This window comes from Gadus macrocephalus, chromosome 11, assembly GCF_031168955.1.
Source record: "Gadus macrocephalus chromosome 11, ASM3116895v1".
Lineage (NCBI taxonomy): Eukaryota > Metazoa > Chordata > Actinopteri > Gadiformes > Gadidae > Gadus > Gadus macrocephalus.
The window spans coordinates 14684261-14754196 of NC_082392.1; the positions used below are offsets into that span (position 1 = coordinate 14684261).

General features: G+C 44.4%; 5 protein-coding genes and 1 long non-coding RNA gene across 11 annotated transcripts in view; 3 read left to right on the forward strand and 3 right to left on the reverse strand.

Annotated features, from left to right (window-relative positions):
• The window catches only part of azin1a (antizyme inhibitor 1a), an 11203-nt gene extending 5757 nt beyond the window's left edge, over window positions 1-5446 (reverse strand). The window contains exons 1-5 of one of the 3 annotated variants that reach the window (XM_060064735.1): window positions 5240-5446; window positions 2839-2958; window positions 1639-1846; window positions 1226-1399; window positions 527-699 (exon numbers count right to left, since the gene is read on the reverse strand). In XM_060064735.1, the coding sequence (XP_059920718.1) occupies window positions 527-699; window positions 1226-1399; window positions 1639-1740 (449 nt within the window). In that variant the 5' untranslated portion in view covers window positions 1741-1846; window positions 2839-2958; window positions 5240-5446. Of the gene's footprint in view, window positions 1-526; window positions 700-1225; window positions 1400-1638; window positions 1847-2838; window positions 2959-3533; window positions 3819-5239 lie in introns of those variants that run through there. The other 2 variants (XM_060064734.1, XM_060064736.1) reach the window with 2 other exon arrangements.
• A 3269-nt stretch (window positions 5447-8715) lies between these two features.
• atp6v1c1a (ATPase H+ transporting V1 subunit C1a) lies at window positions 8716-15622 on the forward strand. The gene is made up of 13 exons (XM_060064738.1): window positions 8716-8876; window positions 9267-9434; window positions 9883-9950; window positions 10998-11083; window positions 11380-11474; window positions 11691-11782; window positions 11892-11990; window positions 12113-12181; window positions 12981-13073; window positions 13329-13422; window positions 13780-13877; window positions 14347-14473; window positions 14845-15622. Exons 2-13 carry the CDS (start codon window positions 9303-9305, stop codon window positions 14941-14943), a joined length of 1152 nt encoding a protein of 383 aa, XP_059920721.1. The 5' UTR covers window positions 8716-8876; window positions 9267-9302; the 3' UTR covers window positions 14944-15622.
• Window positions 15623-15730: 108 nt separating this feature from the next.
• On the forward strand, window positions 15731-49116 carry spire1b (spire-type actin nucleation factor 1b). Its single transcript, XM_060064737.1, is given in 20 exon segments — window positions 15731-16277; window positions 18358-18842; window positions 20752-20780; window positions 25824-26060; window positions 28651-28776; window positions 32303-32377; window positions 32526-32690; window positions 39549-39635; window positions 39723-39852; window positions 40677-40718; window positions 43760-43848; window positions 43851-43928; window positions 44222-44278; window positions 44280-44316; window positions 44546-44691; window positions 45850-45987; window positions 46557-46627; window positions 46745-46772; window positions 47518-47828; window positions 48612-49116. Coding segments are annotated over 19 exon segments (2460 nt in total). The 5' UTR covers window positions 15731-16277; window positions 18358-18484; the 3' UTR covers window positions 48868-49116.
• A 1970-nt stretch (window positions 49117-51086) lies between these two features.
• On the reverse strand, window positions 51087-54249 carry si:dkey-29h14.10 (uncharacterized). Of its 2 annotated transcripts, none has more exons than XM_060064739.1 (4): window positions 53099-54249; window positions 52358-52475; window positions 51751-51899; window positions 51087-51589 (listed from the first exon to the last, which is right to left on the reverse strand). In XM_060064739.1, the coding sequence occupies exons 1-4, from the start codon at window positions 53129-53131 to the stop codon at window positions 51440-51442; spliced, it is 450 nt and encodes a 149-aa protein (XP_059920722.1). In that variant the 5' UTR covers window positions 53132-54249; the 3' UTR covers window positions 51087-51439. The 2 variants fall into 2 exon arrangements, with proteins under 2 accessions (XP_059920722.1, XP_059920723.1); XM_060064740.1 differs by having other exon boundaries at window positions 54040-54245.
• Window positions 54250-59577: 5328 nt separating this feature from the next.
• rnf144b (ring finger protein 144B) lies at window positions 59578-69301 on the forward strand. Of its 3 annotated transcripts, none has more exons than XM_060064745.1 (8): window positions 59578-59979; window positions 62150-62540; window positions 65333-65437; window positions 66252-66312; window positions 66981-67200; window positions 67295-67439; window positions 67823-67912; window positions 68817-69301. In XM_060064745.1, the coding sequence occupies exons 2-8, from the start codon at window positions 62277-62279 to the stop codon at window positions 69018-69020; spliced, it is 1089 nt and encodes a 362-aa protein (XP_059920728.1). In that variant the 5' UTR covers window positions 59578-59979; window positions 62150-62276; the 3' UTR covers window positions 69021-69301. The 3 variants fall into 3 exon arrangements, with proteins under 3 accessions (XP_059920728.1, XP_059920730.1, XP_059920729.1); XM_060064747.1 differs by lacking the exon at window positions 59578-59979 and adding an exon at window positions 60492-60675; XM_060064746.1 differs by lacking the exon at window positions 59578-59979 and adding an exon at window positions 60492-60648.
• Window positions 69195-69936, reverse strand: part of LOC132467443 (uncharacterized) — a 1183-nt gene continuing 441 nt past the window's right edge. The window contains exons 1-2 of the long non-coding RNA XR_009528019.1: window positions 69336-69936; window positions 69195-69301 (exon numbers count right to left, since the gene is read on the reverse strand). The exon at window positions 69336-69936 is cut by the window's right edge and continues 441 nt beyond it. This is a non-coding gene — a long non-coding RNA (uncharacterized LOC132467443). The remainder of the gene's footprint in view (window positions 69302-69335) is intronic.

Consider the following 69936-nt stretch of genomic DNA (forward strand, 5'->3'; position numbering starts at 1 on the left):
TAAAATATACTATTAAGAAAATGTACAGACCAAAAAGATGGTTTAATTGAATTTAACAAATGGCTATGGATACAAAATAATGCCGTAACTTGTATTTAATGAGCTGATCTTTTTAGCTCTTTACCAGGAAAAATGCACCACAAAAAAACAGTTCTCAGAACACCCGCCGCAGCAGACAATTTTCCGGTTTATATCCATGATCAACCGCACAGATGGACAAATTATTAACGGATGCCAGCATTTACTTCTCAGAATCTCAGTGGGTGTTGGTTTAGGGAAAAATAAGGGTTTTCATTATGTGCCAACAGACAGAGCTTGTGAATCCTCAAAGCATACTGGCATTTTCATATTGCTAGTAGAAATGTCAACAACATCATCATTCATGTAGCAAAACAGACAATAACAATATGTAACAGATTAAGTTGAGGGATGAGGTTTATCATAATGGACACATGGCAACTCTGTAACACATACATGATGGGTGCTGGTCGTTAAAAGCCAATCCTTCTGGTCTGAAGGCACTTACTTGGCACGCGGGTGACAGCGGGCGATCTTGCGTAGCTCCGCCTCGTTATCACACACGAGGAGGTCCACGCTGCATTTGGCGGCGTACTTGATGTGGGAGAGCTGTTTGCAACCGCCGCTGTAGATGATGTCTTCTGAGGGAACGCCGTGGCTCTGCACCATCTCCAGCTCGGACTGAAACAAACCCCCAGGGGTAGACAAGCACGACGGGACATACGGGTTACTATGGTAATGTAGAAGGGAGACCTGGCAGGAACCAGTGAGAGCACAGGTGGGCGGTTCATTGCGTACCATGATGGTAGTACGATACCAAGATAAAAACACAGGGTAACTTGCGTTTGGAACGTGTGTTTGGAAGTGTGGCCAAAAATGCTGCGCCGTTTTGAATGAATAGGTGTTGCTTGGTTACCGTATTACAAAACCACAAGAATCACAACCTTGCACAATCCTTTGATCCAACAATCAAAAGTGATTTTGGCAGCTGGCCCAAATTGTTTATTCCAGGCGTAAAATATATCAAAGTCGTTTGCTGACAAACTCTGACTGCTCTGGTATGACTCATTTATAAATGTCCTACGGGTTCTCATCGAGACATTTCAACCCTTTGTACTGCCCTTGTAAAGATCTTAGGATACAGCCAACAGCCAAACACAGACCAGATAGATCATAAGTAAGACGAGAACTCCCACAACTAGGGTACCTTGTTTGTGCACATGAATCCTGTTCCAAGGGCGGCAAGGACTTCGATGAGGGCCGGGCTGCTGTTGCATCGGACAGCGTAGTAGGGCCGAATCTGGGGCACACAGGCTCGCCAGCGAACATGCTGCCGCATTACGACTCCCAGATCCGCCACAAAAAACGCATTCTTGTCGGCCTAAGGGACCAATGAAAAATAAATGCAGTATTAGCCAATTCTAGTCAGTGATATTCTTCAAGGAAATATACTTAAATGAAGGTTGACTAAGTACACGTGAGAGTTACTACACTCATTTAATTTGATCACAGGTTCTAGCGAAACACAAATCCTGTTTCTGAACTATGTTGTCGTGTCGACGGAGTAGTAAACACATTTTTAGTACAAGTGCAAGTGCCACAAGGTTCCAACTGCATTACCAGGGACTGTTCAGAGATGTGGTTGTCGACAACATGCTGGAGGAGCGTGCCTCCGTCCAGCAGGTCGATGGAGCACTGCGGTTCGTCGTATAGTCCTTTCATCTTGTCAAATGACCTCCGCTTGTCCAACAAACATGTGTGATACGGAGAGGTCCAGGTCTTTCTGGTTTGGCCCTTCTTCAGCCCTTGGGGTGCTAGATGCAAACAACTGGGTAAAAAAAACAGATAAATATCAATAACAAGATAAATATTTCCAAGATCAGGGCGGTTAATATCGTCATGGGTGCTTCAAACTTTTATTTAAATTGTTTCTCTGGTGGACAAGAATGTGACTGAGACAAGCCATTTTCAACGAGTAGCCAATCGGAGCACAGAATGGATCCAGCGGTGTTAGCGCTTGTAGTGTGTGGAGGAGGCTCATTCATCCGAATGGCCATCAGGAAAACACAGAGTCTGGGGCACAGAGTTCGTTTACTTTACCACCAATTACCCCACACAATCACCCATAATCCCTGTGCTGGTGACCCGTAAAAGGCTGCTTTTGATGGCATTAACCAAGGTACAATGGAGGCGGCCTCAGCGTCAGATGCCAGCGTCGATAATGTTACACAGTGCGTCAGCAGGACAGAGCTGTCCACTCAGGAACAGATGTGAAGTGACTGTGTAGTTTTCTAGGGATCTGTGTGTGGCTTTAGGGATAGTGCGAAGAAACGAGTTGTCTGACTGGGTATTCAAATGAACCAAGATGGGAACCAAATTATTAGAGTGTAAAAAAGAAAATTCACTGTGGGAATCGTGGAACAGAACATAACTGAGCATTTACAAACATCAATGTCTGACTAAATTGATCAGGGAATACCCATAGAGTGTTGAATTAAAACTATGATTGCGACTATCCTCCAAAAAAAGCGAAGGAATGTCAAATCAAATAATAAATTAGTTAGAAGTAGTTGAGATTAAAGACAATTTTATAGTTTAAATATGAATTAAGACAGAAGGAAAAAAAAAAAAAAAAAAGACAATATTCAATATTGGGTTGGAAAATGCACGTATAATTAATCCCATACATTTGATATTAAGTAACTCATTCATCCTCCAACATTTAAACATGAAATATATGTTTTCACATGAAACCATATATCCACACATTAGAAAATTGTAAGACGAGGACGCATTAGGCCTACATAATACGATACATACATGGTGGAGTCCGGTGATGGAGCTCATCCACTATCAGCTGGGATCCCAAGGAGGCTCGGCGTTGAAGTCAAACGGCTCTCGGTAGAGAGCCTTCCCTAAGCCTTCTGGGTAGTTGTAAGCCTGCAAACAAACCTAGAGTTTAGGGCTATATAAAGCACACGTATTTTGAAAGATGATCTATGCACATTGCACACGTTGGCAAACGATCTAATGACTGGACCGAGAGTTATACCAAATATGTTAGACGATTTGAACAGTCCTACGGGTAAAAAATAAAAAGTAGCACAGATTTACTTGTTATTTAAAAACATCCATGCAACACGTATGTAAATCCAGTAACGCGATAGATAACTACAGCCATTTAATTTTAAACTGTGAGCTGAGTGAGTTAAACATGAGTTCTTTACTTTGATTTCTGCCCATTAACATGAGGTTCACGTTATAAACCGTGAAACTACAACTATGCAGCCTGCCGAGCGTCACCACGGCCTTTGTATTTCAACACATCTCATCGGACCTGGAGAAGATAGTTTTCAGCATCGATCAACATGTATATGTATAGAATATATTTATAACAATGTCCGCCCGTTGAATGCCAGGCACCCATCTGGCCATCAAACCAGCCGAAGCCAGTTTCATATCAACAACATGCTAACGGAGGACAACTGGAGCTAACAGCGTCTAACGTTACTTACGTGTGCAGAAAGCCCAAAGCTGGGGATGGATCCCTTTTTCTTTTTGGGCGGAATTTTTAAAGAGTAGTGGGGCTACTATAGAATGAAATAATTATTGCCATGCACGTCGTTGATCGCGGCAAAAATGAGCTACTTCGACTGCTTTTTTAACAAGCTATGGACGGTCACCATGGATGTATGAAAGCACCGTAGGCGTAAACGTCGTACCCAGGAGTTCTTGTTCTTGAACCGGATGCTCAAAATATGCGTTATGGCCGAGAGAGAGAGAGGGCGGGACTTTCAGTTACTTGAGTGGCGAAGTCACGCCCCTTCCGGTAGGGCTCATGGGACCTATGAGATCGAAAAATATGAATGGGAGTCAATGGAGAGAAAATAATTATTTTCTGGTCCCGGTCTTTATATGCCCTGGATTACACATATGTTGTTTGTGGATTTAAAGGATAATTTTTCATGCAAAGAGTTCGACCGTTTATTGTGCAATAGTTCAGATAAAGGCTGTAGAGAAAACACAACGAGAAAGACTACACGGCTCGTATGTGACGTCACGCTCCCTGCGACTGGCGTGGAGAAGACCGACAATCTTCCCATCGGCATAACTGAAACTCTGCACGTGCCCCGACTTATAATGGTTTTCACCTCTTTCGATGCTTTTATCCTCCCCTTGGAAAAAGCGGTGAAGTGGGGCAGAGAGATCGCCATCTCTGTGCCGAGTTCCAAGGGCGGGTGTGGTGACGTATATCATATGCGTCGAGAGCAGCGAAGAGCTGTAGTTCACAAAGCGGCCTCACATAAAACCTAAAATTATCAAACTTCTTCACGAACATTTTTAGTTTTCTTTGCATGAAAAATTATCATTTAAATCCACAAACAACATATGTGTAATCCAGGGCATATAAAGACTGGGACCAGAAAATAATTATTTTCTCTCCATTGACACCCATTCATATTTTTCGATCTCATAGGTCCCATGAGCCCTACCGGAAGGGGCGTGACTTCGCCACTCTTCCGATACAGATAGTAGATATCCGTTTCTTTAACATTTAGGACATTGCTTTATACAATGATTCGTCACTTCTACATAATCCCCTTGTCGTTCTTGTGGTTGGTTTTGTTGTTATTCATATATTTTTATTCTTCTAGATCGAGGGACTGTTAACTGGCGGACACATATCATAGGAAGTGAGACCGGCATTAGCGCTGTAGACCGGAATATGGCTGCAATTCTGGATCCTTTCTATCAAATATGCCTTGGAGGTAGGCTCGGTGGGCGGGGCTTAACGCTTTCAGAGCTGTCAAGCCCTTAGTTAGTATTTACTTTTATTAACCATAACACAAATACTAATGAAGTAAAACTAACTGAACATCAATATATAATAATATAATATATAATAATAATAATAATAATAATAATATAGGAAAATGTATGTAAATCTGCATACATGTATTTTGGTTGGGCTGTTACTATAGGTGTTAAAAAAAGGTTATGAACTTAAAGCATACACTTAAAAGAGGACGTCAGATAACCAAACACATATATTTGTCTTCTTCTTGCTTATCAATCTTGAAAATGTATTATGAAGAGGAAATAAATTCACTTTTTCTAATATCAATATTAAAAAAATAATATCATGAGATTAATTTTCTGCCTTCATTAATGTTATTAATTAAAGGCATTAACTAGTTCAGTATAATGTTCAACTAAATACCTGAATTGTCTCCTCATTACTTTCCTCTGGCTAGTTAACAATGTCAGAACATTGTCCAGTAGTCTCCAGATAATTAATTTTCTGCGGCTGCATTCAGCATCTTCCCAGTCTTCCTCAATGGAGAGCAAGCGGTGTACATTTGTCTTCAGATTAAGCTCCACTGGATTCCTCCGTCCTTTGCCCTTGTTTTGAAATGGTGAAGATATTAGTCGGTCCCTGAAGGCGGCAACACCACAGACGTTTTTTTTTTCTCTCTCCTTTACAACACAGCGCGTGACGGTGGCGGGCAGGGCTGAGCTACTGTTTAAACAGAGAGTAAGTATTCAGGCAAGTCTCCAAAACGGCTCTGGAATGAAAAAGTGACAACATCTTTAGCTAGGCTTCGTCATTGGAAAATGAATAGCCTACATGTCCTTTAAGAAGTAAGGGCCTATAATAATCTATAAGAGTTGATGGATAATTCAGAGTAATTAAATTAATTTAATGACTAATGGGCCTCTCGGATGTTTGACACAGAGATATGTAGTCTTCTGGAAAACTTGAGAAATCTCTCTCAAAGTAATTTACTGATTGCACTGCTGAATCTAGTAGAATTTCAACACTTCTTTGATAATTTACCCATCGACCTGCAGGCACTATGTGAGACTCCTTGTGATTTCTGGTTCCTGCTTCTCATGACCGATATTGTCCTTCTAATTACAGTTTTTATTTTACACAATACACTACTAATATTCTGTATAAATGTAATGCAATTCCATCAATTCATAACATTACACTGAGGATATCATTGTTTTTATTTAATAATCACAGTCATAAAACAAATCATATTTTTTTAGCATATTTGAAGAGAGCCAAGCAAAAGCTGGGAAATCTTGGTACACACAAAAGTTGCTTTGCGACAAACATTTAAATAAAATGTTTTTGAATATGTGACTCTTTTTATACAGTTAATAAAGTCTGGGGAACCATCCAATTTACAAGCTACACACATGTATTCAATATTCTGTTGGTTTGTGAGTGCTGTGCATTTGTAAGGCATACCAATTGTACATTTCTGTTGACATCAGTAAAGGAGGGTTAAAATCTGAAGCAACTCCACAATGCAAAGGACAAAATAGTCCTACACAATATAGCATTGTTTGCCTCACTCATACAAGTGCTGCATATGGTCCTTTGTAACCTCTTTAGATGGGAAGTCATTGTAGACCACGACACAAAAGCTGTTCCGTGTTTTGTCCCTCTGATTCTGACAGTAAATGCTATATATGCTAGTCTAATCACACATAACATCTGAACTGGCATGCCGGCAAACCCCAATGTTTAATTTTCATTGTTTAGATCCTAATAACAACTCCAACAGCCGCCGGGTACGGGCGGCCCAGACGTGTGTGTGGCCCACTGGGAGGAAAAAGGGCTCAGTGGCTGCATTGAATTCTCATCCACAAGATTTGCCAAAAGATTACATCAACACTGTGGCTCAGCGAGGTCTGCAGATACAGTTCATAGGACCAAAGCCCATGGACAGGCGTACTTTCAAGCTTTCAAAGAATCTAAACACTCAGAATCATGTCATACAAAGATAACACCAGGCACGGAACAGCCTTTGTTTCTGTTATGTTTGACTAGTTATGAGAAAATAACCCCCCTAAATGATAAATTAGATAAGATTCATAGATTTGCTCTATGCTAATTCTCTGCATTATGTAACAGAGCTTAGTATTGTGCTTGTTGTAATGCAGTGTGCGTTTAAAAACCTGTTTCTTGTACCTCTTTTGTGAGAGAATGTTGCTAAGTAGAAAGAAGTCCAGACACATCTTTCCTGAGTTCTGTGGTGAATGCTAAGCAGGGTTAGAGAAAGCCATTGGCCGTCTAAGTTCAATGATTGTGCAAATGTAAATTCCTTTAAAGGTTAACCTCCAGGGTCTTAAAAGATATTTAAGAAAAACGAACGTAGCTTGTAATAGTTTGATGACAAAGATATTATATTAGCAAATAATAAAGGAAGGAACTTCAGGGTCAAATAATGTGATAAGCCAGATAATATATTAAAATATATATTTGTTTGAGTAGGCTTTCTCTGTTCATGTCATTGTAACAATAGTTTCAAGGGTCAAGAGATATGAAGATAAGCCATGTCACTCAAACAGTAACAGAATGTTAAACATGTCCAACCTCTCACCCCTCTTTCTCTTTCTGCCACAAATAATCAGGGCCCAATTCATTACACTTTGCTCATGGCATCACTCAGTGCCAGCAGGTTTCATACATTTGTATTATTAGAGCTGATCAACAGGACCGCCTAAAATATCTCATATTGTTATAGTTTAAGTTTCATGTGTGTGTGTGTGTGTGTGTGTGTGTGTGTGTGTGTGTGTGTGTGTGTGTGTGTGTGTGTGTGTGTGTGTGTGTGTGTGTGTGTGTGTGTGTGTGTGTGTATGTGTGTGTGTGTGTGTGTTGGGGGGTGGGGGTGTGCGTGTGTGTTGGTGTGTGAGTGTGCCTGCCTGTCGGCCTGTCTGTCTGTCTTATCTTGCGTGGGTTTATGTGTGTGTGTGGATGTGTGTGTCTGTGTGTTTAGGTGCAGCTATTTTAGAGTTTAGGAATCAAACAGGTTTTTAGGTGTTGCTGGACAATAACTCTATACTCTGTACGTTTTTATAGTTGTAAATGATCAACGTTCTTCAGAGCCTTCGTCTTCAAAAACCATGCAAAAATATTCAGATGTAAGCTCTTTTTGTCGAATGAATGTGATGGATATTTATAGTTTAAACGTAGCATACAAAATGGTAGTAAAATACATAAAAACACAGGTGCAATATTTTGTTAAGCTTAAAATTGACAACTGATGAGTTGCATGGACAGCCGTCTTCCTCTACAAAGTGGCTGATTAAGACCTATCGCAGGCAGTGATAACATCAGGCAGACTGGCCTATGGCCAGCCATAGGGACAAAAATCAATCCCGCTGTTTGATCTCCAGGGTTGGCTCCACTCAGACCAAGCATTGTGTTGGAAACAATGAACCCCAGACCCACTGAACTGTAAACATATCCCATCGGCTGCATTTTTCCAAGACTTCCATGAGGAGACACCCAAGTTCAGGAAACCAGAGTCAACCTTATCCAATTTTGGAAAGTCAAATGTGTATTGTGTCTGACTGACGACTCAATGCTGACTGTAGCCATCGGTGTCCAGAACAGTTATAGCTGCTGTCAGATAAATCTACCCCACTAAAGTTAGGACAGCAGTTCTAATGTGTACCTTCTTGGAAGGGAAAGGTAACATGTTCAGCCTACCAATATTAATGGCACAAAGTAATATATTCACTTTGAAACTTTTGGGAATTTGTTTTACCAACTTTTTACACATGTCTAATAGTTAAATTAATTGGTGGAGATGGAACGGTATCTGATTGCAGTATGCATCCCAACCAGAGGTGGACGCTAGTGAGCTTGGTGGGTGACGAGTGCGCATGCTTGAGTGCGCAGAGAGGCCTTCCTGTTTTACGGAATAATCAGGTGACTTAATGCTGCTATGACAAGATCTCAAGAATTGGACTAATGGCAAATATGAATACTTGCAAGCTCTAAAGAAATAATACTATATATTTTCCTGAAAACATCCTATTGGTTTCTTATTCAGGTAAGCGCAAATAGTGAACCAACAACGAACACACTGTGTTTGTCGCTAGTACCGTGGGTCAATATACTGCAGCTAATCCTTCCGTGTGTAGTTACTGACCAGCTGGTTTCTGACAGCTTCACGTTGCACCCCGCAGTGTATGGTTGTTTATCAAACTCAATGGTAGCTGCAAATGGTAAACACGTCCTACAATCACTTCATACACGGTGTACCGTTAATGCTGTTGCCAATATGTCATCAAGAAACGGGGCTAATCATGTTTTATTGCCCTTGACAGTTTCTGAGTCTTCTGTGCTTTACATCACATCGAGGAATACAGTGGTCGTTCTACTAAATTATTAATGGCACAAAATATGGTTATAACGGACTTGCTGTCTCACATGCTGTTAGTTCAACAAGCCAACTGGTCGGAGGAGCACTGTAAACATGTCAGAGTTCTGGTTGATCTCGGCTCCTGGCGAGAAGACATGCCAGCAGACCTGGGACCACATGATGGTGGCCACCACTCGCACCAACAACCTGTCCACCAACCACAAGTTCAACATCCCCGATCTCAAGGTTAGCAGCAGCACCCACTGAATACAGTTTCCACAATTAATTTAGATCTAAAACGAATTCAACACCATGATCATAACACACCATGATGAATGAACAGCGCTGGTCTAAAGCATTCTAGTATATAATAAATACTATGTCTTCATGGTAAGGTTACATGTTGCTTTGATAAAGTGTTCCTTGCTACAGTTTCTCGGTTGGCTACTGCTTTGGTCATTCATTGCAAGACCCAGATGAGATTACCCCACCTTTAACCCTAACCCTAATGCATGAAGGGCTTCTGACAAAAGAGGTGCCGTCCTAAAGACAATCCCCTGGTGGCCCGCTGATTAAAACTCAGATACCGTTGTTCAAATGCAAAACCTTGTTTCAAAATGGCCTAACATTACTGGACCAGAGATGTTCTTCAAAGCATTTTTTGTGCTGAAGGGCTCTTTTCCTTTTGTTGCAGGTTGGGACTCTGGACGTCTTGGTTGGGCTGTCGGATGAGCTGGCCAAACTAGACGGCTTTGTTGAAAGGTACATTGCCCCAACACCCTCTGTCTGAGTTGGTGTCCTCTTTGTGATTCCATCCTATGTAATATGTTTGATATACATGGGTAGTTTGAACTGTTGATGAAGCACTAAATGTTTAAGCACTAAATCCTCTGATGTAAAGCTTGGACCTATTATTATTTTCTGCTTACCTTCCCCTATAACCGTGGGGAATTTCACACTGGTCTAAAGCTAAGAAGGCACGCAGGCTAAAGTTTGCAATTTACAGTTGGGTGACATGGCGGCATCTTTCACAGTCTGGGAAAAAAAGGTATTTTAGGCTCATGACTAATGGGCCTCTCGGATGTTTGACACATAGATATGTAGTCTTCTGGAAAAGTTGAGAAATCTCTCACAGTAATTTACTGATTGCACCTCTGAATCTTTTCACTATGGTTATTACAGAGATAGAAAGTCAAAAATTACATCATGGTTTCACTTTTGAAGGGGATTTTAAATTTACAACACTTCTTTTATCATTTCCCCATCCACAAGGAACCTTGTGAGACTCCGTGTGATCTCACGATCCTGCTTGTCATGACCAACATTGTCCTTCTAAACAATGTGTTGACCTATCTTCTTTCAAATGTGGATGTCCTTCCTGTATATTTCATATGGATTTAGGGAGGAGGATTTCGTTTTTTAGGCGGTTCGTAAACCCTTGATCAAATAAATATAACCAAAAATAATTGCTTTCGTGAACGAGTAGTGATGGCTGCCATTGAAGCTACATAGAGCATGATCAGCTCTCTCTTTTAAAGCTGTAGTTAGACAAACCAAATGCGTGTCCTTGTAACAAAATGTATTTGCTGATATTCCAATGATGTATGCTATGGTGTTTTATGAAGAGGCGTGTGGCTATGCCATGGCGGTGAAACATACTATTTCTGGAGCACAATGTGTGTCTGCTTATAAATCTAGTATTGATTTTAGGGGTTGGGATACGTTGTTATAGCGGGGTACTGTGAACTCTTTTGATGTGTGTTTGTGCTAGTGCCGAGGGGTTTTGACATCTCTCTCGGCTCTTCACAGTGTGCTGAAGAAGGTGGCTCAGTACATGGCCGACGTGCTGGAGGACAGCAGAGACAAAGTCCAGGAGAACCTGCTGGCCAATGGAGGTAGTCCAACCCCCTGCACATATAATGCCATTGAGATGATATGGGATCTCTATGCTTGCAATCATTTAGGATTTGTTTGAATGTAATAGATCAAATTTAGCTAATCTATGGTGAGCGGCCCAGTAGAAAATAATCTGCCTTATTCAAAGAATATTAAGCTTTTGCTGTACGTAAACTCAAATACTGTTTTCATAAAGACTGTTTAGTTCATTCTGACCTGAAAGACTTCTGTTGGTTTGAGTACCATTGGTTTATAAATCTCCTTTTTGCGCCTCCTACGTGTTTTTTTTTTCCAGTGGACCTTGTCACCTACATCACACGGTTTCAGTGGGACATGGCAAAGTATCCCATCAAACAGTCCCTGAAAAACATCTCAGAGATCATCTCCAAGGTAGCGCTCCCACTCAACACAAAATTAACTCTGGAGACCTGGCAGTGTTTAAACGGATGGCCCCTAACCTCTCTATGGTCAACGTGTGATTCATGCTGCTAGGTTGCCATGTTTTTACCTGTGCTTTGGATACATCATGATGTGTCTGTGTGAGAGCAGGGCTGAAAGCATGCCTTGTTGCAACCTCATCCCATTTCTCCTCTCCGCCCCCCCCAGCAAGTGAGTCAGATTGACAACGATCTGAAGGCCAGGGCATCAGCCTACAACAACCTGAAGGGAAACCTGCAGAACCTCGAGAGGAAGAATGCGTAAGTGTTTTCTTTATTGTGTGTGTGTGTTCTCAAGGGCGTTTTACATGGTATGTGAGGGATGATATTTACTTTTTCAGTGATGACCTATGCTTTCCTATACCACCAGGGGGAGCCTGCTGACCAGAAGCCTGGCAGACATCGTTAAAAAGGAAGACTTTGTAATTGACTCAGAGTACCTCATCACGATGCTGGTGGTGGTTCCGAAGTAAGAACTTAGCCTAGCTGTAAAACAAAAAGGCATGAATAGATAAATGTGGGTCTGTTGAATGTATGGTTGGTTGAGTTAAAACTGAGCTCTGTTTTAATGGGTGTTCTCATGCCTGGTAGGACTGGATATGCTGACTGGCAGAAAACGTATGAAACACTTGCTGAGATGGTCGTTCCGCGATCCACAAAGTAAGTTACACGTGGTTACACAGTTTTGCTGGTGATCTGGCAAAACAGAGATTTTTTAATGCTTGTAACCTAGTTATGTATTATTTAGAACCAGACGTGAGAAAATATGTGATGGAACATAAATTGCAAAATCCTGATTCTGACATCTAGAAATGCTTCAGAAAGATTAGAGATTTGAGAGAAATGTTAGAGTTCATAACTCTTCTACAACCTATACATCTCTTCTACAACCTACAATCTATACCCCCCCCCCCCACACCATCTCTCTAAAACCATTAACCCACATTTCGTTTTTATTTCTTTGTCAACACAAAGGACAAAGAAAGAAGTGCATGCAAACCTCATTAACATGTCAGGCCCCACACTGAAAATGGTGTGACTTATGAATTCACTTGGCAGCCGCCAAACCGTTGCTCTTTCACTTAGATCCTCCATCCCTACTGGTGACGTTGCCTAGCAACACCCTCGCTATGCAGATGCTCATTAGCAGTTGCTCATTAAAAAAGTCTTGGGGACCTCCTCTTCTGGCATCCCAACGGTGGAACAGGATCTTTGGACTGTGGCAGAAACATTATCCATCTGCTCATGGGCTTGTTTCTTCGCTTTCTCTATGTTGGTATTGCTGAACAAACTAGTGCGATGTAGTCATATGATATGCTGACATGCACACATTTTCTCCTGGTATGCTAAAAGAAGGTTGAACTACTTTAGGGATCATCTGTCAACATTATTCTCATGCTATAGTCATTTGTGGGTTATTTGTATAGTGTTATTGAAGTGACATCTTTGCTTCTCCCAGTCTGCTGTTTGAGGACCAGGAAAGCGGTCTGTTCAGTGTGACCCTCTTTAGAAAGGCCCTCGATGACTTCAGACACAAGGCCAGGGAAAACAAGTAAGGGCCATGTCTCACTGCACCGACAGCACACATATCACCACACTGGATCACTTGAGTCCTCATTGCCATTGTCGGAGACCTACATTAATAGGTCTCCGAAATTAAAACCTTTCTGTTTTAATGTTGTTACATATTGTTATATTTTTGAAAAGGTTACATGTTTTCTAATGTACAATCTAGAGTGATTGTGAAGGTAGTCAACGGGAATGATCAAGATGACCTCTGACCTTTCTTTTACCTTGTTGTCTCTAGGTTCACCATGAGGGACTTCCAGTACAACGAAGAAGAGCTGAAGGCTGACAAAGAGGAGATGACGCGTCTCTCCACAGACAAGAAGAAGCAGTTTGTACGGGCCCTTTGTGTCTAGGAGAGAATGGCACAAATGTACCTAGTGGAAGGCACTAATCATTTAGTAGCATGGAGGATGAAAGATTACATCACGCATTTTTCCGTCATCTTTGATATGAGAAATGGATCAGACTGAAATAATCAAACGCAGATTGGTGTGTTTTATGTAGGTTGTTGCATACAAACAACAAAAACATACAAACCCACTCAATTTGAATAGTCGATTCCACTATTTGGAGTCGATTCCAAAGCCCGGAGTAGACTTCAATTCATTTCACTTTCTGCTTTGATTTTGGCCTTGACCACACAGTAGGAATAACTCCTAATGTTGGATATGGATCCTCCGCCCCTGTAGGGCCCTCTAGTGCGCTGGCTGAAGGTGAACTTCAGTGAGGCCTTCATCGCATGGGTCCACATCAAAGCACTACGGGTCTTCGTCGAGTCCGTCTTGAGGTACAGTTATTAGTTTAGAATTTATTATAATCTAAACCCTTGATTTAATTGTGGGTTTTATTATATGAATTATACATATGGCCTTGTAGTGATGGATGTGTCCATGCTGTATAGCAGGTGTGAGACCTCTTTTATTAATGTATTCCTAAATACAAAGCCACAGAGATAGTCTAATTTCCAGATCAAATTCAACAACTTCTATTTACCATAATACAATATCACAAATTACAGGAATGGCCAGAAAAGTTCATGTCTACTTTGGAATAAAAATACGAGATGACAATGAAATGGTTTGTCTCTTTAAAGAACAATTTAAAGTAATGAAATTCTTGATGACTGTGCCAACTGAAAGGTCCACCACCCCTGTGGTTAAAAAACAAATCAACCAAATCAACCTTTTGATCCGACCGGCCTGCCGACGTGTTAATGATAGTTCTTGCTAAGCTGCAACGCCACTATGCCTCTCCAGGTACGGCCTACCGGTCAACTTCCAGGCCATGCTCCTCCAGCCCACTAAGAAGACCATGAAGAAGCTGAGGGAGGTGCTGAATGAGCTCTACAAGCACCTGGACAGCAGTGCCGCCGGCATCATCGATGTGAGTCGGCCTGCTTTTGTTTACTATATTGATTTTTTGTTTCATATTTTCATTGTGTGTTTGTATTTCGTGGTTATGTTTCATTGTAAGGTTATTATGCACAGTAAAACTATTTGAATATAGATTTGGTCAGGAACAGCAGTTAGCAGAAGAAGGTGTTTTCCCCATCCCACCCCATTTCTGCTTATTGGAATTCAGCGTACATGCATGTGGGAAATATTTCACAAAACTTGTGTGTGCTACCGCTTCCCCTGAATATGAGGAACAGTTGCGGTTTACTGAGTAGCTGAGATCATGTTTTCCATCCTGTTGAAATGCTCCCCCCGTTCACTGGTGAATGACATCACGGGTCGTGTGTGTCTGTTCCGCAGTCGGCGATGGACATTCCCGGCCTTAACTTGAGCCAGCAGGAGTACTACCCCTACGTTTACTACAAGATTGACTGCAACCTATTGGACTTCAAACTGTAACACAGTCTATGTTATGTAGTCGGTACGTTGAGTGCACATCTCAAACCTGTTAACCATATTTCTAAAAATCCATATATATATATATATATATAAATATATATATCCCCCAACAACTCCCCCTTCATCCTTGTCATTGGGCTCTGTGTGTGCTTTCAGTCCCTCCTTCTTCATCTTTTAGTCTAACGTGTAAAACTCTGGGCATGCTCTTTCACTGTGGTGGAAGACCCGTAAACAAAATGGCTGCCACTTTGACACATAAGATAATAATGAAACCTGAATATCTTGTTTTATGACTTGGTTGTTGTTGTTAATTCCATCGTGACCTGACATGTATTAAGAACCACTTGTGGATTTCATTTTGCTTCAGATGACGAGTTGTGTTTTTACATTTACATTCATTCCTCTTTTGTGTTTGTGCTTATCGATAGCTGCTTGTTCCAAGTTGATATTCCGGAGATTTCTATTTGTGTGTGTGTGTGTGTGTGTGTGTGTGTGTGTGTGTGTTGTGTGCGTGTGTGTGATGCATCTGGTATGTGTTTCTGCCTGCCATGGCAAACATTTATGGAAAAAAAAAATGATGTGGTACCCATGTTCTGTATATTTGATCTATAGATCTATTGTGAAAGTATTGTGTTTGCCATTGATTGTACATGAATAAATATGAAGATTACCCACATGATTCACTAGCTCTGAAGTTCCTTTTTATTTGTTGTGTGTGGGTGCAGGTGGGTGGTTGTGCTCTCACGTGCAGTAGAAAGTTTCCACTTCTCTCTGGACTATCTCCCTGAAGGAACTAGCTTGAAAAACACAAGTTCAGCCTCTCGAACAGCAGAGGGCACTATGTACATAATATACGCACATGAAATGCATAATGTCATACCAATTAAATGAGGAGTTAATTATTAGCGACGGATAGCCCCAATAATTTGGCTCTTTATCACGCCCACCTCTGGCTGGTTATGTTATTCCCGTTTATCTATTGAATAAAATTAATCAATAATGTCAATCTCTAAATGCCACATTAAACGGTTGCCACAGTATAACTTCCATTCTAATCTCAGAGTGGGTAGAGAAGGCTTTCGAGGAACGGCTCCAATCTGCATGCTGTCTGAAATAGACTGCTCGCTGTGGGGTAAAATGTGTCTGACGTGCATGGTGGACGAGTAAAGGAGTGCAAAAGCGATCATGTGAGTGCTCAGGGTGTACCAACCAAGCTCGGAATGAATTGGAATGGGACAGCCTTTGAGACCATGAACACACAGTCATATGACGAACCAAGAACACAGCACGCAGGGGCGTCGCGCGAGGAAACTGTCATCCCCACCCACTGCTGAGTACCGTGGTAAAGTTAGTTTTATATTGGACGTTGGATATTCGACACATTCGAAAAATCTATTTAGCACTGGCTTCGATGGACGAATTTGTGTCAAACCAACTTAGATGTGTTAATACAAGGCATACCTATGTAAAACAAAGCTTATTTCTTTAAAAAAAAAAACACAATTTGATTTTATAAAAAAATGTAATGTTAAAAAAGGCTATAAATCTATTATGCGGCTTGACCTTTTGACCTACCCATATCAAAACACATCTGGTGAACTCAGCTAACTGCCCCACACATAACACAAAGCTTATTTTCTCAAAATACCTACCCTGTGATTTTATATATTTTTTTTACTCTCAGAAAATGCTATAAATCTATTATGCGGCTTGACCTTTTGACCTACCCATATCAAAACACATCTGGTGAACTCAGCTAACTGCCCCACACATAACACAAAGCTTATTTTTTCCAAAATCCCACCTTTTGATTTTATACTATTTCTTTAATGTTAAAAAGGCTATAAATCTATTATGCGGCTTGACCTTTTGACCTACCCATATCAAAACACATCTGGTGAACTCAGCTAACTGCCCCACACATAACACAAAGCTTATTTTTTTCCAAAAAACCCACCTTTTGATTTTATACTATTTTTTTAATGCTAAAAAGGCTATAAATCTATTATGCGGCTTGACCTTTTGACCTACCCATATCAAAACACATCTGGTGAACTCAGCTAACTGCCCCACACATAACACAATGCTTATTTTCTCAAAACACCTACCCTTTGATTTTATATATATTTTTTACTCTCAGAAAATGCTATAAATCTATTATGCGGCTTGACCTTTTGACCTATTCATTAAATTACTTAGTGTGTATAAAAAGTACAGCCTGCCTACATTTTTTGCACGCAAACTTATAGCATAGGTCACAGGTATGTTTTGATATGGGTAGGTCAAAAGGTCAAGCCGCATAATAGATTTATAGCTTTTTCTGAGATTAAAAAATATATATAAAATCAAAGGGTAGGTGTTTTGAGAAAATAAGCTTTTTGTTATGTGTGGGGAAGTTAGATGGGTTCACCAGATGTGTTTTGATATGGGTAGGTCAAAAGGTCAAGCCGCATAATAGATTTATAGCCTTTTTAACATTAAAAAAATAGTATAAAATCAAAAGGTGGGATTTTGGAAAAAATAAGCTTTGTGTTATGTGTGGGGCAGTTAGCTGAGTTCACCAGATGTGTTTTGATATGGGTAGGTCAAAAGGTCAAGCCGCATAATAGATTTATAGCTTTTTCTGAGATTAAAAAATATATATAAAATCAAAGGGTAGGTGTTTTGAGAAAATAAGCTTTTTGTTATGTGTGGGGAAGTTAGATGGGTTCACCAGATGTGTTTTGATATGGGTAGGTCAAAAGGTCAAGCCGCATAATAGATTTATAGCCTTTTTAACATTAAAAAAATAGTATAAAATCAAAAGGTGGGATTTTGGAAAAAATAAGCTTTGTGTTATGTGTGGGGCAGTTAGCTGAGTTCACCAGATGTGTTTTGATATGGGTAGGTCAAAAGGTCAAGCCGCATAATAGATTTATAGCATTTTCTGAGAGTAAAAAAAATATATAAAATCACAGGGTAGGTATTTTGAGAAAATAAGCTTTGTGTTATGTGTGGGGCAGTTAGCTGAGTTCACCAGATGTGTTTTGATATGGGTACGTCAAAAGGTCAAGCCACATAATAGATTTATAGCCTTTTTAACATTAAAAAAATAGTATAAAATCAAAAGGTGTTTTTTTGGAAAAAATAAGCTTTGTGTTATGTGTGTGGCAGTTAGCTGAGTTCACCAGATGTGTTTTGATATGGGTAGGTCAAAAGGTCAAGCCGCATAATAGATTTATAGCCTTTTTTAACATTACATTTTTTTATTAAAGAAATAAGCTTTGTTTTACATAGGTATGCCTTGTATTAACACATCTAAGTTGGTTTGACACAAATTCGTCCATCGAAGCCAGTGCTAAATAGATTTTTCGAATGTGTCGAATATCCAACGTCCAATATAAAACTAACTTTACCACGGTCTGCTGAGTGGAGGAGGAGAGGAGAGCGCAGCGCATCAATGCCACCAGGTGGTCTCGCTCACGTCGCTTGGAGTCTGGACTACACTACGCTGGCATCGTCTCGTCGTCGGCCTAATAGCCGTTGAGAGAAGAATGCAAGAATGGCGGAGGACGACGCCGAGCTGATCAGGGCAGCGTTGCAACGAGACCAGCGACTCCTGCAAAGCTCGTCTTGCGGGTGCACCGCGATGGATGGAGCGACCATGGAGGAAAAAGGAGAAGATCTATCTCTGGAGGCGATTCTAGCGCTGTACAACCAGCCCATCAATGAGGAGCAGGCATGGGCAGTTTGCTACCAGTGCTGCAGCACGCTGGCGAGGGGACCAGGGAGGAGGACCTCCGCGGCGGGTCTCGGGACAGCGTCCGTGGTGCACCGTGCGCGGAAGATCCAGGGACTCGGGGACGTGATCATCCAGAGAGACGGATTGGTTCGCTTCCGATACGACGAGGATTCACAAGGTAATACATGCGAGACGAGGCTTATCTACACGGGCACACTCGCCTTACCGTGCACGTGATATAAGAAAATATCAGATTTGATGGTTGGATTATTATCGTGTATAGGCCTTCCTATTTACAATAAAAAAAACGAAAAAAATGCCCTTAGGCTATATAGGCATCTGGATTGCTACCTCTCGGCCTGATGGATCAAGGAGAAGAAGATCTAGGAGCATGCTATTTAAACGCTTCAGTGCTATAGCCTATGCCTTTAATAGCCAACACATGTTATTTACCTATTTCTATCCATTGGTTCAGCCTACAACTACAGCTTCCCTATCAGAGGCCAACATGCCACTGGTGTCAGTTTCTATACCTCAAGAGATAAACCAAGACATGATTTCTCACCAGAACCCCGTGGGGTCTTGGTGAATCGTTGTAGGATGGTCCCTTATTTTGAATACAGGCCATTTTCTGCTGGACATTGGCTATTTAATGTGCTTAATCCTTAAGAGCAAGATTCTGTCGAGGTGGCATGGTGTTGATGTCGAGATTGGGTCATTGGTCTTGACCTGTGTGTCTAGACCAGGGCTACTGCACCTTAAGCTCTGTGACCCATCGGTGGACACAATTATTTAAAAAAGACTTGCTCTTAATAAATATATATTTTCATATTTATGGATACTGCTGTTAGGGTAATGGATGTGGTTTTAGGGAATGGTTAGGGTTTAAGGGTCCTTACTGTACGGACAGCGATATAGTGTTGTTTCTCTTTCTTCTGAAAAATGCCAGCTTTGGGTGGGACCAACAGTCCCAGGACGGGCCCCGGAGCCCCCAGGAGGACCTCGGAAAGGGTCAGGACGGTCCACCCTCTCAGGGCTTGAGGGTTCCTGAGGTCCTAACAACAAACCCTGTACAGAGTAAAAGAGCCCGCAGACCAATACAAATATTTGATGGGTTTATGACAATACGTTCATCATATTTATGCAGCATGGGCAGACAATAATAACTATTGATTATTTCCTAGCCTAGAGATTTTCCAGGGGAGTGACCAATGAAGCTCATTAATAGTCTGTCTCTTGGATAGTCATTTTCCGCCATTATCTTTGCCGCCATTTGAATGCAAGAACCATGATCAAACCAGACAATAAGTGTATATATCTTTATACATCATTCAGTACGTCCTTGATCTTTATTTCATTTATCCTCATCCAGAACTCATATTATAGCATTACAGGTCCTAACAACATAGAGCCAGTGTGCATAGTATCACAATGACCCTTTAACAATATTTAAAAGCAGTTTTTTTCTCCATGCACGACAACGTCACACCGCGTATGCTTATGCAGTTTGCTGTCATGTGTTTCTCAGCCCAATTTAACTTCTACATTGCAGTCTGTCACAATACAATGCTGCCATTTGTTGAGAGGGTCATCCGTTGGTGAACTACTCAGTCATGTTACCGAAGTATCCAGTGTGGGACGACATCGTTTTGGTTTTGGGGGACACTAAAGGATTGTTGTTTTGATCTGTGATGCATGGACGTTATGCATGGACGTTAAATACAAGCAGGGATCAATGTTAGTCAGATGCTACCTCAAACTTTTTGTGACAGGAAACAAGTGTCGAAGTGGTGAGCAGTGGAAGCAGAATCAGGTCTTATTAGGTGGATTCAACAGCAGAATGACCTGCAACAACTTCTGCAGCAAGCTAGATTAAAGAAAAAGAAGAGCACATTGGGGAGTCAGTTAATTTAGTCTTTTGCAAAATGATTTTATTTAGATAACTACTGTGTGCTTGTTAAGTGTTAAGAGGCAGGTGGCAATTTGTGTTCACAGTGTTTCCTATTCATTCCTAGTCGACATGAGACCCATAAGCTGTTCTAAATATGCAGTATATATTCACAGCTTTTTATTTTGTTTCTCCCCAGCTAAATCCATCCCCTGCAGATCAACAGAGGTAAGTGTTTCTGTGTAAACTCATTGGATTTTATTATTACAAAACTACAGTGTGATGAATAATCTATATTGTGATGAATAATAATATCCATGTCATCACATTTGTGACTCTTTATCTAAATAAATATTGGAAGGGAATAAAACGGAATATTAAACGTGGGGAAAGGCAATCACAACCAAAGCACAAGGATATTTCTTTCTTAGACAGAAATCGTCATGATTCGTCCCTGCTACTTCCTGTTTTCCTTTGCCGGTGTAATGTGTTTTACCTGTGTTAGCTACTGATTATGTCCATCTATGTTAATGACTGATTAAGTCCACCTGTGTTTCATGTCCCCCAGTACCTGCCCTTGTTCCGGTTCTCTTTGTCTTTGTGTGTGTGTTCTGCTTCCGGTAAATGCCTGATTTCCCGACAAACTTACCGTGTCAATTTGGCCTTTCAAAAATAATGCAACAAACTTCAAACATGACACATTAGGTAGAAGGAACAGCCGAGAGGAATCAAGTTCCTTGAGGTAACATCTGTTCATTTGAGTACAAGCACAATGCTAAAAGGGTGACCAGCATCCAAACACAACTTTACCTTCAGCTCAGAGGCAGAATGTCTCCGTGTGATTTCAGCCTTGTTGTTGCAAAGTCAGGAAATTGGTAAAGATATTTAAATAGAAACGCATGAGGTCTGTCAGAGGAAAAGTTTGGACTGTGAAACTAGTGAGACATGGATTTTTGCTAAATACTTCAAACATCCATTGATTAGGAAACCTTATATTTTTACAGATAAATAGCAAAAGCAACGTTGCTCAACACTAATGATTGGTCTGCCACTTTACGGGTAACGGATTCAACTTTGAAGATTACTTATTAATATACTGAGCAGACCATAATTAGTGTTGTTAAAGACACCTGTGTTTCCCCAAAAAAGTATATTGACACGTCTATTGTCTATCGTCCAAGTCTATGAAACAATTTGGAGCTAAATCACAATAAAGAGATCACATCACAACCTTTCTATTTTTTGTAGTCTTTTTATTTAGCATGCCCCTAGAGATTACATTACGACATCATGATGTTGACAGATGACAGTCTAGGTGCTAGCCGTGACCGAGCTGTCGGTATCTTGGTAGTACTTGAGCTGAGGGTGTGGTTTGTTAATCCAGAGAAATAACATGCCTGTTCTGCTACGGTGTGTTGTGTTGTTTACCAATATCCTTAATGAAACATAAACTCTAAATGCTGCTCTGCTGAGCAGTGTCCCCTAAACGTCTGTCAAAATAGAACAATAGCCAAATATTCCTCTGTCTCGGGTTTGTTGCCATTTTCTTTCTAGTTGTAGTTATAAACAACAATAGCCTTTGCAGCCTATTTTACTCTACATTTTATTTGCCTAATCTCAGGCCCCCCCCTCCCCCCAGTCCTAGTGACAGCAGTTCTGTTTGATTGACAGTGGAAATCCCTCACAGCGAGCTGTCTTCTGTTGTGATAGCTGTGAGTGACTTCATCAAGGCCAAATAGGACTTCCACTGCTCACTGTGTATGTTACAGTCAATGCTTCCAAGACACGTCGATGAAAATTAATATGTTCACTCTGTGGGCTTATTTCTACTGCTATATGATTTACCTTATCGTGAGTGGGTTAGGGTCAGAGGGATTGTGTTAAGAACCTGGAAGTGTAGTACATTGTACATATTTATAAGGAATTACCAGATCCCAGCACTGTGACAAGAGATCTTGAATTAAACACACGCCAACTGCACACAGCAGTAGAGTATGTGAGACGTTGTCTCTAACTCCCCGCTAAGCAGCTTGGCACCATAGATGAGTTGTTATAACATAACAATGTGTTGGAGAGGGCTTAAAACACTCCTGAGATGTCCCGGTGAAAGGAGATGTGGTTGACATTATTTATGTGGTTTGGGGTTTATTTATCTGTGGGATGTGTTTCATATTGAAAACAACATGACAGATGTGTGATGCGTGTGTGTGTGTGTTTACAAGTGTGCGTACCTGTGTGTGTGCATGTGTGTTGGATGATAGAGCAGCTGTGAATGACAGATTATTGTGTTTGTGTGTCACAACAGGTGAACTGGGAGCACGTCATAACACAAAACAATGCAGTGGCTGTAACAGAAAATACAGTGACGTTGAGTGTACTTTATAAAAAAGACAGCCCAAAATAAACAGTACGTTAGTTATTTTGCATCGAGTCACTCACCGTCATTATTTTCTTTTTGAATAAAAATAACAACACATGCCAGCCTATGCTTGTAACCTAAGTATGTTTAGATCTACATAAGAATATTTTTAAAAGTACACACACTCTACTTGGGTCATGAGCCAACCCTCTGGAGCCTGCAGCCCTGCCGTCCCGTGGTGTAGTCTAAGCCCAGGAAGTGTGAACTAAGCTGCATGGCATTCCACACAGCCAAAGATTAACCGCTCATCGTGCATATTCCATTCAGTTATGTTTGGCTCTTTTGATGGGAATAAGTCACTGACTTACGTCAATAGAGAAGCGATGAAGAGAGTTTATAAGGCTGTGCTACCTTTCTGGTTTTGGACATTTGGTTTAGTTGTCTTCACACTGATACAGGTGATCCTTTCTCAGGACGTGTTGTTTGAGTGAGGGAGAATGGGAGAGGAGAGAGATGGGCAGAATGGATTTTTGCATCACAAATATAAGCAGTCATTTTGTCTAGCATGACAAACATAGCGCGATGAGATGTTATCTACTCGCAGCAGTTTTTTAACAGTTAGTTTCTTCTAATTTATTTTCAGATTTGACCGAAGCTTTGGGCTGTATATGGATCGTAAATTCCAACAAGCAAAAGATTATTTGTTTTTGTGGGCGTAAGTTCTAGACTGAATTACGCCCTGTGTATGCATTGGGCTGTACCAATGCATACACAGGTAGACGAGAAATAGGAATATATACCATCATATTTCTGAGGTTCATTAGTTATTTTGAATAAAAAAGAAAACCCTTTATTAACAACTGACACTAGAGCGTCTGAGCTGCAATATCCCTTCAGTTCCTTGTGTGCTTTTAGCATTTGACTTCATTCTTCCATGGAAGGGCCAGTACAAGGAGACTCCAAGTGATTATTTACGACTCATGCTGCCCGTTGTTTACTTTGGCAGAGGCGTGTGTCGGTTGTGTGTTGGCTATGTGTGCCTACCTGGATGGATTTGAGGGGTTGTGTTTCAGTGGGTGTGGAGTCCTGCATACAAAGACGTTTCATTGACCCCAGGTGGTGGTGGTGGTGGAGGACCTGGTTCTCAGGCGTTCAGACAGAGCCCTCCTAGCCCCAGCCCTGAACCCCCCTATTGATCTGGGGGTCATGTGACCGGTGCTCCAGCCCCCCCCCCCCCCCTCCTCATAATCACTCTGTCCCCGGGCCTCAAGTCTGTCTGGAACATGCTTGCACTAAAATAGTTGGGTTCATACACTGATACACAGCCCTTCTCTTTAAGAGTCCATTTAGATATATATATTCTGTGTATGAACCAATGATTTCGAATGATGTACTATATGTTTTGCAATGTTTTGCATTCCTTGAGCGCTTCATGTGCCACAGACTTCCCTTGGTTGTTTGGATGTATGGTGCAAGATGGCGAGACGGTTGCGGGTCATTGAAATGTATAGGATTAGGTGTTCCACAGAGAAGCTTGGGATGTTTGTTGTATTTAAACTACAGATGAAAATACAGTGTTGCAATCCTGAACCGGTTGAGAGGAATAGATATGCCTATTTTCACTCTGATAGAGCGTTCGAATGATCTCTCTGCATTTTAATCACCAACTTTCACTTGCAAAAAAAAACTCCCAGAAATGTCAACCTGTTTTAATATGAAGTGCAAGAGGTGAGGCAATTATAGCAGGGTATTATGTGTTCATCCTGTCAGTAAGGAACTAAGGCTATGTTTATCCATACACACTGAGTCATCTTCAAAAGGCGTGGCATGAGTCTTCTTTGGAATTGTGTGTGTGTGTGTGTGTGTGTGTGTGTGTGTGTGTGTGTGTGTGTGTGTGTGTGTGTGTGTGTGTGTGTGTGTGTGTGTGTGTGTGTGTGTGTGTGTGTGTGTGTGTAAGGGGGCATGAAAGCATATCCCCATTAGTTCCAGACAAAACACATATTTTCTTATGACGATGAAGAAGTTATCTTTTCTTTCTTTTATGAGTCAGTTAATCACATGATCTATCCTCAGTAATCTGCTGCCCCTGGGGGTGGGCGTGTGTGTTTGTGAGAGACTGTGTGTGTGTGGTGACGTCTTTGCGTGTGGCTCAGGGTGTTCGTCTGAATGGTTGTGTCATGTGGTTATTATGATAACTGTATGGTATGTTCTATGGTACAGCTGTTTGGCAGAAACCCAGGACATAAAAGCATGTTCAGTCACACATTACAAATCCATACTGGCAGGTTGTGTAGGAGATTCACATTAAATCCTTATTTAATTGTTTTTTTAGTTTATTTTCTAACTTTAGTAAACAATTATGAGTGATAAATAATCCTTAATTCCTATGTATTTTTTACTTTAAAAAAAGTATGAAATAACTTGTTTCACTAATCAAAATGATTTAATACGTACATTTTGCCATTACTCGACCAAATCTACTTGTTTCCTGAGCCCCTATATGTTATTCTACCCTCAGCCGTACATTACCCAAGCATAAACCTCTGTGTGCAGCATAGCACTAGACTGTTATGTAATAACCCTAGTGGTCAGACAAGGATTTACACATCTTCAGTGCAGTTCAGGGCCTACTGTCTGTCCCCAGTGATCTCAAGGCCTTTCCCATGTTACCCCCGACCCTTTCATCTTTCATTAGCCTCTGTCGGTTTCTGTTGAGCTTTTAAAAAATAACTTATATAAACAGGCTTTCAATCTGTTATTATGGTGTGTGGTCCACTTGTCTTCAGAATTTTATTTTCATGATTTTATAATTTGTTTGAATGCATTTTTTCCCCTTATTATTATTATGAGTACATTATATTTTATAATAAATAACTAATCTAAACCAAGCTTAATAAATGTATGATCTCAAGGTGATCGAGTCCCTGGGCATCATGGTGTACAACGCCCTGGACTACGGCCTGAAGGAGACGGAGGAGCGGGAGCTGAGCGCGCCGCTGGAGCAGCTCATCAACCACATGATCAACATGGCGGAGGCCGAGAAGGACGCCTGCTACGACGAAGGCTACGAGGCCACCGAGGAAGACGAGGAGGCAGAGGATGAGCCCGGGTGCGCCCCCGGCACCAGATGTTACAGGGACCTGCTCAAGGTGAGCCCCGTCCCGTCGTGCCCGGAGCTCTGCTGGGAATACTGGGTCAAACTGGGCCGTTAGTTCTTCCCCACAGGAGCTATACTGGGAATACTGGGTCAAACTGGGCCGTTAGTACTGCCCCACCGGAGCTCTACTGGGGATACTGGGTCATACTGGGCTGTCAGTACTGTCCCACCGGAGCCCTGCTGGGGATACTGGGTCATACTGGGCTGTCAGTACTGTCCCACCGGAGCCCTGCTGGGGATACTGGGTCATACTGGGCTGTCAGTACTGTCCCACCGGAGCCCTGCTGGGGATACTGGGTCATACTGGGCCATAGTTCTGCCCCATCGTGAAATGTTTCTTCGTACAAAGAATGATGATCTCATTATATTGTAATTTATGAGTGAGATCTGCGTTTGTGTACGCCGTCGGGATTTGAGAATACAACCTACCGTTGACTTTGGTAGCCTGTTTTCCAGCCGAGTGAATACGTTGACCGAGCGCTTAAATGGGGCGCTGATAGGGCTCTGCATTGACTGTCATTTGAACGCTGGTGTTGTAATATTGTTGTAGGACAGGTTTTAGTTTTAGGGTTAGAGGTTATGTTGCGTGTGTTATTTTAACCCTATAATTCAATTCAATTGTATTTGTAAGGCCCTTAATCACCATTACAGTCTCAAAGGGCTTAACAGGCCAAATACTTGAGACCCCCCTTTACCCAAGCCCCCACAAGGGCAAGAAAAAACTCCCTTGAATTAGCGAGGAAGAAATCTTGAGAAGAAACGCAGTGTAGGGGATCCCTTCTTCCAGGGATGGTCAGAAGTGCAATGGGTGCCATAACAACATCACAATTGGTGATGTGGTGCTGGCCGGTTAACCATGAGGAGAGTCCAGGCATCCAGTCCAGTCACCGCAACACGCCAGAACAGACAGAATAGTGAATTAGAACGGAAAAGTACCTAGTGGAAATGTATGCTGCTATTAATTTAGTAACTGTATTAACCGCGGCCATCACCTGCGAGTTTTACACCTCGTCACAGCGCGAGGGCGCACCACCGTACACATACTGTACGTACAGCGTTATTTTCAGAGGGAGTCCGGTTAACACCCGGTTCTGAAAGGGTTGTTAACGTGCGATTTGACATGCGGATTAACATGCGATTTGACATGCGGTTTGACATGCAATTTTGCACCACCGTGCATATAGGCGTTATTATGTATGCTGCTATTAATTTAGTAACGGTTTTAACAAAAGCACAAACAAACACTGAGTGGTCTTCACATCGCATCTGTATTGTTTACACACTCCACACACTTCACACTCTATACCATGACAGGAATGTGCATTTACATATTTGTTTTGAAATCAGACTAGCCACCATACCCTAGTAAACCCCCATACCCTCTGAGTCCAGCTATTGTGACCCCAGGGCTCTTTAGTAGATCAGGGTCATTGTCTACTAGGTGCTATCTGTCGTTGTCCTCCCATGAAGCAGAGAAGCTGCCTGGTGGACCTTAGTTGCCCTGCTCACTGCTCACATAACCAGAACACACACCACCAACACACAAAGGGGTGTGGGTGTGTTGGTCCCAAGGTTAATATAGTTATGCATGATTTTTCATGCAAATTATTTTTTATTTTGTTTAGACTTTTGTTTGTTAGTCCAGTTTAGTTTAATTAATTGTTACGGCAGGTTTGATCGTTTATTTTTATTGGTTTCAGTGTTAGTTTTAGTATTTTATATGGGGTATTTACACAAGTTCAGAAAAACTATTGTGTAATAAGAACAAAAAGTATTCACCTAGGACAGACGAACCACCATCCATAAAAGACAAAGTGACAAAGATGAAACTAAAGAAATGTTCTATGTAGTTTTAGTAAAGCTTTAGTCAGTTATATTAACACACAACACTTATTTCAACACTTATATTCTTATTTCAGTCAACTTAGATGCTTAAGCGACCTCATACTCGTTATTTTGTTCGTTTTCATTAACAATATTTACCATGGCATGTCCGCATCAACATTTCCAATGGACAAACTAAAAATAAAGGGTGCATTCAAGTTAATTTGTTATGTAAATTCCACCCCTTCCTTCTGTCTCATTAACATCTTTTGCATCGTTGACGTCTCTTTAGCATAGATACATCTTAAGTACACTCTCTTATCCTCAGATATCTGGGAAGAGGGTGTTGTGAAGTGTGTGGGACGGCCTGCCCCACCCTTGTGTGTCCTTCCAATTGTTTTGTAAAGGTTTTTTTGCGCAGTGTGGGAGAATAGATGCCAAGACCCTGCCAAGGGCTGGCTCTGGGCACCTTCTGTTCATCGTCCGTTCATCGTCCAGAGACAAGGACATACACGATGCTTGTCTGTGTCTGTGTGCCAATAACATTTCAGTGCAATTTTTTATGCAATTTAATTACAAACAGCTCTTTTATCTGTTTTTCTAGTATGTTGACTTTCCAAGTATTTTCTGTCCTTGAACGTTTAAACCCCAGAATATTGAACACAGATCTCCCCCTCTCTCTCGCTCTCGCTCTCCCTCTCTCTCTCTCTCTCTCTCTCTCTCTCACTCTCACTTCCTGTTTCCTCTCTCAATTCCAGATCTGCACGTCCCACCTTCCCGGCCAATCAGATGCTCCTATTCACTACCAGGCGGTGTGCCGGGCTCTTTACTCAGAGACCAAGGAGCTCCGCACCTTCCTGGAGAAGATAAGGAGTGCCAAAGAGGTGGGTCGACAATGACCCTAGCAAACGTTTGTCTCTCTGTCTAACATATCATCTGTACTATGTATTTGGACCCAGGCTGTAAGACTTGAACTTGAACTTGACGGGTAATGATCACATTGTTATCATAATAAACCCATCAGCCAATCAATATGTGACCTCTGTGTCACATATTGGCCAAAGGGCAGCGGGGTTGACGCAACCCCCCTTGATTGGGATTCAGCACCGCCACCGGAAATGCTCCCTGCCCTATTAATCTTTACTGTCTGTCTGTCTGTCTGCCAAGACATACTTTAAGAGCACCGGACCCGAAAATACACTGCTGTGTCTGAGTAGACAGAAAGCCTTTCAGTTCATTGACGGCAACGTCTGAGGAACAAATCTTGGTTTGCAGTTTCAATTCACAGTGAGCCTTTCAATTTTTACTAGGATTATCGGTAGAGAAAATCAGATATTCTAAATTATCAATATTTCATATTGTACTGCCCCGTTTCATAATTTTTGAGGCAAATATATTGAACAAATCAACATGTTCAGCATTCAAGTGACAGCAATCTATGTAAATATTGTCACCATTGGCATTTTGTGCTTTCAAACAAGATGAGTAAGACTTGAGCCCACCATAGACTATATCAGTAAACGATAACCTCTCTGTGACGTTTGGCTCTGAACCGCCCCGGTTATATCATCTTACGTCTCCGTACGCCATTGCCCTTGCTTGAGTGCCCCTGGTTTTGAAGTGGGAGTCCTGTGGGAAGCGAACCACAGGCTTCCTAACCACGGGCTAATACAGTGATGAAGAGAGACAGGGGGGCAGCAGCAGCAGAAGACCATCCAGACAGCCGTGCTCCAGTTAGGAGCGGAGAGAGGCCCATGACTGACCAATGTGATTTGGGTGAGGGAATAGGCGGTCCGATACACAAACAGTTTCTCCAAACCTTTACAATCAGAGGTAAAGGGAGAGAGACAGTGAGACAGAGAGAGACAGACCGAGAGAGAGAGCTTACCCAGCTTGTCCCTGCGGATGATACTGGGATTAGACCACATAGTGATTTCTTCTTCATGGGATGATGTAGGCAGACAGTGACTGAAGTGTGTGTGTAGGTCAACTTTTGCTGAATATTTGTTTTCATGGGGTTTGTCACATCGTGCCATGCATTAAAAATGATCAGAAACCACACACAGAGGTATCTGTTAGCTAATATGATACAGTAAGTACACACATAGTCACTTGCTATTATACAACACAGGAAGATATGTTTGACTTCCATTCCACCCGAAGCACATGGGCTCACGCTGCGTAAACCTTCACCACGGTTCACTGAACCATACCATTCCGCTTTGAGGGCAGGGGTGTGGTGAGACGGGCTGATCGCTGATATGTCTTTTCACCCTTACACATACCACAATGGACGGTGTCATCACAAAGACAAACACACATAACACATAACCCTAACTACCGGTCTGCTTCTTGTATGTAACAGGGCACCGGTCGCACACTGAACAAAGATAAGTCTATGACGGGTCCTCTGGTACATAATCACTTGTGTTTGTCCTACGATGACATCTTTGTGGCTCCTTGTATCGTATGTTCCCTTACCTTTCTTCCTAGCATGTAGTAGCAGGTTGGGTGTGGGGTTGGCATCTCTCCAGACGACAGAAGGGAATGCTCCGTTGGTGCCGGCTATGACTCACTAATGATCAAGGCCCTGTCCTATATATTGCCTTATCCCAAATACAGCTCTCCTCGTATTTGTCCGCTACACAAGACAACAGCATTTGTGTTGGACTCACGCGGGTCTCAGCTGTGACCTGGAAATGTTCCCCCCTTGGCAGGGAATTATGTGTGTTTGTTTCTGTATGTGTGTGCGCTTGACTCCATTTCTGTTTATTTATGTGTGCATGACATATAGTGTTATGTAGTGCTATAGTGTTTCCTCCCGCTATATACCCACTGTCGCTGTCCTGTTGTAGTGCGTAATGCGTCTGAAGTAAAGAATGAATGAATGAATGAATGAATGGAGGATTTACTTTGTTACATAACTGTTACCAAAGAGACTTGGCTGCATGGAGAGAGGGCTTTTAGAAAACTAAGTACATATCTGTGTACAATTATCCATTGTGTGTGTCTGAGAGAGAAAAAGGAGAAGGAAAAAGAGAGAAATACAAGGAGGAAGAGAGAGCGAGATAGAGAGAGAGATATATATATATATATATATATATACTGTATACCCGGGAGGTGTAAGATGAGCACTCAACATAAGATGCATCATCACCCACCCCTCCATCCCACCACCCACCAACACACCTCCCCCCACGACGTGTTGTCTGTGAGCAGAGCTGCTCCATCCCCAAGGAAACGCATCCTAGCCCCACTCTGCACCCAGCCCTCCAAACGCTGACTTTGTCTGATCACAAAGACCCCTGGGGCTGCCGGGGAGTCTCAGGAAAGCAGCTGAACCGTGTTGGTGGGTCGATGGTTGTGTTGGTGGTACTGGTGGTAGTGATGGAGATGGGGATGGTGGTGCTTGTGATGGTGGTGATGGTGGTGCTGGTGCTGGTGGTGGTATCCATCGGGGAGGGACTGAGCGGGAGAGGGAGAGAATAAACAAAAGGGAATGATGAGGATAAAGAGTTACATTCAGTGGCTTCATCCACCAAGGCTGCGGGTAATTGCCCCTAATTATTCACGCGGGTGCTCTGCTATTGGTAGGTCAGTGTGTGGACTAAGTAAAACACAGCTGTTAAATGGCTCCGATAGCCCCTAAGTATGGTCATGTCTCTCTCATTTGAAGCTTTTTTTGTGCTGCTCATATCAATGAGGCAATGGTCTTTGAGGATCAGAACACTTCTTCCTGCCCTCTCTCTGTGTGAGTGCATAGATCACCACTCACCTGACACTTATAGATTGTTGTTTTTTTTACTAGTGGTTGAATATTGAAATACTGAATAAGTTATATATATTTTAACTACATATTAAATAATGCATAAGAAATAATGTGATAAATACATTGTGGAACACAATGGAAAGACACAGAAGAGGTAAGAACATAGTAATGGGATATTCTGCATTTTAATAATTCATTTATGGAACAGTATTACAAGGCCGGTGGGCCAGTTCAAGTGGCTGATGAGGGGTTGAACTTTTAGTACAGCGGCCTGTCGTCTTTACTCTACTCAGCCGCACTGCCATGTCTGTCGGACTGACTGACTGACTGACTGACTGACTGACTGTCAGTCAGTCACACAGCCGACACAGCTTGTATCATGCGTAGGCAAGAACATCATCCCCCCAGACAAGATGACTGTATTTTCTGTATTTTTGCCTTTTATAGTGAAGTTCATGCATTTAAAATATATATATAATATAATAAAAACCAAATTAAGAATAGAGTAAATAGCCACTAGGTTAGGTTAGATGACGGCTCATGTAACTTGATCATCAAATTAGCTCTCAATAGCCAATGATCTCTCTCTTCTGTGTGTCTGTCTGTCTGTGTGTCTGTGGCTGTCTGTCAATTCCCTCCAGAACCTGAGGAAGATGGAGGGGGACTCATCAGGGGAAACTGGCAGGGACCTGGATGAGCTGCAGAACTCTGACTGGGTAGGCTGTCTCCTAAACCTTGGCCCTTCTTTCCATGCAGCCCGGCGAATGAACCCAACACGCTGCTATTCAAATAGGAGACGTTAGGGTAAGGGGTGTGGCTGACCGTACCTCACCCCTCCCACAACCCCTTCCTGTGGGTCCCCAGGCACGCTGCTGGGTGCAGGTGATGCGCGGCCTACGGGACGGGGTGAAGCTGAAGAAGGTGCACGAGCGGCGGTACGACCCGCTGCCCATCGAGTACCAGCTGACGCCCTACGAGATGCTGATGGACGACATCCGCTCCCAGCGCTTCAAGCTGCGCAAGGTCATGGTAAGGCCCCGCACACTCTGTCGCCCACCGTTTGCTCCAGGATAACGTCCAGAATAGTGTGTTTCATCAATTGATAAGTGTGTTCAGCATTAAACGGATGCAGTCTATTGAAATATGGTCACTGTTAGCATTTGTTTAATGCAAATAAAATGGTAAAGGCTTGAGATGGCTAGGGACTTTATCAGTATATGATCATCTCAATGTCCCGTTTGGCCCAAAACGGCCCATTTATATAATCGAATATCACTAATATACATCTCTTGTTTTTTATATTACATCTATTTGACCAGGAGAGCCTTTTGAGATTAAAATAATTCTGCAAATGTTTCCTGGCCAAGTTAAAACGATAGTTACGTATGTAACTACGGTTCTATGAATCCTGGATGACCGCCAGAGGCGGTACTTTAAGCACTGGATTTATCCGTCTCGCGCATGCGCAGTTCGAGTACCTAATATCAACAAAGTCACCTGTGACCCCTGATGAGCTCCGGACAGCCTATATCTTCCGGTGACATCAGAGGATCTGTTCCTGCAGAATCTTCTCGCGAGTACACAAGGATTCTGAGTGACAGAGCGCTCTGGCGGTCATCCAGGATTCATAGAACCGTAGTTACATACGTAACTATCGTTCTATTTCATCCTTACTGACCGCCAGAGGCGGTGCTTTAAGCACTGGATGGCTCATACCAACAAGGTCACGAGGAACTCCAACACCTACCTCATTGAGAGGGAACAGCAGAGTCGGGCAACAGGACCACGGCCAACGGATGGGGAGTGGCAACGTTCACCCGGTAGAACCTGGAAAAGGTACATGGTGATGTCCATGATGCTGCATCACAGATGTCTTCCAGGGGCACGCCCCGCAGGGCAGCCCATGATGTTGAGACAGCCCTGGTAGAGTGGCACCTGACCCCGGATGGCAGGGGGTGACCACCTCCTTTATAGGCATGGGTGATGACGTCCACAACCCAATGAGACAATCGCTGCTTGGAGAGAGCACAGCCCCTCCTAGGACCACCATAGCAGAGGAAGAGCTGGTCCGAGCGTCTGATGCCTGCGGTCGCAGCTACGTACGCTCTCAGAGCTCGCACAGGACACAGCAGTTTGAACCTGTCCTCCCCTTCCGAGGCAACAAATTGTGCCAGGCGGACAGGTCGGTTGAGGTTCGACGATGACAGAACCTTCGGCAGGAAAGCTGGATTCGGCCACAGGGTAACCCCTGAGCCATCCGAGTTCCACCTCAGACATGAGTCACTCACGGAGAGAGCATGAAGCTCCCCGACGCGCTTCGCTGACGCGATGGCGAGGAGAAAGGCAGTTTTAGTGGAGACCCACTTCAGCTCCACCTGAGCCAGGGGTTCAAAAGGAGGCAAGCATAAAGCATCGAGCACCAGGTGCAGATCCCATACTGGGGCACGCTGTGCTCGTGGGGGTCGTAACCGCAACGCCCCCTTAAAAAAAAGGGCCACCAATCTGTGGCCCCCCACTGTGTCATTGTCTACTCGAGCATGTCTGGAGGAGATGGCTGCCACGTATACCCTCAGAGTAGCTGGGGCCCGGCCGCCATCCAGGAGTGACTGGAGGAACTCCAAAATCATTGGAACTGAACAATGCACAGGGTCCTCAGCCCTGTCTGAACACCATGCCGTAAATAGCTGCCACCTATTCTCATACTGCGCCCGGGTAGAAGGCGCCCTGGCATTCAGTATGGTATTGCAGACATCGTCTGAGCACTCCGTCAGCAGCGGGTTGGGCCCTGCAGCGGCCAGACCCATAGCTGTAGGCAACGAGGGTCGGGATGCCAGATCTTGCCCTGTAACTGTGACAGGAGATCCTTCCTGTCGGGAAGGCGCTGTGGTGAACTGCTGCAGAGCCTGCGCAGCAGTGGAAACCATGTTCTCCCTGGCCAGAAGGGGGCTACCAACAGCAGTCTGTGACCCTGCTGGAGGACCCTCTGTAGCGTCGGAAAAATCAGAGGGATTGGTGGAAAGGCATAGAGGGGACCCTCTGGCCAATCGTGGGCGAGAGCATCCTGACCCAGAGGGCTGCTCTCCTCTGTCCAGGAGAACCACAGGGGGCAATGGGTCGACTCCTTTGTGGCAAAGAGATCCACCTCTGCCCTGCCGAAGACGTCCCAGATGTTGAGGATGACCTCCGGATGAAGCCGCCACTCCCCCGGCGGCGGCTTGCAACGGGAGAGTGAGTCTGCAGCCTGATTCTGTACCCCAGGCAAATACATTGCTCTCAGGCTGGCCAGGCGTGGTGCTGCCCACAACAGGAGGTCCCGGGATGCCTGCAACAGCCGTGCAGACCTGGTGCCTCCCTGGTGGTTTATGTGAGAGACGGCCGAGACATTGTCCGACCGCACGAGCACATGCCGGCCGCCCAGGAAGGGAAGAAATGACTGCAGTGCCCTGTGCACAGCCCGCAGCTCCAGAACATTGATATGCTCTGAGCGGACCTGAACAGGCCACACCCCCTGAGCTGTCCGGTTCTGCCACACAGCACCCCACCCCGAGAGGGAGGTATCTGTTGTGACGGTTTCCCGACGGGATGCAATGGAACCCATGGGCATGCCCTGGAGAAGAAACGATCTGTCCCTCCACGGAGCCAGAGCAAGTAGGCAGCAGCGTGACACCTTGAGTCCCCTGTGCCGATGCCACCTGACATCCAGATGAAAGCTGTGCAGCCACCTCTGGAGGGGGCGTAGCGACAGCAGTCCTAGAGGAACCACTGTAGCGGCAGCCGTCAGTTTCCCTAGGAGGCGCAAAAACTCCACATAGCGCAACAGCCTGCCTTCCCGAAACAGGAGAAGGAGGCGGAGGATGCCGTCCACCCGCTGTGGCGACGGACAGGCCTTCATGGCGACTGCGTCGAGAGACACACCGAGAAAAACTATGCTCTGCGATGGCACCAGGCAACTCTTCGTGAGATTCACCCGGAGACCCAGACGGGCCACATGGGAGAGAAGAAGTGTCGTGTCCAGGGCCACCTGAGACTGGGATGGTGCACAGATGAGCCAGTCGTCCAGATATGGCAGGATCTTCATGCCCCGTGACTGTAGGGGTGAGAGGGCTGCTGCCACACACCTGGTGAACACCCGTGGGGAAAGGGAGAGGCCAAACGGGAGCACCCTGAACTGAAAACGACGCCCCTGGAAAGCAAACCGCAGAAACTGTCTGTGGTGTGGTGCTATGGGAACGTGAAAGTAGGCATCCTTCAGGTCTACTAATGTAAACCACTCCCCCCTGGCAACAGTACGCAGAACCTCTGCGGTGCTTAGCATGTGGAACCTCAGGATCTTCAGGAACCTGTTTAGGCCCCTCAAGTCGAGGATAGGACGGAGTCCGCCGTCTTTCTTTGCTACCAGAAAATAAGTCGAGTAGAACCCACCGGGTTGCAACAGGGGATCTACTGGCTCGATGGCACCCTTGTCCAGGAGGGCGGAAAGCTCCTGGGTGAGGGCTTGGGCTTTGGCCGGGTCGTGTATGATGGTCATCTTGACCCGGCCATAGGCCGGGGGCCGGCGTCGGAACTGAAGTTTGTACCCATGGGTCAAGGTGGAAAGCACCCACGGGTCCCTGGTGGAAGCAGCCCAATAGCTGAGTTGCTGCTGGGAAAAACATCAGACGACCGGCCCCTGACCCTCAGCGCCGGGTCCCCCGACCTCTAAAGGTCCTGGGGGAACGACGGGCAGCATATGGGACCTGAGGCTGCCCCGAGGGCAGCCGCTCAGGGGCCCGAAAGGCCTGTGCCTGCTGCTGAGCAGGCTGTGGACGTGGGCGCTGAGACCTAAGGTAGCCACTGGGGTGAGCCTGTGGGTGATAGCTGCGCTGTGGGGCAGCTGAAGAACCTCTAGGCCTGCTAGGAGGAGGCACACTCCTTTGAAGCACAGATAGATGCTCGCGAGTCTTCCTGGCCTGGACTGTTCGCTCAAGCGCCTCTAGAGCTGCAGAGCCAAACAGCTCCCCAGGTTCAACTGGAACACTGCGGAGGGTTCTCCTGCACGCCTCAGTAAGAGGAGACTGTGCCAACCAAACCTGGCGGCGAGCCTGGACTAGAGTGGACATCACCCGCCCCAACTCTCTGGACATCAGTGCGAACGCCTGCAAAGAAGCGTCACTGAAATCGTGGGCCGGAGCACCCACTGCAACCTCCTGCAGGGATGCTGACAGAGCGAGCATCAGGAGGGACATAGAATTGCCTATGCGTCCCATGCGTGCCACTGCGTCATAGGCTTTGGAGAGCAAGTCATCCGTAACCCGACACTGGGGACGAGGACACCTCGCATCCGGTCTTAGAGCCTCATCAGGTGAGACAATTAGAGCGGCTATGGTTGGCTCAACTGCTGGCATGCGGTCCAAGCCAAACTTGGGTGCATCCTGCATGGCTGCCAGTGACCGACCGTCGGATGTTGCATGAGAGTGGGCTCTAGGATCCCTCCAGCATGCATGCAATTCCCTCAGATACTCCTCCGATGGAGGCACGGTAAAGCTGGCGGGGGCTGGGCCACGCCTGAAGAAAGCACTGGCCGGAGCCGGCTGCGCTTGTGGCACGTCTAGCTGCAGACTGGCCAGGGCCATACGAATGATGGCTCCCATTGAGTTGTCCTCAGAAGCACTAGTAGAGCTGTGGGTCGAAGGACGGGAGCACGCTGCGGAGGCACGGGAGGCTGCGTCCTGTAGGACCCCATCCGGCTCGTATTCAGCAAACTCGGCAGCCGACGCTGCCAGAGAAAGCACATCTTCCTCCGGCTCCAAGGTGGCTGCCGGAGGAGCAAGAGCACCTGTCCCCCCTGCACCAGTCCCAGCCTGAAAGGCTAGGAAGAGGCACTTCATGCTTTCGAGCTCTGCCGTCAATTGGCCTACCTTGGAGGCAAGCCCGGACTCCCTAACCTTCTTCCTAGAAGTGGGGCCTGCGGGCTGGATTACGTCGCTGGGCTGGGGGCAACAGTTCGGGGGACGAAACGAGGCCCAACCGTTGTTCCACCTCAGCTAATCTAGCAACTCTAACTGCCCGAGGCATAAAAGTGCAGTTCATGCAGGGATCATCTGAAAGACCCTCCTTCAGATGCCCGAGGCCAAGGCATGAGGGACACAAATCATGGCCATCCTCAATCTGCAGAGGAGCCATACAGGCCGAGCATGAGTGGTCGCCAACCATGTTGACAACCAGAAAAAATAACACTGTATAAAGCAAGAAAAACAATAGACACTGGGAGAGGGGGCGAAAACACAACCTTCACCAATGGATATATGAACAGAAAAAAAAAAAAAAAAAAGTTAGCCTCAGCGGGAACGCTGCTACCAACTACAGTCACACCTCTGCTGGGAGCGGGAGCGAGAGCACTGCCTTCACCAGTTGAGGGTAGCGGTCAGAACGAAACGTAGATAATAATAAGTGCAGTATAAATGCCGGGAGAGGGAGCGAAAGCACAGCCTTCACCGACAAATATTGGCGGGATAACAGCCCAGACAGTTAGCCTCAGCGGGAGCACTGCTACTAACTACAAGGCTAAATATAACTATAAATGCTGGGAGCGGGAGCGAAAACACTGCCTTCACCAGTTAACACAAAGCGGGCACAACCGAGTTGGCACCGAGGTAAAACTTACCTAAGCCGGGAGTGGGAGCGCACACACTGCCGTCACCAATAGCAACGATACACAACTTGAAAATTAAGTGATAAGCGCAATACAAACGCTGGGAGAAATTAAATGATAAGCGCAGTACAAACGCCGGGAGAGGGAGTGGGTACACTGCCTTCACCGAAACACGAAATTATAACAAAGTAAATTTATCCAGCCGAGGGAGATGCGTTCCACGCAATCCGAACCTCTCGGCGGGTCCGTTGCGGCCTTTGGAGGGTGAGCAGCTCACGGCTCCGACAAGTGTCGCAAGGCCACCAGCAACGAACGATCAATGATAATAATATCCAATTAGCTTTTAGCTAGCAAGGTGATACGATACCTGCGAAGCGAGAAGATGAAAGGAACAGATCCTCTGATGTCACCGGAAGATATAGGCTGTCCGGAGCTCATCAGGGGTCACAGGTAACTTTGTTGATATTAGGTACTCGAACTGCGCATGCGCGAGACGGATAAATCCAGTGCTTAAAGCACCGCCTCTGGCGGTCAGTAAGGATGAAATAGAACAGCACAGCAACAGCAAGTCACTTGCAGCTCAAAGGGTCTTTAAACATTCAAGGGAAATGGTAGCAAAGGGCCATTGCTACACTCCACCAAGGTGCCTTCGCTGGGCTACTCCAGACATACAGGACGCAGGATGGTGGCGTTAAATCCGGTTTATTGTTGTAGTTCATGAACATGGCAAGGGTGCACTGCTGCAAAGCAGGAGATCTCCCCAGTGTGTGTGGAAATGGCTGGTCTAACCTTTGCACACTGATTACTCGATGTGCAACAGGTGTGCAGCCTCACCCAGCCCCAGAGTCCAATCAGACCCAGCTAGCTGAGGCTGCTTAAACCAGCCATCTTCTACAAGCACTCCCACAGAAACATCTGTCATTTTCTATTGAATTTCATTTTTGGTGACATGCAGCTAACTATTTGTTTACTGTGTTCGGCTGCTCATTCACCTCAAGGTGATTGTGCAACAGCAATGGACCACCACATTTTCATTCACACTTTGTGAACAGAACATCAGAGGATACATATTAGAATACATATATATGTATCACTGTACCTCCTAAAACCTAAAGTATACTTTGATTGGCTGGATTGAAATGTATGAGAAACGCTGCAATAACTCAATAAATATGAAGATGCATCCAAATGGAAGCATCAGTTCCCCAGTTCTCCTGTTTGATTGCTTCTGCCTGGTGCTGGGTTCTGCTCTGCAGGTGAACGGGGACATCCCTCCCAAGTTAAAGAAGAGTGCCCACGAGGTCATCCTGGACTTCATCCGGTCCAGACCGCCTTTGAACCCCGTGAGTAAAGAATGATCTGGTTCAATAACCTATGGACATTCGGACATTGGGTTTGCTTCAGTGTAATGGGTGGGTCTCTCATTTCAGGCATCAGCCCGTAAGCTGAAGCCCCAGGCCCAGGCCCCGCCCACCCTCCATGAACGCATCCTGGAGGAAATAAAGGCAGAGAGGAAACTCCGCCCAGTGTCTCCAGATATGATCCGCAGGGGCAGGCTGGGTGAGTCCCTATCTATCTCTCTCTCTCTCTCTCTCTCTCTCTCTCTCTCTCTCTCTCTCTCTCTCTCTCTCTCTCTCTCTCTCTCTCTCTCTCTCTCTCTCTCTCTCTCTCTCTCTCAAAATCTCTTTCTCAAAATCTCTCTCTCTCTCTCTCTCAAAATCTCTATATCTAAATCAAACTTGATCACTAGGCTCCTGTATGACGCTGTTGTTTTCAAGTGTCTCTAAGGTATTCTAAGTCTCTGTGCACGCATGCCGACACTCACACTCTCATATGCACACGAGGTTTGGTGTGTGACTATGATGATGACGTCACACTGGCTGGCCATGATGTTCAAAGCAAGAGAAGCACAACTCCACTGCTCTGAACTACGCTTTTTGATCCTTTTCGTTATATGCTGCCATGCCTCTGCCTATCACGTCAGCCATTCAACCTTCACTCTATTAAGTTAACCCACTAATTTGATGATTACTATTGCTTTGACTTTTTTCTATGTGTATGTGCTTTCTTGACATGTAGAGCAACATGTGAATTAACGTTAATGCGAAGTGTCTGCAATTCCATGTTCAGCCTACTATACTCCTGAAAATGTTTTTGAAGAATTCTTTAAAAAAAAAAATCTTTAGAAGATTTTTTTATGCAATACTAAATCACAGAACAACTTTTCTATTGGCTGTGGCTCCTGTTCAGTCTCTTAACAATTATCCCAAAAAAGAAAAAAAAAACACTTTACCATCAGCCCACTTTTGTGTCTGAACTGCTATACTAATGGAAAGCCTACATCCAGTAACACTGTCCCATAATGTCACTGTTTCTCTCTCCAGTCAGGCGGCCTCTTAGCATGTCTTTCAGTTTTGATGCGGCAGGTAACGATTCCTCGCTGCTGATCAGGCAGTTCTGTTCTCCTTGATGTTGTGCTTCATCACCTGCTTTCTAACATCCTCGGCATCCACATGGACATCAACATGCACACGCGCAGACAAACATTCACATACTCACACACATGCACATCTGGCGGATAACACTGTTCATTTCATGCTTACAGTGGTTTGTACCATTAAAAACATTGCAATTTGTGACGCTGGTTTGTTCAGTAAGGGGGGTTTTGCAAAGAAGTGGGTGATTTGAGCACTGATTCCTCAGACAATGCTTAAGACTTTTCACTATGTCATACTATGGCATCAATCAATGATGCCATAGGATAACATAAAGTCAGTACCTCAACTACTGTTCAGTGTATCACAAAGGAAAGTTGTATATTCCCTTTAACAATCAGAATGATTGGATCCAACCCTGGCCAATTCCACATTTTGGATGGCCTTACTTGCCGAGAGGCATAATTAAAAAGTGTAAATGCTAAGTGTTTGTTTGAGAGAAAGCCAGCATTAAGACAGGGAATCAATAGTAAGCAATGCATAAAAGTAAGACGTAAGAAACGGAATAAAAATGGAACACATTAACATTCTGCTATGCTGATGTTTCATTTACTAAAAAGATGTTGAGAATGAGCCGTTTTCGAAAGGAAAACGTTTCAGATCTCAGCGGTTCTTTTTAAATCCTCCTTTAGAGGACTTGGTGTCCCTGGGGAAACACGGGGCATATTTGTCCCTGAAGTCAGTAAGAGGACCTCAAACAAATGAGGCTCTGCTTATGTAACTTCTCAGAGGACTAAAGCGTTTTTTATGTTTTCGCCGAACATGTCACCTTAGTCAAGAATCGGTGAGATTGGAGGAGCATTGTTAATGTGGCCCAACAGCCAATTGGAGAGAGAAAGGAGCCTCTCCAGAGCAGAACCACCTCCCGGGTCCTTCTGCAGAAATCCTCCACTTCAGACAAAAGACCCTTTCATGTGTCCGTATGACTCTGCAGAGCCTAATCTGAGGTGCAAATGGATTAGTGTGAGGGGGGTGTGTGAGGGTTAGAAGGGCTGGCTGGGACTGGATATTTAACAACATTTGATGAACCTAATCGGACAGTTGTTTTTATTTTTAGCTAGAGATTATTGTTTGGGGTGTGCAGATCAGTATATTGCTGCAGTCCAAAGCCCCTTCCTGCTGAAGCCAGTGAGTCCCATCCAAGCCAAAGCTCTGCCAACACCATGCTTTCTCATTTGTTCGCTCTGAAAAAAAAGAAGCATAATGCGAAAGTGTGCACACTTTCAATGTGTGTGTGTGTGTGTGTGTGTGTGTGTGTGTGTGTGTGTGTGTGTGTGTGTGTGTGTGTGTGTGTGTGTGTGTGTGTGTGTGTGTGTGTGTGTGTGTGTGTGTGTGTGTGTGTGTGTGTGTGCGAGTGTGTTGAGCGAGTATGTGTGCGATTATAAATCTCTCCCTGAGCTCCCATACTGTAAGCTTTTAAGGAGCCACTCAGCTGTGTGTGTGTGTGTGTGTGTGTGTGTGTGTTTGTGTGCATGGGCATGGGTGACATGGAAGCGTCTCATGGTCTCTGACAGAGCGGGTATCAGCCGACATGATCAGGGCGGTGGAAGCCATCTGACCCAGAGGTCCACAGGTTCCCTGGCTGTGGTTATGATCATCATAATAAGGGAGCTATCCCCCGCTTTTAGGTTTTGGCAAAACTCGCAGCATGCCTCAGGATCTGTTCCGTACTGGTAAAGGTAAAGTATGAAACGGTGTCCTGGACTGGACTAAACCAGACTGGACTGGAATGGAGGGCCTTGTTTACCCTAACCAACAAAGGCCCGGTCTGTCTCCTCTGCCCGGCTTTACTAATCTCCCCCTGTAACATTAAAGTTCAGATTGATGAATGGATTGGAGGGGGGGGGGGGGGGGGGGGGGGGGGGGGGGGGATTTATTGGAAACACAGGGTTTATAAAGGCAATGAAATAAACTGCAGGGGCTTCAGTCAACATCGGAAGCTCAAGCTAGTTTCTGCGTCACAAGAGCAGCTGATGCGGGCTGTGTTGCCCTAGTTACGGATGCTGTCTAGCAACAGCATTACCTTGGTATTCTGAGGCATCGGTAAAGAAGGTTTGTTCCAGCCAGGCGGTAGAAAGCAGCACTGGCCGGCTGGTGTTTTGTTAGACAGCAACTGAGGAGAGAGCGACGAAGAACAGAGAGAAAGAACTCCTGATGAGGCTAAGATTGTATCTGCCTGCAATGCTCTTTATCTGCTGTCTCTAGCTTTTCTTCACCCCCCCCCCCCCTCTCCCCCACGTCTCCCTCCCCTCTGTTGGATGGGAGAGAAAGTTTTTCCTCTCCTCTCCTCAGCCTATTTATATTGATCTACCCCTTTCTTGGCACAAGTAGGTCAACCAAAGCCAGTACGAGATGATTCAGCTGCTAGATGGCCTTGTTGTAGCTGTAGTTTTTCTCTTACCTTTGACCTCCCCCTGTGGCCTGTGAGGCAGATTAGAGAGTATATAAGGGGAGTTGGGACGGAGGCTGGAAGCATCCCCGCCCCCCACCTCGTACACGAGAACGCTTTCAACCCGGCGGTGGAGCGTTTGGAGACTTGAGCTTTCATGTCCGTCAACAACGGCCTCCATTGTTTCTGTGTGTAACATAAGCTCACTCCCTTGCCCCCCCCCCCCCCCCCCCCCCTTTAAAAATTAACACTGCCCCCACCCCATCCACCCATTCCAACCACCAAAACCCCTCTCCCTTCTCACTCCACCTCACTGGGATCAACCTCAAACACCTGCCCTTCTGTCCCCAACGTTCACAGCGTCCTCTCGTTCAAAGACTGATTCACGATTCTCTCTGTTTTGGAAAGAGCCCAAACTGAAAGTGAAAGTGGCCCCGATAGCCCCTGAGTGTATACTTAAACGAAACGCGAGGAGGACGTGACGGACGGATGGAATGGCACCGTTTAGGTTGGTCTCTGGAGGGAGTCGTACACCTGCCCCCAAACTGATCAGCCCCCGTCTCTCTGCTGTGGTTCTGCACAGACGACTTCAGTCCATACATGGGCCGCAGGTCATCCAGCACGCTGTCGCTGCTCAACGCCGTGTCGGACTCCTCCCGCCTGGAACGCGGCCGGGTCGCAGTCGGGTCCCCCAGAGGAAACGGCTCCTCAAGGCCCCCAGCCTCGCAGAGCTGGACAGCTCCGACTCGGATGTGAGTGTTGGATGGTTCATTGAAGTTTTATTCCACCAGGTCGGTCTCATTGAGCTTGAGCATCTATTTCATAATCAGAGACCTGAGACCTGGCCACGACGGCAGCAGCATACAATAAAACACAATCAAACATTCAAGGAGCATAACTTTAGGTGTTCTACACAGGCAGAGATCAAGCCAGACCAACACCCACCATTGGTTTACACACGTGTCTGTTGTTGTTCATTTTTTGGCGGCTAGACGTCGGTAGTATTAATTCATGTCCCCCCCCCCCCCCCCCTCTGTGTCTCCAGGAGGAGGCCTGGGGCCGGAGGTCCGCCAGCAGCTCCAGCATGGCAACGTCCGTGATGGGACGACACGTCCCCGGAGATGGCGCTGGGCAATAAAAGTGAGCGAGACCCACTTCCTCTCCCCCTCCACTCCACTCCCCCTCCGCTTCCTCCCTCCACCACACACGGGGGGGCTCTCATCACTAATGGATGGATTCATGTGTCTCTCTCATATTTATCCCCTCTGCACTCTTCCCCCCCCCCCCCCCTCCCTGTCCCTCCTCTCTAACCTTTAACGGCCCTCTGCACCCCTCTTTCCTCACCTTCTGCCTTGTCTCTTGGTCCTAGCTCCCCCCATGTTCCTGCCCATCTCGTCCACACCCCAGCCAGAGCGGAGGAAGCAGCCCCAGCATAGGAGGCACTCCATCGAGAAGGAGACCCCCACCAACGTCAGGTTATTCCAGCCCCCCACCAAGAAGAACTCCAAGTCCCTGGTGAGCGGCCAGACCTTCAGCCGGCCGGAGATTAATGCAGAGATTCTTTATTCCTTTTTTTTTTTTATGTAACTTTGTAAATTATAATGAAGAAACAGCTATATAGGTTATTTGCCTGAGTCTGCACTTTACCCCCCCTACACAAACCCAAATACACGCACGCACACGCGCACACAAACTCGTGCCACATTCCCCCCACACACAAACTCGTGCACATCCCCACACACAGTGATTTCTCAGGATATTAGTCATCCACTAGGGAGGGAGAGAGAGAGAGAGAGAGAGAGAGAGAGAGGAGAGAGAGAGAGAGGAGAGAGAGGAGAGAGAGAGAGAGAGAGAGAGAGAGAGAGAGAGAGAGAGAGAGAGAGAGAGAGAGAGAGAGAGAGAGAGAGAGAGAGATATTCCTAAACGATGCATGGGTTTGGCAAAAGATAGACGATAACTTCATAAGGAATGAAAACGAATGAAAACATATAAATTATACAACCCCAACTCCCCCCACACACACAAATAGTTTGGGCCGCTAATCTTAATCCCCATAAATCATCCCGTAAAACAGACTATGAAAGAGCGTAGATTGCAATTCACTGTAAATCATAAAACTAAACCTGCTTTTCAATGTTGGTACTGCTTCATACTACATATATTTCAGATGGGTTTATGGACGGTTAGAGAAAACCCTGGCCCCCAGAAATAAAGACTGTGCTGATTCAGGGAAGCTGGGGTGCCTGGAGCCCAGAGGGGCCCCCTGCTGTTGGGAAGGGTGTGGTGAGGCCCGGTTCTGATGGGCTTCCCCGCTTATCCCAATATTCCCTCAACACACGTCCGACTGGTCACATGCTCAGCCACATGTCCCCCAATAGGAGGTTCAGAGAGGTGTGTGTGTGCTTGGGGGGGTTGTAAAGACAAACACTGAGTCCTCTGTCGTCAGTGGTGTTTTCATGGTCACTCATTTTGTGTGTGTTTTTGTGTGCGTGTGCGGGTTTTCTATGTGTTGATGGATGCATATGTTTGTGTTTTGTGTGTGTGTTTGTGCATACCTGTACATTTGTTTTCGTGTGAGTTTGTATGTAAATGTCTTTGTGTTTGTATGTAAATGTGTGTGTACATATATGTGTGTGTGTGTGTGTGTGTGTGTATGTGTGTATCCCGTTGCAGGAGGAGTTCTGCTTCCCAGTGGAGTGTCTGTCCCTAACGGTGGAGGAGGTGATGCACATCAGACAGGTGCTGGTCAAGGCAGAGCTGGAGAAGTTCCAGCAGTACAAGGACGTCTACAACGCCATGAAGAAGGGAAAGGTGAAGCAATAACCATCATCTGTCACGATCAATACGTAAGGGATAATGTATAGAACGCCGGTCATTATCGGGAATATAAGGCTTATTTTCGATAATGACCGGCAACGTTCTATACATTATCCCGCTTATTACACAGCTTTATACTTGCCAAAACAAAAAAATAACTTCACAAGTTGTGTCTTTTTACAATTACCATTCGTAGTGTTGATCAGCAGAGAAATAGTCAGCGAAAGATGTTGATGTAAGCAACCAAAAACGCTGGGGTTGTTAAGTTACCGGACTACTTGCGGAGTGATACCAAAGACGTGAATCTGAGGCAAAATATCCACTATCCTTGACAGCGGTCATTATATGCTTAGCAACGGTCAATTATCGAAATTCACCGCCGGAAGTCTGGTTTAGTCCACGGAAGGCCCATGCAAGTGAACGGAGCGTTACACGACGTTGAGAAGAGCCGTGTTATAACAACAGTTAATCTGAATCTCACAACCCATCTCATTGGATTGCATATATGAAAGAATACCATGGTAACATCCACTCATTATTGTCTTATTTTGATTATATTGCAGCTTTGCTTCTGTTGTCGGACAAAAAGGTTTTCCTTCTTCACCTGGTCCTACACCTGTCAGTTTTGCAAGCGGTAAGACCTGGTGACTGATTCATTTCACAGGGGACAGCTCTCTCTGCTGTTCTGATGATATTTAAATTTCACTTTCTTTATTCACCTCCAACAATTTGTGTGACTTATGTCTTACAGGCCTGTGTGCTCAAACTGTTGTAAAAAGGTAGGCACCCATTTTATGGCCACACACACACACACACACACACACACACACACACACACACACACACACACACACACACACACACACACACACACACACACACACACACACACAAACACACACACACACACACACACACACACACACACACACACACACACACACACACACACACACAATGTCGAAATGTCGACCCAAGGGATTTGAGTCCAACCAGGATTTTCCGGTCCCTCGTGAACACCGCTACTCCACAACACAAAAAAAAACACGTTTAAACCATGCAACAACAAAGCTGGAGGACAATTTAGTATTCATAAATAAATATGTTTAGTGGTTGATTTATTATTTGGGCATTTATGGCCTTACAGCCATTGGTCTAATGTTAGGGCTATCGATGGCTGGGGTGGACAGGACGTTGACCGCTATTGGTCAGTGTCCTTTTGTTTGGACAATTGTAATAAAGTTGGCCAGAGAGCTGTGTTCTTTATGTAGAAAAACAAGCTATTTGCTACAAAGCATTAGCCAATGTTTGATGAACATAATTTCTACGTCAACAACATTTAGTGATGAAGAAGATGCCTTTATGCAATGCCACACATTTTAGATGCATGACCATAAACCATAAACTCTGACTGAACGTCTTGGTTCTCTCTCAGCATGCAGACATATGTTCATACGATGGCATGCTCTCTGTCTTTCCCGGTCTCTGTGTCTCTCTCTTTCTATGCCGCTCTCTCTCGACCAGATGCGGCTGCCGTCCAAGCCGTACTCCAGCCTGCCCATCTACTCCATCGGCTCCACCAACACCCTTCCCAGGGACAGGCTGGAGGCCGCGGCCGGCGTCGCAAAATCCACGTCCGTAGCCGACGGGGCGGGGCCATCGGGGACGCCCCCGCCCGCCACCGCCTCCACCTCCGCCTCCGCCTCCGCATCGGCGAAGGGCCCCCCCTCCGCGGGGATGAAGGGCTCCAGGCTGGGCAGAGGGAGAGCGGGGGCCTCGCCCGAGAAGACCTCCCAGGGCCAATCGCGCCACAGCCTTCAGAAGACCATGTCAAAGTGAGTCACTGGGACAGTAGGGGTCTTACAGCAAGCCCCCTGTTGGTGTTCAGTATGCCGGTAGTCTGACCCAATGCCTTGCTTTAACCGGAGTACATTGGATTCGTGGTCCTAGCCAGCCATTGGCTGCCCGTTTCCACCCTTCGACTCGTGTTGGGACCAATACGCACGTCACAAGAGAGACCGGAAATCGAGGCTACATGTCGGTTACTAAAAATGTATCTGCTATATTCAATATCTTTCGCTAAGTCATTTTGTGATTTCGGGGAAAGGAGAATTAACATTTGCATTTGTATTCTTGCACAAAATGTGTTTCACTTTCCTCGAGTTCCTTTCTCTTGCTCCACCCGTTCCTCCCTGTGATAGTTTTATTTAAAGCACACCACTATGAGTGGGTCCTTTTTGGTACCCTGGTCATGGTAAAAAATAAACAATTTGAAGTAGATTAACAGTCTGAGGGGCCAAACCCTCCCTGATCATTGGTTTGAATTGTAGATGACTCCCTTGCTAGGTCAAAGACATGCTATTTCATGCCAACCTGAAGACACAATCATCAGATTATTGAATCTGAAATGAGGCGTGTATATAAGGGGTCCTGCCCCCCACTCCCAGTATTATCTCTTTTAAATGTTCTGTTCAGTCAGCGTTGTCCCAAAGTTACACCCACCACCCACAATCGAATCGTTCTCATCGTTATAATCAAAGCCAAAGCGTGTACTACTTTCCCATAAGTTGTCAAAAACAACTTTGAACTCCAACTTACAAGTACAAATCTGTGTTCAGGTTGTCCAAACACGGGTCCCTCAAAACCAGCGATGACCTGGAGCTTCCTCCTGAGTTGACCGAGGACTGGGCCACCATGGAGGTCTGTGTGGACTGCAAGAAGTTCATCCACGACATCATCTCCTCCAGCAAGCACAGCCTGTCGCTGGCCACCAAGCGGGCGCGTCTAAAGCGCAAGACCCAGTCCTTCTACCTGTCCTCCCCCAAGGGCCGCGAGGAATACCGACCCTCGGAACGGACAATCAACGAGATCTAGGGCTTGTTCTTTCCGTCGGTTTGTCTTTCTTTCTCTTCTCTCATTGTTTGTCATAGTTTCTTTCTCTCTCTTCTTTCTTGCCTCATTTCTTTCTTTCATGTCTTGCTTTCTATCTTTCATTCTCTTTATTTTGTTTGCCTTACTCTTGGTCTTGGTTGACGTCTCTCTCTCTCGCTCTCGCTCGCTCTCTCTCTCACAAGCACACTTCTCTTCCAGATATTTTAGCACGATTCTCAAGACTCAGTACTGGATGTGAGCTCTCTCCACGCTCCACATGTACGCGTCTGAAACCCTGTACAGAATGGATAGGTTGGTGGGTCACCTTGTCCCTGAAAACGTGTCAAGTGGTGTGCTGTCGGCTGTGTGGTGTCCTGATTTTAGAGGTGTGGCTCCCTCCTGGATCAAATCACCCTCACTATTTGTGGATATATACGTGGATCTTGGAGGCTATTTAATTTAATTTCTGAAGAGTTTCAACAAGAGTGAAAGGTTTTCTTCTGTTACCAATGGTCACAATAAGGTTGTCTTCCCTGGACTAATATCCATCATCAAATGAATACATGGAATTAAGGTCATTTACAGATGAGCACAAGAAAAAAAGGAAAAGACTGAAGTGCATTTGAATTCCTCAAGCAAGGGAAACAAGCGGACCCAAAAGCCAGGACAAAACATGTAAGGGCCTCAGAGTTATATTTATTTACCTTATTCTGCGGCTGAACAGATGATGACAATGATGATAAATGTTAATCTGTAAATCTTTTTTATGAGTTATAATTTTGTATTGCATATATATAAAGTACGTAAAGTATGTGAGGTCGGTCCACACAGGAAAGTTAAAAAACAAAGTAGTTTAACTTTGCTGATCACACTTATTGATGTATTTTGTGGGTCAGTCTGTTATTACTAGGACTATATGAAAGTCTCCATTAAGGACTTCTTGAATTGCTTGAGAATCAAATTGTGGGAAGCCCTTTTTTGTCCTCTCTTAAACTCCAGATTTAGTGCCAAATGAATCTACAACACCCCGTAATTAGTATGCAACCAAAATATGTATTGTTGTGTGCCCAGTGTAAATAAAGTGTATGATTTTGCAATAACATACAGAGGCATATCCATCTGGCACATTTTAAAGCACATTTACTACACATACCATGATAATAATTTTTAGTAGAAAGCATATGACCATTCTTTGTTAACTTTCAATGCCAAACACAGGAAACTAGTTTTCTTCATTCAGATGTCCCCACCATTTCCTATAACTTGAACAAGCAGAACAGTGTTTCTGTCAAGCTTGTGGTCTCTAGCATGTTGCCATTGCTAGATATAATGCCTTTAAGTTATCAATTGGATATTTTTATATTGAATATCATTTATGGAAATAATTCCTAGATGTTATTGTCAAACAACTATTTCTGATTAATATAAGAGTGAACATCAATCGTATTTCCTGTAGTTGTATTATTTAAATATAAATGAATGCACTGTACAGTTTCACTAAACCTGTGCATTGTAAACGCAGCATAGAATGCAATACTACAACCTGTACTGTTTGACATATAATGTTGACGTGAGAAAGGATTGGATATTAATCATGATTTAAAGTGTCATTATTGTTCCCCAACATGACATAACATAACCCTTCATATTTATGTAGTACCCCTGTGATAAAGCATATTTGTCAAAAACAAATACAGGTAACATCACATGTTCTTTTTTCTGTCGTCATTGCTATTTTTCCATCCAAGATCGTTTTCCCCTCCAATATTTCTGCCTTAAAATCATCCACCTTGTGTGGTCACACCTGTTACTATCATTTTGAACGGCTCTGTCTACTGTAACTAAGTACTTTGTTTACTACTGTATGTAGATCAGGTCTGTGTTTGTTGCCTTGGCGGTATGTTGACAGGATGTGAACCACAATGAGAGAGCGATAGTGAGAGAATAAGGGTGGGTGCGATCCCAGGACTATAAAACCTTTATAAACTGTCAACGTGACGGTTGGGATGACTCTGGATGATGCTGGATGCTGGTGGAAGACATCATGCATGTGAGGTTCCTTTAAGCTGTAACTCACTGCAGACAATTCTATTCAAGATGACCAAGTCAATAAACTATGTGATGCAATACCTGAAAAGTGTAAACGAGTATTTTATGGCTTGTCTTTTTTGTGGGGAAATACCACACATTCACAGAGAAGAAGTAGCAAACACAAAAACTAATTGATAAAAAAATTATAATTTAATTAAATTGAACACATTTCATTACAGCAACAACGATTTGAGTTTTCATTACATGTCGCCTTGAATATCAAGAACAGCTTCTGTCTAGACTGTATTGAAAATTTCAGGCAATGTCGGAACTACCAAGTATCCTTCATTACCTTTACATTGGATAGTTGACCATAGGCCATACATTTTTACATTTTAATGCATTTACGTTAACTTGTTTTATTTTTCAATTGTATTTCCCTTCATGTTATTACCGCATGGGGGTGATTGCATGTCATATAATGACAATATAGAGAGGTATATTTTCAACATGCAAGCAGCGTTAGTCCAATTCACTGCATTCGTCAGTGTGTCTGTGTCACGTTCATGTAGTTGCTGTCTCCTATGATGACATAGTTCAGTTGGGAGCTATGGACGCTGATTGTGGCCGGTGGGGGAAGAAGAGTAGGCTCTGCTGCCACATGGTGGCCATGGAAGCAGCTACACCTCATGTCCTCTAAAAAACGTTTAAATAAAAAGGATAAACGACTTGTAAGAGAAAGCCCTATGGTCAAAGCACATAAACTACAGAATAATCATCAGAGTCCTGTCTAATAGTTCAAAAAAATAAGTATATACAATAAAACACAAATATTTGTGAAATAAAGTGTTACACACCATGGACGTTGGGTGCATAGCCCCACATTAGAGGTTGTTTGTCCACTACTTCGTGTGGCAGGTTTCCGTTCCCAATAGCACAGTCTACCAAGGTGGAGTTACTGATGTTTATGATTAATGTGGTGGCTGGCGGGTGCAGGAAATGTGCTGTGACATAGACACAGAGAGAAGAATAGAGAACTATGAGAATGGGAAGTAGTCTGTCTCATTGATTTACAGTTGCATGCAGTGCTTTAGCAAATCAGCTTCCGAGAAATATAATTGTCGTCCATTATGATTTCCAATAAATGGAAGCAAAAAGAGAACCGGTTTTAAAATTGGATTTGTAAATCATATTATTGACAGTAAATTACTTGTGAAAATGTTTTCTTAATGGACATTAGTGTATTGTTAAATATTTGTATTAATAATAATAATAATAATAATAATAATTAATAATAAACTTTTCCTGTATTTATTTATGGATTTATCTATCCCAGACTAGATATACATGTTCTTTGTATTTAAATAAATCGTAAAGCCCACTAATTCAACTTTCTAATTGCGAAGAGTAAGGCATTGAGTAAGTAACAGACAAATCACATTGTCATTTACCCCAACATTACCTCTTTCAAACGGTAAGGGTGAACACATTCCTAGAGAATGGTAGAGAAGCTGGCAGGTCTGTCTTCCTTTCCGAAGAGCCATATCCAGGAGATCATACACGTTCTGCATTTCGGGCGCCTGAGACAATACAACAAAATAATGATATTAATAAGGCAGTGGCTATTCGTACGGCGACCGAGCTTGTCACGTGACCGCACTTGACCTATCAGTCTGCTCAGCGCTAACCCTAACCGGGCCGACCGTAATTATAGTAATTCATTATAGTAATAACCCTAACCCTAACACTAACCCTAACCCTAACCATAACCTGCCGTGAAAATAGACTAATGCAGTATTTTTACGGCGCGTCGTACGAATAGCCTAATTGCTATTCGTACGGTCGCCGTACGAATAGCCACTGCGTATTAATAATAACACGTGAAATACTTTTGTGTCTGCTTCCAGCACAGTATACAACACACATCCAATATAATTTATCACCAAGCGATACATAGCCGCGGTAGCCCACGACTGTTTGATTGGTTGGAGAGAATCCCATTCTGTGAGACATAGCGACCAATAATACAGAAACCCCTGATTTGTATTTATAAATATCCTTGTGACTTAATATGCGTTGAGATAGCTTATTCTCTCTCTCACTACAAAGACCGACAGCTCAAATAGGTTGAGTAAAGGCTAGTGAAAAGTTTAAACAACTAGATATATAGGCAACACAACAAATAGTAGCTTGTACACATTACCTGGTAAAGCGGTAGGCCTACTTCCTTTTTCATTTTTTGAGAACTATATTTTGAGAAGCATGCAGTCACAAACGTGGAAAAAGTTTCGCCGTGCAGAAGTGGCCAGCCTGAATCATATGATAAGACTACCGGGTGGACTTTTATACCAGAGCTATTTAATGACACCTACACCTGTCCGGTTAACCTCGCCCCAGCCGTCTCTTCTCTTTTTGTATCGTGAGAGAGAGGGACTTTCAGTAACATAGGCTCTGCGCTGAGAGGTGAGACAGGCGCCAAACCCATTCTATTATGCTAAATGTATACCTCCTAGCGTTTGAGGATCCAATGGCACGAATTGTAGTTCAATATCGAATACTTTCAAGCGGCTTAAATCGGAGTGCAGTACTAAAAGAAACCTAAAAAAATTGTTGATAACAGATGCACTGAAACGCCGCATGGGGGCAGTAATGAGTCTATTGCGCGAAAAAATCAATGCGAGACATTGCTTGCTTGGAAAGCACTAAAGGCAACACAGGCGCAGGGCAGACCCGAATAAACGGGTACGTATGTCTGGGTCGAATATACACAGTATACTATGAATGGTTTTGATGTTAAATACCAACGACAATATTGGCAATCTGACAACCTTTCAATCAGCAAGCGTGTCAGTAGAAGAAAGACGGGAGCCAATGGCATAACGGAACAACAGCAGGGATTCTCTGTACAGTAGACCTTTATCAACAGATGCGTCTGTGCCATAGTATAACTGCTAATAATGATAATAATAACACGTGTAATAAGCTTTTGTGTGCCATCCAACACATTATACGGCCAACATCCAATACCATTCATTACAAAGCCCTTTCTTCATTACCAGCTCGAGTAGGCCTACGTTAGGTTAAGGCTAGTGAAAAGCAAAAAATATAAAGGCGATACAAAAAATAGTAGCCTGTACACATTACCTGGTAAAGCGGTACTTCCTTTTTCATTTCTTAAGAACTCTTATTTTGAGATGCATATAGTCACAGAAGACGAAGGATCAGTCACAGAAGACAAAGAAGGAGAAGGAGTTTTGCCGTAGTAATGCAGAAGTGGATCAGCCTGAATCATATGATAAGACTACCGGGTGGAGCTAGGCTATAAGCAGCCTACCCGACCTGAACCTGTCCTTATTGGATAACCTCGTACTTCCTTTCACTAACATTCAGCCTTGACAGACGAGGGAGGCGCTAAACCCATATACTGGGAAAGAAACTGAAACAAAAAATATGCTTAAAGGTGACATAGGCCAATTATACCACCAGGTGTGAGTGTGATTAGCCGTTACAAGCCGTTTTGGAATCTAGCTCTTCTGACATCACAAGTTGGCGTGTCCACCTAAATGTGTTTTGGATAGATCAGTCTACCAGCCTACCCAGTGGACTGTAGAAAACGTTACTCATTTATCCGTCATACAACGGCTTGTAACGGCTAATCATATTCACACCTGGTGGTATAATATTTCCCCATTAATTTGTTGGCATGATGGTATTATGAAATTATTTCTAACGGAATGTCATTTCTGATAAAAAAAAGTTAAGGATGGAATATTGATAGTCTCAATCAATGGTACTGAGAGATTATCAAATGCAACAACACATTCTTCAGAAATGTGACAGTACCATACCAGGAACATAACGACCACAGATATATATCTCCATATTATATTGCCATGAACACATGACCAGAAAAAGATAGGTCATACCATATATGTCCATAACATAGCATGGTCATTTGTCACTGATCAATGTAAATGGAATCCTCTGGTACGGTGGTTTCGGGGATAGGTATGACTCGGAGAGTGACAAATGTTCAACACGTGGTTTATCTAGAGATACAACGTAAACGGGTCTGCACTCTAAAGGTGGTTCATGAAGCATCTGCCGAATCCAGGTAAAAATCCAGTTTATATCGTTATGGACAGATTGGTAAATAAGCCACGCCTATAGGGTCTGATTTAACCCGGATAAATCTTCCTTGGTTGTGAGGAGTGTTCCCTACCTCACAACAAAGGGGTTCCCTGCCCATTCCAATGCAGGGTCTGTATTGGAATGGACGGAATGGTAAATAAACCACACCTACAGGGTCTGATTTATGCCCCTGTAGAAGCCACAAGTTAAAGAAGTTAACTACTAGTTTTTAGAAAAACATATTTTATTCGCGATTTCATCTGAAATCAATACACTACCAATAATCGTACAGTTTAACACAACGTCTTTGATTGGTGGAGCTCTCTGTTACGCGAAAGTCAAGTTGTCGATGACTTCTGCTACTGAACTTGATCACTTACCACAGCAACCATGATTTCCCTTAGTTTAACGAAGAGTTAAAGTTGTGGTTAGAGCTGTAGAGGCTCTATAGGGCACAACAGTGACCGCCCCTTTTTTGAAGAGCTCTGGTTGATGTCAGAGTTAGAAGAGGAGCTGATGCTGGTTCTGACATCCCCTGGTTACAGCAAGGATCCAGCTGAAACTGAAACGCATGAAACCCAGACAAGGAAGAGTCAAAAACAATGTACAGCAATTTCAGGATATAGGCACTTCGGAACTCTACCAACTAAGTCACACTACACAACCGGTTCCAGGCACTACAATTACTACCACACCAGGAAGCAGAAACCCCAAGATCACTGGAGGATACGTGGAAAGGTCTGAAAAGCATATGGACAGAGACATGGGAAGAAGTGGTAGGGAGAAGGAAAACAAACATCAAACCCTGGCTATCCACCGAAACTATCCTGAAAGTGAGCGAGAGTAGGGGGAAGAAAGAGGTACTAAACAGTGGTAAAACCAGAGCAACAAAGGCAACAGCGTAGAAGGAATATCAAGCAGCAAACAAAGAAATTAAAAAAGTGTCAGAAGAGACAAAATAAGTATATTGAGGATCTAGCACAACAGGCAGAGGAAGCAGCAAGAAATAACAACCTCAATTAACTCTACCTTACAACAAAAAATCTCACAGGCAGGTTCAAACAAACTCAAGTACACATTAAAAACTCACAGGGAACACTCCTCACAACCAAGGAAGACCAACTAAAGAGGTGGACGGATCACTTTAGAGCACTGCTTAACAGACACCCCCCTCAAATAACAGCAGAGATCCAAACAGCCGCAAACCTGTTGGAGATAAACTGCGACCCCCCCACCAAGACTGAAATCAAGAAGGCCATCAAGGCCCTGAGAGGAGGCAAGGCAGAGGGGCCGGATAAGATACCAGCCAAAGCCCTCAAGGCAGACATCGAAACCTCCACCAACATGCTTCACCATCTCATGCAAATAATCTGGGAGGAAGAAAATGTCCCGCCAGATTGGAGAGATGGAAACATTATAAAGATTCCAAAGAAAGGGGAACTCACAGAGTGTATAAAACTACAGAGGAATAATGCTGCTTTCAACATCAGGGAAGGTGCTCATCCGCATTATACTCGAGAGACTCCAGAAGGCGGTGGATGAGAAACTGAGGGAAAACCAGGCCGGCTTCAGAAACAGTAGATCCTGTGGAGACCAAATAGCCACCCTCAGGATTATCATCGAACAATCCATCGAATGAAACTCTCCTGTCTTAGTAAATTTCATAGACTTTGAAAAGGCTTTTGACAGTGTGGATCGGGAGATTCTGTGGAAATCGATGGGGCACTATGGCATCCCACCAAAGTTCATCAGCATCATCAAGAACATTTACCATGGGATGCAATGTCAAGTTCTCCATGAAGGATGCGTATCAGAGGCCTTTGAGGTCCTGACTGGGGTGCGGCAGGGTTGCTTGCTTTCACCCTTCCTCTTCCTCCTCTGCATAGACTGGAATATGAAACAGGTAACCAACAACAGCCGAACCGGCATACAGACTGGAGACTGACCGAACTGCTAGAGGATCTGGATTTTGCTGATGATATGGCATTACTTGCACACACCCACCAACAGATGCAGGACAAATCGCACAAACTAGAGATAACTGCTGCTTCGCTCGGGCTCAAAATAAACTCATCAAAAACCAAAGTAATGCAAATCAACAACAAGTACAACACACAAATACCCATGGACCAAAACCAGCTAGAGGATGTAACCAGTTTCACATATTGGGAGTATAATTAATATAGAAGGAGGATCTGAGGAGGATGCCAAAGCCAGAATTGGGAAAGCAAGGACAAAATTTAACATCTTAAATAAAATCTGGAAACCAAAAAACATATCACTCGAGACCAAACTAAAAATCTTTAACTCAAATGTCGAATCCACTCTACTTTATGGATCCGAAACCTGGAAGACAACCACCAACATACTCAACAAACTACAGACATTCAGCAATCGCTGCCTACGGCGCTTCCTGGGAATCTACTGGCCCAACAAAATCTCAAATGCCAACCTGTGGGAACCCACCAAACAAGAACCAATAGAGACCAAAATCAGGAGGAGAAAATGGAAATGGATAGGCCACACACACACACAAAACGAATCAATTACAAAGCAGGCTCTAACATGGAACCCACAAAGCAAGAGAAAGAGGGGAAGACCTAGAGCCACCTGGAGAAGAACCACAGAGCAGGAGATGAAGACGAAAGGGCTGACATGGCAACAACTGGATCGGAAGGCACAAGACCGAAGAGGATGGAGGGGTTTCATCGATGGCCTATGTTGCATAGGGAACTTAAAGACCTAAATAACTAACTAAACTTGCATCTTATAACCTTTGTCATCACTATATTGTTTATATTGTTAATACACATTGTGTTATATATTCTGTGTGTGTGTGTGTGTGTGTGTGTGTGTGTGTGTGTGTGTGTGTGTGTGTGTGTGTGTGTGTATAGGGTTCCATGTAGTGCATAGCAGTGGCGTCACTAGGCTGTTTTATTCGGGGCTAAAGCCCCGGATCTAATTTGATTAGCCCCGAATCTTTTTTGTTAAAAAAATACAAAAATAAAAAATATATTTTTTTAGATATTTTGCTGCATGCAGAGCCTGTGCCATATCCGCCCGTCGCACATGCTCCCATTTGTTAGGACTCTTGCGTAGGTTACTGCTAGGAATTTCTGTTCTACTGCTCAAGATTTTAAGCCATGAAGAAAATATGTCTGTTTTCTGTGGGCTGTAAATAGGCCAATCTATGAGGTTAAATAGCATTTCCACTATAAAATGATGCAGAAAAGGCACAGATAGATGAATAAGAATCCACCAGAATGCAGGAAATTAAGTGTTTGACACTCAAAAAATGTTTGGGAGCACCCCCATACCCCCACCTATAATTTGTCCCCGAAAATGTGCGAAATTAACCTAGCCCTGTACGCAGGTTGTATGCAATATATTCATAGATATATTGTCTTTACTTTTTGGATTAAAAAGAAGGCATGTCAGTAAACTCCATGCCGGCCCTTAGTGTGATTATCACTTCATCATAGAGTGGCCCTTTGTGAAAATGAGTTTGACACCCCTGATATAGGTAATGTAAGGTCTGTCTCACTTATTCATTTATTCATTTTACTCTGAAATAACTTGAATGGAACTTTAGATGTCTGGGGATAAGCAGCAGTCAGGTAGCAAAGCTATAATTACCTGCCTATTTGGTTTATTTAGGGAAAGTATTCTGAAAAAAATTTTGCATGTGCAATAAAGTATACAACAAAATTTGCCGCGCGCGCACTGTCCTATTCCCTCTTGGGCTAAGCCCAAGATGTTTCAGAAACCTAGAAACGCCCCTGGTGCATAGCCTTGTTATCGACATAGTGGTACGTTCCTTCGTTCCTGAGTCTGACTGCCATCAGTGCGGAATGCCTTCAGTCTCGAATTCCAGTTACGTATTTATTCAACATAATGTATTCCTGGCTTTTATACTACCAAGATTACTAAAAAGCAATGCTAGTGCTATTTCATATATTTTAATTTTTATTCTATATATTCATATATAGAATAAAATGTTGACATACAATATTTATATATTCTATATCAACATATTTTGAAACATGTAAAGTTAATTTCCTCTACTTTCCCCTTCCAACACATGCACGACAAATTACAAGAAAAAACTAAACAAGAAAGATGCAAACAGCCCTGAGCCAGACACGTTTGACCAGTCGTATAACCTAGAACCATAGCCTATATTTTGATCACAAAATGTTATATAGGTTACATGTGTGCAATATGTTTATTTTTTATTCCTCATGTTTTTTCTTCATTTTTATTATTTATCTGCAGTTTACCAGCCTTGGTGGTTGTACTACAGCAGTATCCGATTCAGACAGGGAATCCGACTTTTGCTCAAACATGTAGAGTTCAATCCCTCAAAATGTGTAGCCCACATGCAGTGCTTTGTTTTGACGGTGTCCTCTCCGCATGTGAACTGGGGGGCGGGGCCGACAGGGCATGAGTTATATTATCAGCTATTGGCCTATCGATACCTCCTTGAGTTTATGAGGAAAAAAAAAATTTGTAGTTCAATGTATTATACTTTCAAGCGGTTTAATTCGGAGTACAAAAATGTCCTATGCATGTGTTGACGCCATGTGTTGAAGATTCACTGAAACGACGCAGGGGGGCAGTAAGGAGGCTATTGCGTGAGAAATCAATGCGAGGCATTGCTTCCTGTGAAAGCACTGAAGGGAACACAGGCGCTGAGCAAACCTGAATAAACAGACACGTATGTCTGTTTATTACAAAGGCTACGAATGGTTTTGATTTTTCATACCAACGACAATATGGGCAATTTGACAACCTTTCAACCAGCAAGAAGAAAGACGGGAGCAAATGGCATAGCGCAGCAACAGCAGGGATTCTCTGTACAGTAGACCTTTATCAACAGATGTGTCCGTGTCATAGTATAAGCACTGCGGCTGTGCAACCGGGAAGAGCTACACACAGTGCTTAACAACCAAGGTAGGTTTTGTCTTCTGTGCTACTTTAATGTGTCATTTCCTCCTCACATATGCAATATAATCCCAATGTCGGTTTTCCCTTGGGGTCTGAAGGATTTTGTGTATGCGCCACTTCATTTTCTGACCTAGCCCTACGTCTATGCAACCTTGAGGATGCAGACGTGTCTGGTTTCGACCAACATCACTTTGCTACATTAAACACTAGTCCTGTCTGCGGGCTGGTATTTGATTGGGTGTAATATATTCCTGATCGTGAAAGTAAATTGATTTGAGGGGCACGTAAACTCATAGTCAGACAAATCCTGAAGACACACAAGTGCTGTTTGTTCTCTTCCAGCACCGTATGTCTAGCCGTTTTTATGCAGTAATCAGCAGCAGCAGCAGCCTTCACTGCGTTGTCCTGGTTCCGCGTGTCTTCCCTGGGTGATTGACATGCGTCTTCCCTGCGTGATTGACATGCGTCTTCCCTGCGTGATTGACATGCGTCTTCCCTGCGTATTGACATGAGTCTTCTCTGCGTGTTTGGCGCATGACTTCCCTGCGTGTTGTCAGGTGTTTTCCGTTTGATCGAAGCGGGTGCTGGGGGACAACAACAGCATTAGAAGGCGATCGTGATCGTTGAACGGCTGGTAACGAAGCAGACCAGTGTCGGCGAAGCACCACTAACTGGGTCAGTCTTTTTGGATACGCCGTCGAGGTAGATTTGCGGAAATGTTTTTAATTGTTTATCATCGTAGCCCTCGCATATGACAGGGGCAGGATAGCACGGTTGGACATTTGGGGACATACATTTATACACAGGATTTCCAAAATCTATGTAGAGAGGTAGGGCTATGACCGGGCCCAAGAGAAACATCGTACGCTGTTTGGCTACTTAATATGTTTTGTAAAGACATATTTTGTCTCGTATGTGCCATCAAGAATCAATAACGCACAATTGATGAGCACTCAATGTAAATTTAGGACAGAGTTGGTGTCTATATCGATTAAAAGTTGCCTGCAACCTTTAAACAACGCAATGGAAAACTATCCTGCGTGTGTGACAATCTGTGATGCAGCATGTCTGAGTCAGTCAGGATAAAACACTGGAATGTCAGTCCTAGGCGATCCTGTTTTATATGGAACCCACTGTTTCTTCAATACTAATCCTTTCCAATCCCAGATTATGGTTTCATAATTTCTCATGCCTTCAGGGATTGGATAGAACCAAAGAGAGGATCATATATGGTTGACCTCCTGCAGGAGCCCTTTGACCCCAGATCAGGCCAGATACATCCTCTATTCACCTGGCACACGTTGATGTCTTGCTGTTGAATTCAACAGAGACAGACCGACCACAGCTCCAATATGGAAATGATTCCGTTGTGTTGACTAATGTTGACTTTGTAAACAAAAGTGGTTGCACTTTGCCACGCAATGGGGTTATACGAGCTACAGCTAGATTAGATCCTTGTGATAGGTCTGGTTTATTTTCATAATGTCTATTCCTGTTCCAGTAGTGATTGTACACAAGTGTAGCAAACAACTACCTTTTAGAGCAGTTGGGAAGCTGATACAGAAACAAAGAAAGAACGTGGTCGCTCAAGCCTGACTACTCTATTTGGTCAACTGGTGCCATCGTATTAATATTCAACCTGGGCTCTTTGTTTTGTCATTTTGGATTACTAAGAGATGTAATTTTGAGCTGAGCAACAGTCTGGCTCTGCAGACTTGGTAAATACCGTCATATGCTGCCATGGGGAGGATTTGGGAATTTTTATTTTTAAAGAAAAAGTGAGGTGAACCTTGGCTCTTTCCTGGTGAACCACCAGAACGTCCCATTAGTGTATTTTTATTATGGCGATATAAGCAGAAAAAATACATATTTCCGCTATAAATAACAAATGATATAACCTTTTGTCTTCATCGACCACACCTTTGGTCCACAGAGATTCAGACAGAGAAGAGAGCAGGTTCATTTTAATGCGACTCATTATGTTGGAGTCTGTTTGGCTGTAGAAAGTGACCGCGTCACCAGGAGCGGTGTGACTGACTTTTGCTTGATGGCAATTTGTTTGTATTTGTTGATGGTTGTTGTTATGTATGGTGTTGCAGCTACCGTTTCAGTTCCTTTTATTTAGAGAACAGATCACATGTACAAAACTTAAAAATGCATGACTCTCTCCTCTCAGGAACATGGAGGCCCTTGTCCCCCAGCAGAGGGGCTGATATCAACCCCCACAACCAGCACCAGGCTGAACTGAGCGACCTCCGCCTCGCCCCACCACCACCACCACCACCACCACCACCACCACCACCATGTCTGCCGGGAGTCCCGCCGCGGCCCAGCAAGCCACAGGGGACTCCAGCTTGGTCACAGCCGAGGCCGGAGGGACGCCCCCACAGTCAAGCCCCGGTGGGACGCCCCCCCATCCCAGCCCCAGTAGCACGGCCCCCCAGCCCAGCCCCGCTGGCACGCCCCCCCAGCCTAGCCCCGGCGTCCACTGCAAGCTGTGCCTTAGCGAGCACCCCCCGGCAGCCACCCACAGACTGGACGCCTGCAGCTGTGTCTTCTGCACCGCTGTACGTACAAACGCCATATCACACCCTAGTGCCTACTGTGGCGGGATCCTAGGGTTTCTGGAGATACCCCTGGTCACTGGCTGGAAATCCCCCTGTTTAGAGGCTGGACCAAAGCGTGTCCTATCTGTTGTTTTGTCTAGAAATGTCATTCAAGCATACCGGGTTTTGTTCTTCTCTAATGGTTGGGTAAGAGCCTGTACCTCTTTGGGACTCTGTTTCACTATAACTATTCCATGAACATTCCAGTATCAAGTCTAATCCCTATGGTAGAGACGAGGTCTATATGTTGTGTTACCTGTCTGGCTTGTTTGTTGGGTTTGACTACTTAAGCGAGGGTGGTAAAGCACAAGAGAAAACACGGATGACTTTAGTCCAAGCCCGTAAATAAGCCCCAAGACCTATTTACTTTAATGATTTAATTTCAGAAAGATTACTTTACAGAGACTTATGAGGAAGGAAAATGAATAGGTAAGGGTGGCTATCTGTCCTGGAAGGGAGCTTTAACCCAAGAAAAAATCACTCGTTATCAATGCAAACTTGTTTTCCCTCGATTCCCCACCTTTTATCTGGGACATCGTGTGGGTGTATTGCCAATACAGTAGATCACTATATTCCTCATGCATGTGCATTCAACAATGATTTCATTCTTTGTTACAGGATTATAACATGCTATGTATTTGAACCATGTTCAAGACCATTAGACGAGAAACCAATATTTTGCATCAAAATAAGAAGCCTATTAATTCTAGGGTTGGCTCTGCCGAGGCCTCGGTGTTATTGTTTGTAACAAGCTCTTCCGTTATTGGGGGAGGAATTTCTCAGTGTCAGCAGGGGCAGTGTAACACCTAGGGGTCGCCTGATGTGCAAAATATACACTTTAGGCTTCCTTTAGGTAGCCCGTGTAGTGACCTCTCTTCAGCTGGTGTAGTGCTAGTACCCACAGGGCTAGTGCTAGCACCCACAGGGCTAGTGCTAACACCCACAGGGCTAGTGCTAGCACCCACAGGGCTAGCGTTAGTACCCACAGGGCTAGTGCTAGCACCCACAGGGCTCGTGCTAGCACCCACAGGGCTAGTGCTAGCACCCACAGGGATAGTGCTAGCACCCACAGGGCTAGTGCTAGCACCCACAGGGCTAGTGCTAACACCCACAGGGCTAGCGTTAGTACCCACAGGGCTAGTGCTAGTACCCACAGGGTTAGTGCTAGCACCCACAGGGCTAGTGCTAGTACCCACAGGGCTAGTGCTAGCACCCACAGGGCTAGTGCTAGAACCCACAGGGCTAGTGCTAGCACCCACAAGGCTAGTGCTAGCACCCACAGGGCTAGTGCTAGTACCCACAGGGCTAGTGCTAACACCCACAGGGCTAGCGTTAGTACCCACAGGGTTAGTGCTAGCACCCACAGGGCTAGTGCTAGCACCCACAGGGCTAGTGTTAGTACCCACAGGGCTAGCGCTAGTACCCACAGGGCTAGTGTTAGTACCCACAGGGCTAGCGCTAGTACCCACAGGGCTAGTGTTAGTACCCACAGGGCTAGCGCTAGTACCCACAGGGCTAGTGCTAGCACCCACAGGGCTAGCGCTAGCACCCACAGGGCTAGTGCTAGCACCCACAGGGCTAGTGTTAGTACCCACAGGGCTAGTGCTAGTACCCACAGGTGTAGGCGGTGTTACTGGTGCATGCTCTACTTTACCCTCTCCCATGCCCCACTCTACCCTAACCCACCATCACACCTACTTTACCATACTGTATTTCTCTTTCACCCTACTTATCCTCATGTCATGGGCTCTACTCTGACCTACTGTACAATACCGTACCCTTCTATCCTCTCCTCTAAAACCTCCATCTGACGCACCCCATTTCTGCATTATACACCCCAACAGCCCCATCAGTAGGACTTGAGTACCCCTTCACCGACACCAAACTATAGATGTCTTGTGAACTGATATTATGCCATTATTATGTAAGCATCAATATTAATATTGTCAGGGCCTTGGTGTTTAAAAGGGGGGATGCTCAGGCATACATCTATATCTGACTTAATTTTATTCATCAGCAATTTAAATAATGTCATACAAATGCTTGGTAAATTTTCGGCTGCTAAATTGTTGCTTTTGTGCACGTTCCACTTGGGGTAGGTGACATGGGTATTTGTTTTCTGTAGCCTACTCCACTCTATCATATTCTATTCTATCATACAATCTATGCAAAGTGTAAAGCCTGGATTTCAGCCGAAAATGCCCTGTCATACAATGTTGCTTTGCTCAACTGATGTCTATGCCTTGTTCAATAACATCTGAACCACAATGTGGGAAGACTTTCCAAAAGTACGAGGACACACCCACCCAGAGCATCATAGGCATGCAGTGAGACTAAACATCTTATCAGCGGTTTCTATTGAATGGGGAGGTGGGGGTCACATACGCAGGAGGCCAGAGGATTTATGACGTCCTTCACATTTTTGTGGGTTTGTTTTCCTTCTGAATGATGATAACAGGAATACCCATGTATTTGATATGACATCAACACTAGAAACCTTTTCCAGTGGATCTGATGACAGAAGGAATTCAAAATTGGGGCTGTTGAGTTCCTGAAAACTGTCCCTCCTTTGGCAACATCCAACTTTCTGTCATGACCGCAGCTCGAGACGGTCAAATGTATTACACAACAGATCATCAGATTGCTGTGCTTGACAGTATGAAGCACGCGCACACAGGCACAGGCACACACACACACACACACACACACACCATCCCCCTAATGCCGCTGTTGTTTCCTATGTGCCGGTCCAGTGTCTGCAGCAGTATGTAGGGCTGGCCGTTATGGAAGGCGGGGGCGCAGCAGTCACCTGCCCAGACATGGCCTGTCACAAGACTGGAGTTCTACTGGATTCTGAGGTGAGGGTGTGCTTTAAAAACAAGCTTCTGTAGTCAGAAAACTACTACCCTGTAAGAGCACAGCTGTTATTTCCCAATAAAAGCACTGAAAAGTTTTGTTGTGTGCGGACCAAGTTTCTTCTCTTCTCGCCTCATCTTTGAGGTGTGGGGGAATGAATTGTGGAGTAGTTCCCCCCCCCCCCCGCCGTTTTTTACTTGTTTGGCGGTTACTAAACCTATAACTGTTTGACAACAAGGCAAGGGAACCCCAAAGGAAATTCAAAGGGTTTGCACTGCACTACTTGAAGGTTAAACTAAATGTTGTGGCATCTCTTGGCCTCAGAAAAGATATTTGAGAGGGGGAATACCTGCGGGTGTTTACTTGGAGCAGTGTTGCAGAGGCAAAATCCACTGCATTTATTATGGACTGAATTTCCATTGCCTATCTCGAACCAGAGATGTCTTTTTACCAAATAAATGCATATGTAATTTCTTGACAATCAATATCACTATGATAGAATCATAGTGGAAGCAATATTTTTTATCATAGTATATTTAACATTTGGCCCCCTTAAGTCTTCAATGAACTTAGGAAAGACTATTTTTGGATAGTCTAGACTCTAGTGGATACTGGGTATTTGGCTCCCAGTGATGCCTAGCCACTACCTGCTCCTTGATGACGTGATGCATCTTAAATGTGTGGCTTTGGATAAAAGCATCTTCTAAACAAACATTGGCTAATGCTGTTTAGCAAATAGCTTTTTTGCTACATAAAGAACACAGCTCTCTGGCCAACTTTATTACAATTATTACATGTTCTGCTCTGTGATTGCAGATCGCTAGTTTGGTCACCGGCGAACAATTGGAGCTGTACCAGCGTCTGAAGTTTGAGAGAGGTAGGTGTCGGCATAAGAAGGACGGTGACCAATAGCGGTCTACGTCCTGTCCAAACCAGCCATCGATAGCCCTAACATTAGACCAATGGCTGGAAGGCTGCAACATAAATGCCAAAATAATAAATCAACCACTAGACATCTATACATGAATACTACATTGACCTCCAGCTTGGTTGTTGTATGGTTTAAACATGGCCTTTTTTCTGCTGAGGAATGGCATTGCATATCTGTCTACAAGTGGCAGTAGCAGTGTACTTGAGGGACCGGAAAATCCGGTTGAGACTCAAATCCCTTGTCTCGACATTTCAGAATTATATTTCATTGTTTGTTTACCTTGGCTATATTGCTCTTTCCTATAGTCAAGTAATAAAACACTGTATATCCACAAACGGTTATTGTTCAGGCAGGCCACAAATCACACCTACATACGATATTGGACTTCAAATAAACAGTAAGGCATACTCGTCTATTGCCAATGGGAAAAGAGTAAAGTCCTTATTTTTTTGTGGGTTTTCCCGTTTTTAAAAACAACTGTGTGTGTGTGTGTGTGTGTGTGTGTGTGTGTGTGTGTGTGTGTGTGTGTGTGTGTGTGTGTGTGTGTGTGTGTGTGTGTGTGTGTGTGTGTGCGTGCGTGTGCGTGTGCGTGTGTGTGTGTGTCTCTCTCTCAGGGGTGAAGCTAGACCCCAGCAGGGCCTGGTGTCCGGTTCTGGAGTGCCAGGCCGTGTGCAGCCTGAGCCCCAGCACCACGGAGGGCGTGCCCACCTCTGTGCCCTGCCCCACCTGCCAGACCGTCTTCTGCTCCACCTGCCGGGGGCCCTGGGGGGGCCACGACCACAGCTGCTCCGAGACTGAACCCATCATGTCTGCTTCCTCCTCCCCCAAGAGCAGGTAGGTCCCCTCCCACCCCAGCTAGGCCTTCTGTGTGTTAGCGCACACACGCTGTTCGTATCGTGTAGTACTCATCCCCTCTCCGGCCCCCCAGGGAGCGCTCCAGCAGCGACTGTGACGCGGCCATAAAGCAGTGTCCCATGTGCGACATCTACATCGAAAGGAACCAGGGCTGTGCCCAGATGTTATGCAAGAGCTGCAAGCACACCTTCTGCTGGTACTGCCTGCAGAACCTGGACGTGAGTCTCGCGCCTGCTCGTTACGCTTCCTCTCAACATTTTGGTCGTACAGTTTGCAAATACTGTAATCGAGATGCAATTTTATGGGGATTTTTTTTGGTCCGTTATAAATATGTCTTTATGATCAAGATTATCATCACTCAATCATATCAAAGTATTGGCAAATGATGACTACATCATGTGGGACATGTCAGTCTAAGGATAATTTCATTGAAACTACTCTGCTTTTACATCCAAATTCAGGGAACTTATAGTTTTTTATTAACTGCGTACCAAGTTACATAACAGTACATCAGTTTCAGGTTGATATTAAACACCTCAAGCCAAAGTCAGGCCCACTCCATCTCATCCTGGACGCGTTGTCTTTTATTTTGAAACTGCAGGGAGACATCTTCCTGCGGCACTATGACAAGGGGCCATGCAGAAACAAGCTGGGCCACTCCAGGGCATCAGTCATGTGGAACAGAACACAGGTGAGACCTCCTCCCAGCATGCCTCACTGCCGTGAGGCCACCGGGTTGTGTTGACGGACAACAGAACAGCGTGTGATGTGGTCCCATGTCTTGTATTGTTAGCCGCCTGTAGCCTTGTCCCTGTTAAGTGATTACACCAAATCACTGAGATCTTAAGGAATGTATTTGTGGTTGCTCTAACCTGCTATATCAACTAAGGACATAGAAGTAAGATAATGTATAAGTTAGCATTGGCTTTTGAATCGTTCAGTGTTTTCTGTTTCAACTTCTGCATACTCACATTTAGAGAGAGCAATTCTCTTGTGTCCTACCACACAAAAAGTGCTACTCATTAAAGTAAACCCAGTCTGGAATAAGTGCTTTGGGAAGACGTCAGCTGTTGACCAAATCCGTTTTTATCGTTTCCTTGACTACGTATACTCTACTATCCTCGTAGTCCTCCTTTTTATAAGGGTAAATGTTTATAAGACCTCAACTGGTTAGCCAGAATACTTGACTACTCATTCAACAAACTGGACCTATAAAGTGTTTGTAATCCGCTTCTCTCAAATTCCTTTGTTTTCCCACTTACGCTTCCTCCAGGATACCTGATTAGAAAATACCTTTTGGAGGCATTGTATAAATCTTTGTGTTTATGAAAGGAGTGACACATTTCCGTTTCTACGATTGGATAATATGATGGTTTCACTCGTGCGTCTATCCAATAATCAGCAGCAATCACCGAAAGGCGTTCGCCTGCATGTGTACATTTTTATTTATAATTTTTTTTTCATTATGGCATTTCGGGCAACAATGATCTATTCGCACCTGGTTTTAGCTTCCTGTGCATGCGTGAGACAGCGGTACATTGAGCCCCCCCGGGCTGATATAACCCCCTCACTCGTATGAATGTCATCCATTGCAGGTGGTGGGGATCCTGGTGGGAGTGAGCCTCATCGCACTGGTGACGTCTCCTCTCCTGCTGCTCGTGTCTCCGTGCATCCTCTGCTGCGTCTGCAAGCCATGCGACGCGGGCCAGAGGCTGAGGAAGAGGAAGAGGAAGAAGAAACAGAAGCAAGGCGAGGAGCGGGAGATGGACCTCAGCCAGGGGGACTCCTCCGCGTCATAGCAGAGCATCTTCCTTCTGCTCGGTCGGTTGGAAGAAGGAGAGTGGGGGATAAAGGACACACAGACCAGGACATGATGTAGTGTTCATAAATAAATGTTGAACAGAGTTATGGGCGTCGATGAGCGGAGGACTCGTGTGTTTGCTGCAGAAAAGGAAGGCTTTTTCAGCGGTTCCCTGCAAGGAGACTATCAAACTACTGTTGAACTGTTTTTGAGAAGTGCCCAGTGGAATAACAGACTTCAGGAGTCCGGAAGGAGGAAGAGCATTTCTGAGCTGTGCTCCTAGTGGGTCCAGGGACAAATGCAAAGATGCCACCATTTCTTCCTTGGTGTGCAAGAACGAAGCTCCTCAAACGAATTCACATGGACAGCTCGGTTTTCGTTGCTATGAAGACACACAAACTAGAAGCCCACTGATAAGTTTCAGTTCATGGGATTAAAGGAGGTGCTCGGTAGCTTCATACATCATCCGATTCACAGACATCTCTTCCTGTTTCATTTGGGTTCTGATGTCAAAAACGTAAAATGGATGTCATGAAAACTGAGTGGACGAGGAGGACAAGACACCCACCCGCCAAGACGAGAACGCTCAGTTCAGTACACGGTCCCGACTCCACCCTCATGTGTGTGAAATGTCATCATGGCCAAACCAGTCGTGTTGAAGGTTCTATTTAGTGCCTCACTCTACAGTGCCTGGTATTTAGTCGTTACGTTTTGCCTTTCATTCAATGTTCTTTATCTTATGCAAAATGTTTAAGCATTGTTCAAAGCGAGGAACAGCAGTTAAGTTGATGCTGGGACCCATGTCCCGAAACCATGCAAAACATCCTTCCATAGTTGTGAGAAGGCAATGCTGTGTGTGTGTGTGTGTGTGTGTGTGTGTGTGTGTGTGTGTGTGTGTGTGTGTGTGTGTGTGT

What these genes read in the sequence shown, in the direction of transcription:
- atp6v1c1a (XM_060064738.1), top strand. Translation starts at nt 9,303, where the DNA reads ATGTCAGAGTTCTGGTTGATCTCGGCTCCTGGCGAGAAGACATGCCAG. An exon ending in TCAACATCCCCGATCTCAAG is followed by an intron (nt 9,435 to 9,882) that starts GTTAGCAGCAGC and finishes CTTTTGTTGCAG; the next exon opens with GTTGGGACTCTGGACGTCTT. An exon ending in GTGCCGCCGGCATCATCGAT is followed by an intron (nt 14,474 to 14,844) that starts GTGAGTCGGCCT and finishes TCTGTTCCGCAG; the next exon opens with TCGGCGATGGACATTCCCGG.
- si:dkey-29h14.10 (XM_060064739.1), bottom strand. Translation starts at nt 53,131, where the DNA reads ATGAAAAAGGAAGTAGGCCTACCGCTTTACCAG. An exon ending in TAGGCCTACCGCTTTACCAG is followed by an intron (nt 52,476 to 53,098) that starts GTAATGTGTACA and finishes GTATTGTCTCAG; the next exon opens with GCGCCCGAAATGCAGAACGT. An exon ending in ATGCACCCAACGTCCATGGT is followed by an intron (nt 51,590 to 51,750) that starts GTGTAACACTTT and finishes CGTTTTTTAGAG; the next exon opens with GACATGAGGTGTAGCTGCTT.
- rnf144b (XM_060064745.1), top strand. Translation starts at nt 62,277, where the DNA reads ATGTCTGCCGGGAGTCCCGCCGCGGCCCAGCAAGCCACAGGGGACTCC. An exon ending in GCGTCTGAAGTTTGAGAGAG is followed by an intron (nt 66,313 to 66,980) that starts GTAGGTGTCGGC and finishes TCTCTCTCTCAG; the next exon opens with GGGTGAAGCTAGACCCCAGC. An exon ending in TCCTCCTCCCCCAAGAGCAG is followed by an intron (nt 67,201 to 67,294) that starts GTAGGTCCCCTC and finishes CCGGCCCCCCAG; the next exon opens with GGAGCGCTCCAGCAGCGACT.